This window comes from Oryctolagus cuniculus, chromosome 12, assembly GCF_964237555.1.
Source record: "Oryctolagus cuniculus chromosome 12, mOryCun1.1, whole genome shotgun sequence".
NCBI lineage: Eukaryota > Metazoa > Chordata > Mammalia > Lagomorpha > Leporidae > Oryctolagus > Oryctolagus cuniculus.
In genome coordinates, this window is record NC_091443.1 from 93,844,640 (window position 1) to 93,916,728 (window position 72,089).

Sequence of the window (72,089 nt, forward strand, 5' to 3'; positions counted from 1 at the left end):
GGCTACAGAACTCTTGTAAGCTTCTTCTTTCTAGACCTAGGATACAGAAATACGGTAAGCTGTGTCTGCTGCACCAAGGCTACAGATATCCCAGATATTGCGAATGCCTACTCCCAGGCTACAGAACTGGTGCAAACTGCTTCTCTCAATACCCAGGTTACAGAAATCCTGTACAGTGCGAATGCCTACTCCCAGGCATTCATTCTACAGCTCATAGCAAACCCGCATATTGCGTATTGCTAGTCCCAGGCTCCAGAACTCTTGTAAACGCCTTCATTCTACACCCAGGATACAGAATTCTGGTAAACTGCATCTCTCTACCCAACCTAACAACAAGCACATGAGCTGCATCTCCCACATTCAGGTTATAGGAAACCCACATATTGTGTATTGCTACTCCCACGCTACAGAACTCGGTAAACTGTTTCTCTCTGTAAGCAGCTTCCACAATTCCCATAAACTGCATCTCTCCACACCCAGCTTATAGAACTCCCGGAGGCTGCATTTCCCTGCAACCACGTTACAGAACACCCATTAGCTGCATCTCCCACACACGGGCTATAGAAAACCTGCAGAGTGCATATTGCTACTCCCACACTACAGAACTCTGTAAAGTGCTTCTAACTACACCGAGCGTACAGAATCCCATAAACTGCATCTCTCACCACCCAGCTTACTGAACTCCCCTAAGCTGCGTCTCCTACAGTTAAGCTACACAAAAACCGCAAATCGCGTATTGCTACTCCCAAGCTACACAACACTGTATACTGCTTTTCCATATACCAGGGAAACAGAACTCTCATCAACTACATTGCCCTTCACCAATGTCACAAAACCCCCGTTACCTTGTCTCCCTCACTCGTGTTATGGAAAACCTGCATATGGTGCATTGCTACTTCCATGCTACAGAACTCTGTAAAGTACTTCTCTGTACATCCAGACTACAGAACTCTTGTACACTGCTTCTCTCTAGACCAAGGATACAGAAATACCGCAAGCTGTGTCTGCTATACTCACGCTACAGATGTTCCAGATATTGCGTACTCCTACTCCCAGGCTACAGAACTCTTGTACACTGCATATCCCAAGACCCAGGATACTGAAATACCACAAGCTGTGTCTTCTACACATAAGCCACAGGTATCCCAGATATTGGGAATGCCTACTCCCAGGCTACAGAACTGGTGCAAACTGCTTCTCTCAACACTCAGGTTACTGAAATCCTTTACAGTGCGAACGCCTACCCCCAGGCATTCATTCTACAGCTCATAGCAAACCCGCATATTGCGTATTGCTAGTCCCAGGCTCCAGAACTCTTGTAAACGCCTTCATTCTACACCCAGGATACAGAATTCTGGTAAACTGCATCTCTCTACCCAACCTAACAACAAGCACATGAGCTGCATCTCCCACATTCAGGTTATAGGAAACCCACATATTGCATATTGCTACTCCCCCGCATGGGCTATAGAAAACCTGCAGAGTGCGTATGCAACTCCCACACTACAGAACTCTGTAAAGTGCTTCTAACTACACCGAGCGTACAGAATCCCATAAACTGCATCTCTCACCACCCAGCTTACTGAACTCCAGTAAGCTGCGTCTCCTACAGTTAAGCTACACCAAAACCGCAAATCGCGTATTGCTACTCCCAAGCTACACAACACTGTATACTGCTTTTCTATATACCAGGGAAACAGAACTCTCATCAACTACATTGCCCTTCACCAATGTTACAAAACAACCGTTGCTGCATCTCCCACACTCGTGTTATGGAAAACCTGCATATTGTGCATTGCTACTTCCATGCTACAGAACTCTGTAAAGTACTTCTCTGTACATCCAGGCTACAGAACTCTTGTAAACTGCTTCTCTCTAGACCCAGGATACAGAAATACTGCAAGCTGCGTTTGCTACACTCACGCTACGGATATCCCAGATATAGCGTACTCCAACTCCCAGGCTACAGAACTCTTGTAAACTGCTTCATTCTACACCCAGGATACGGAACTCTGTTAAACTGCATCTCTCTACCCCAATGTCACAAAAAGCACGTGAGCTGCATCTCCTACACTCAGGCTATAGAAATCCCACTTATTTCGAATGTCTACTCCCAGGCTACAGAACTCTTGTAAGCTTCTTCTTTCTAGACCTAGGATACAGAAATACGGTAAGCTGTGTCTGCTGCACCAAGGCTACAGATATCCCAGATATTGCGAATGCCTACTCCCAGGCTACAGAACTGGTGCAAACTGCTTCTCTCAATACCCAGGTTACAGAAATCCTGTACAGTGCGAATGCCTACTCCCAGGCATTCATTCTACAGCTCATAGCAAACCCGCATATTGCGTATTGCTAGTCCCAGGCTCCAGAACTCTTGTAAACGCCTTCATTCTACACCCAGGATACAGAATTCTGGTAAACTGCATCTCTCTACCCAACCTAACAACAAGCACATGAGCTGCATCTCCCACATTCAGGTTATAGGAAACCCACATATTGTGTATTGCTACTCCCACGCTACAGAACTCGGTAAACTGTTTCTCTCTGTAAGCAGCTTCCACAATTCCCATAAACTGCATCTCTCCACACCCAGCTTATAGAACTCCCGGAGGCTGCATTTCCCTGCAACCACGTTACAGAACACCCATTAGCTGCATCTCCCACACACGGGCTATAGAAAACCTGCAGAGTGCATATTGCTACTCCCACACTACAGAACTCTGTAAAGTGCTTCTAACTACACCGAGCGTACAGAATCCCATAAACTGCATCTCTCACCACCCAGCTTACTGAACTCCCCTAAGCTGCGTCTCCTACAGTTAAGCTACACAAAAACCGCAAATCGCGTATTGCTACTCCCAAGCTACACAACACTGTATACTGCTTTTCCATATACCAGGGAAACAGAACTCTCATCAACTACATTGCCCTTCACCAATGTCACAAAACCCCCGTTACCTTGTCTCCCTCACTCGTGTTATGGAAAACCTGCATATGGTGCATTGCTACTTCCATGCTACAGAACTCTGTAAAGTACTTCTCTGTACATCCAGACTACAGAACTCTTGTACACTGCTTCTCTCTAGACCAAGGATACAGAAATACCGCAAGCTGTGTCTGCTATACTCACGCTACAGATGTTCCAGATATTGCGTACTCCTACTCCCAGGCTACAGAACTCTTGTACACTGCATATCCCAAGACCCAGGATACTGAAATACCACAAGCTGTGTCTTCTACACATAAGCCACAGGTATCCCAGATATTGGGAATGCCTACTCCCAGGCTACAGAACTGGTGCAAACTGCTTCTCTCAACACTCAGGTTACTGAAATCCTTTACAGTGCGAACGCCTACCCCCAGGCATTCATTCTACAGCTCATAGCAAACCCGCATATTGCGTATTGCTAGTCCCAGGCTCCAGAACTCTTGTAAACGCCTTCATTCTACACCCAGGATACAGAATTCTGGTAAACTGCATCTCTCTACCCAACCTAACAACAAGCACATGAGCTGCATCTCCCACATTCAGGTTATAGGAAACCCACATATTGCATATTGCTACTCCCCCGCATGGGCTATAGAAAACCTGCAGAGTGCGTATGCAACTCCCACACTACAGAACTCTGTAAAGTGCTTCTAACTACACCGAGCGTACAGAATCCCATAAACTGCATCTCTCACCACCCAGCTTACTGAACTCCCCTAAGCTGCGTCTCCTACAGTTAAGCTACACCAAAACCGCAAATCGCGTATTGCTACTCCCAAGCTACACAACACTGTATACTGCTTTTCTATATACCAGGGAAACAGAACTCTCATCAACTACATTGCCCTTCACCAATGTTACAAAACAACCGTTGCTGCATCTCCCACACTCGTGTTATGGAAAACCTGCATATTGTGCATTGCTACTTCCATGCTACAGAACTCTGTAAAGTACTTCTCTGTACATCCAGGCTACAGAACTCTTGTAAACTGCTTCTCTCTAGACCCAGGATACAGAAATACTGCAAGCTGCGTTTGCTACACTCACGCTACGGATATCCCAGATATAGCGTACTCCAACTCCCAGGCTACAGAACTCTTGTAAACTGCTTCATTCTACACCCAGGATACGGAACTCTGTTAAACTGCATCTCTCTACCCCAATGTCACAAAAAGCACGTGAGCTGCATCTCCTACACTCAGGCTATAGAAATCCCACTTATTTCGAATGTCTACTCCCAGGCTACAGAACTCTTGTAAGCTTCTTCTTTCTAGACCTAGGATACAGAAATACGGTAAGCTGTGTCTGCTGCACCAAGGCTACAGATATCCCAGATATTGCGAATGCCTACTCCCAGGCTACAGAACTGGTGCAAACTGCTTCTCTCAACACTCAGGTTACTGAAATCCTGTACAGTGCGAACGCCTACCCCCAGGCATTCATTCTACAGCTCATAGCAAACCCGCATATTGCGTATTGCTAGTCCCAGGCTCCAGAACTCTTGTAAATGCCTTCATTCTACACCCAGGATACAGAATTCTGGTAAACTGCATCTCTCTACCCAACCTAACAACAAGCACATGAGCTGCATCTCCCACATTCAGGTTATAGGAAACCCACATATTGCATATTGCTACTCCCCCGCATGGGCTATAGAAAACCTGCAGAGTGCGTATGCAACTCCCACACTACAGAACTCTGTAAAGTGCTTCTAACTACACCGAGCGTACAGAATCCCATAAACTGCATCTCTCACCACCCAGCTTACTGAACTCCCCTAAGCTGCGTCTCCTACAGTTAAGCTACACCAAAACCGCAAATCGCGTATTGCTACTCCCAAGCTACACAACACTGTATACTGCTTTTCTATATACCAGGGAAACAGAACTCTCATCAACTACATTGCCCTTCACCAATGTTACAAAACAACCGTTGCTGCATCTCCCACACTCGTGTTATGGAAAACCTGCATATTGTGCATTGCTACTTCCATGCTACAGAACTCTGTAAAGTACTTCTCTGTACATCCAGGCTACAGAACTCTTGTAAACTGCTTCTCTCTAGACCCAGGATACAGAAATACTGCAAGCTGCGTTTGCTACACTCACGCTACGGATATCCCAGATATAGCGTACTCCAACTCCCAGGCTACAGAACTCTTGTAAACTGCTTCATTCTACACCCAGGATACGGAACTCTGTTAAACTGCATCTCTCTACCCCAATGTCACAAAAAGCACGTGAGCTGCATCTCCTACACTCAGGCTATAGAAATCCCACTTATTTCGAATGTCTACTCCCAGGCTACAGAACTCTTGTAAGCTTCTTCTTTCTAGACCTAGGATACAGAAATACGGTAAGCTGTGTCTGCTGCACCAAGGCTACAGATATCCCAGATATTGCGAATGCCTACTCCCAGGCTACAGAACTGGTGCAAACTGCTTCTCTCAACACTCAGGTTACTGAAATCCTGTACAGTGCGAACGCCTACCCCCAGGCATTCATTCTACAGCTCATAGCAAACCCGCATATTGCGTATTGCTAGTCCCAGGCTCCAGAACTCTTGTAAATGCCTTCATTCTACACCCAGGATACAGAATTCTGGTAAACTGCATCTCTCTACCCAACCTAACAACAAGCACATGAGCTGCATCTCCCACATTCAGGTTATAGGAAACCCACATATTGCATATTGCTACTCCCCCGCATGGGCTATAGAAAACCTGCAGAGTGCGTATGCAACTCCCACACTACAGAACTCTGTAAAGTGCTTCTAACTACACCGAGCGTACAGAATCCCATAAACTGCATCTCTCACCACCCAGCTTACTGAACTCCCCTAAGCTGCGTCTCCTACAGTTAAGCTACACCAAAACCGCAAATCGCGTATTGCTACTCCCAAGCTACACAACACTGTATACTGCTTTTCTATATACCAGGGAAACAGAACTCTCATCAACTACATTGCCCTTCACCAATGTTACAAAACAACCGTTGCTGCATCTCCCACACTCGTGTTATGGAAAACCTGCATATTGTGCATTGCTACTTCCATGCTACAGAACTCTGTAAAGTACTTCTCTGTACATCCAGGCTACAGAACTCTTGTAAACTGCTTCTCTCTAGACCCAGGATACAGAAATACTGCAAGCTGCGTTTGCTACACTCACGCTACGGATATCCCAGATATAGCGTACTCCAACTCCCAGGCTACAGAACTCTTGTAAACTGCTTCATTCTACACCCAGGATACGGAACTCTGTTAAACTGCATCTCTCTACCCCAATGTCACAAAAAGCACGTGAGCTGCATCTCCTACACTCAGGCTATAGAAATCCCACTTATTTCGAATGTCTACTCCCAGGCTACAGAACTCTTGTAAGCTTCTTCTTTCTAGACCTAGGATACAGAAATACGGTAAGCTGTGTCTGCTGCACCAAGGCTACAGATATCCCAGATATTGCGAATGCCTACTCCCAGGCTACAGAACTGGTGCAAACTGCTTCTCTCAATACCCAGGTTACAGAAATCCTGTACAGTGCGAATGCCTACTCCCAGGCATTCATTCTACAGCTCATAGCAAACCCGCATATTGCGTTTTGCTAGTCCCAGGCTCCAGAACTCTTGTAAACGCCTTCATTCTACACCCAGGATACAGAATTCTGGTAAACTGCATCTCTCTACCCAACCTAACAACAAGCACATGAGCTGCATCTCCCACATTCAGGTTATAGGAAACCCACATATTGTGTATTGCTACTCCCACGCTACAGAACTCGGTAAACTGTTTCTCTCTGTAAGCAGCTTCCACAATTCCCATAAACTGCATCTCTCCACACCCAGCTTATAGAACTCCCGGAGGCTGCATTTCCCTGCAACCACGTTACAGAACACCCATTAGCTGCATCTCCCACACACGGGCTATAGAAAACCTGCAGAGTGCATATTGCTACTCCCACACTACAGAACTCTGTAAAGTGCTTCTAACTACACCGAGCGTACAGAATCCCATAAACTGCATCTCTCACCACCCAGCTTACTGAACTCCCCTAAGCTGCGTCTCCTACAGTTAAGCTACACAAAAACCGCAAATCGCGTATTGCTACTCCCAAGCTACACAACACTGTATACTGCTTTTCCATATACCAGGGAAACAGAACTCTCATCAACTACATTGCCCTTCACCAATGTCACAAAACCCCCGTTACCTTGTCTCCCTCACTCGTGTTATGGAAAACCTGCATATGGTGCATTGCTACTTCCATGCTACAGAACTCTGTAAAGTACTTCTCTGTACATCCAGACTACAGAACTCTTGTACACTGCTTCTCTCTAGACCAAGGATACAGAAATACCGCAAGCTGTGTCTGCTATACTCACGCTACAGATGTTCCAGATATTGCGTACTCCTACTCCCAGGCTACAGAACTCTTGTACACTGCATATCCCAAGACCCAGGATACTGAAATACCACAAGCTGTGTCTTCTACACATAAGCCACAGGTATCCCAGATATTGGGAATGCCTACTCCCAGGCTACAGAACTGGTGCAAACTGCTTCTCTCAACACTCAGGTTACTGAAATCCTTTACAGTGCGAACGCCTACCCCCAGGCATTCATTCTACAGCTCATAGCAAACCCGCATATTGCGTTTTGCTAGTCCCAGGCTCCAGAACTCTTGTAAACGCCTTCATTCTACACCCAGGATACAGAATTCTGGTAAACTGCATCTCTCTACCCAACCTAACAACAAGCACATGAGCTGCATCTCCCACATTCAGGTTATAGGAAACCCACATATTGCATATTGCTACTCCCCCGCATGGGCTATAGAAAACCTGCAGAGTGCGTATGCAACTCCCACACTACAGAACTCTGTAAAGTGCTTCTAACTACACCGAGCGTACAGAATCCCATAAACTGCATCTCTCACCACCCAGCTTACTGAACTCCAGTAAGCTGCGTCTCCTACAGTTAAGCTACACCAAAACCGCAAATCGCGTATTGCTACTCCCAAGCTACACAACACTGTATACTGCTTTTCTATATACCAGGGAAACAGAACTCTCATCAACTACATTGCCCTTCACCAATGTTACAAAACAACCGTTGCTGCATCTCCCACACTCGTGTTATGGAAAACCTGCATATTGTGCATTGCTACTTCCATGCTACAGAACTCTGTAAAGTACTTCTCTGTACATCCAGGCTACAGAACTCTTGTAAACTGCTTCTCTCTAGACCCAGGATACAGAAATACTGCAAGCTGCGTTTGCTACACTCACGCTACGGATATCCCAGATATAGCGTACTCCAACTCCCAGGCTACAGAACTCTTGTAAACTGCTTCATTCTACACCCAGGATACGGAACTCTGTTAAACTGCATCTCTCTACCCCAATGTCACAAAAAGCACGTGAGCTGCATCTCCTACACTCAGGCTATAGAAATCCCACTTATTTCGAATGTCTACTCCCAGGCTACAGAACTCTTGTAAGCTTCTTCTTTCTAGACCTAGGATACAGAAATACGGTAAGCTGTGTCTGCTGCACCAAGGCTACAGATATCCCAGATATTGCGAATGCCTACTCCCAGGCTACAGAACTGGTGCAAACTGCTTCTCTCAATACCCAGGTTACAGAAATCCTGTACAGTGCGAATGCCTACTCCCAGGCATTCATTCTACAGCTCATAGCAAACCCGCATATTGCGTATTGCTAGTCCCAGGCTCCAGAACTCTTGTAAACGCCTTCATTCTACACCCAGGATACAGAATTCTGGTAAACTGCATCTCTCTACCCAACCTAACAACAAGCACATGAGCTGCATCTCCCACATTCAGGTTATAGGAAACCCACATATTGTGTATTGCTACTCCCACGCTACAGAACTCGGTAAACTGTTTCTCTCTGTAAGCAGCTTCCACAATTCCCATAAACTGCATCTCTCCACACCCAGCTTATAGAACTCCCGGAGGCTGCATTTCCCTGCAACCACGTTACAGAACACCCATTAGCTGCATCTCCCACACACGGGCTATAGAAAACCTGCAGAGTGCATATTGCTACTCCCACACTACAGAACTCTGTAAAGTGCTTCTAACTACACCGAGCGTACAGAATCCCATAAACTGCATCTCTCACCACCCAGCTTACTGAACTCCCCTAAGCTGCGTCTCCTACAGTTAAGCTACACAAAAACCGCAAATCGCGTATTGCTACTCCCAAGCTACACAACACTGTATACTGCTTTTCCATATACCAGGGAAACAGAACTCTCATCAACTACATTGCCCTTCACCAATGTCACAAAACCCCCGTTACCTTGTCTCCCTCACTCGTGTTATGGAAAACCTGCATATGGTGCATTGCTACTTCCATGCTACAGAACTCTGTAAAGTACTTCTCTGTACATCCAGACTACAGAACTCTTGTACACTGCTTCTCTCTAGACCAAGGATACAGAAATACCGCAAGCTGTGTCTGCTATACTCACGCTACAGATGTTCCAGATATTGCGTACTCCTACTCCCAGGCTACAGAACTCTTGTACACTGCATATCCCAAGACCCAGGATACTGAAATACCACAAGCTGTGTCTTCTACACATAAGCCACAGGTATCCCAGATATTGGGAATGCCTACTCCCAGGCTACAGAACTGGTGCAAACTGCTTCTCTCAACACTCAGGTTACTGAAATCCTTTACAGTGCGAACGCCTACTCCCAGGCATTCATTCTACAGCTCATAGCAAACCCGCATATTGCGTATTGCTAGTCCCAGGCTCCAGAACTCTTGTAAACGCCTTCATTCTACACCCAGGATACAGAATTCTGGTAAACTGCATCTCTCTACCCAACCTAACAACAAGCACATGAGCTGCATCTCCCACATTCAGGTTATAGGAAACCCACATATTGCATATTGCTACTCCCCCGCATGGGCTATAGAAAACCTGCAGAGTGCGTATGCAACTCCCACACTACAGAACTCTGTAAAGTGCTTCTAACTACACCGAGCGTACAGAATCCCATAAACTGCATCTCTCACCACCCAGCTTACTGAACTCCAGTAAGCTGCGTCTCCTACAGTTAAGCTACACCAAAACCGCAAATCGCGTATTGCTACTCCCAAGCTACACAACACTGTATACTGCTTTTCTATATACCAGGGAAACAGAACTCTCATCAACTACATTGCCCTTCACCAATGTTACAAAACAACCGTTGCTGCATCTCCCACACTCGTGTTATGGAAAACCTGCATATTGTGCATTGCTACTTCCATGCTACAGAACTCTGTAAAGTACTTCTCTGTACATCCAGGCTACAGAACTCTTGTAAACTGCTTCTCTCTAGACCCAGGATACAGAAATACTGCAAGCTGCGTTTGCTACACTCACGCTACGGATATCCCAGATATAGCGTACTCCAACTCCCAGGCTACAGAACTCTTGTAAACTGCTTCATTCTACACCCAGGATACGGAACTCTGTTAAACTGCATCTCTCTACCCCAATGTCACAAAAAGCACGTGAGCTGCATCTCCTACACTCAGGCTATAGAAATCCCACTTATTTCGAATGTCTACTCCCAGGCTACAGAACTCTTGTAAGCTTCTTCTTTCTAGACCTAGGATACAGAAATACGGTAAGCTGTGTCTGCTGCACCAAGGCTACAGATATCCCAGATATTGCGAATGCCTACTCCCAGGCTACAGAACTGGTGCAAACTGCTTCTCTCAATACCCAGGTTACAGAAATCCTGTACAGTGCGAATGCCTACTCCCAGGCATTCATTCTACAGCTCATAGCAAACCCGCATATTGCGTATTGCTAGTCCCAGGCTCCAGAACTCTTGTAAACGCCTTCATTCTACACCCAGGATACAGAATTCTGGTAAACTGCATCTCTCTACCCAACCTAACAACAAGCACATGAGCTGCATCTCCCACATTCAGGTTATAGGAAACCCACATATTGTGTATTGCTACTCCCACGCTACAGAACTCGGTAAACTGTTTCTCTCTGTAAGCAGCTTCCACAATTCCCATAAACTGCATCTCTCCACACCCAGCTTATAGAACTCCCGGAGGCTGCATTTCCCTGCAACCACGTTACAGAACACCCATTAGCTGCATCTCCCACACACGGGCTATAGAAAACCTGCAGAGTGCATATTGCTACTCCCACACTACAGAACTCTGTAAAGTGCTTCTAACTACACCGAGCGTACAGAATCCCATAAACTGCATCTCTCACCACCCAGCTTACTGAACTCCCCTAAGCTGCGTCTCCTACAGTTAAGCTACACAAAAACCGCAAATCGCGTATTGCTACTCCCAAGCTACACAACACTGTATACTGCTTTTCCATATACCAGGGAAACAGAACTCTCATCAACTACATTGCCCTTCACCAATGTCACAAAACCCCCGTTACCTTGTCTCCCTCACTCGTGTTATGGAAAACCTGCATATGGTGCATTGCTACTTCCATGCTACAGAACTCTGTAAAGTACTTCTCTGTACATCCAGACTACAGAACTCTTGTACACTGCTTCTCTCTAGACCAAGGATACAGAAATACCGCAAGCTGTGTCTGCTATACTCACGCTACAGATGTTCCAGATATTGCGTACTCCTACTCCCAGGCTACAGAACTCTTGTACACTGCATATCCCAAGACCCAGGATACTGAAATACCACAAGCTGTGTCTTCTACACATAAGCCACAGGTATCCCAGATATTGGGAATGCCTACTCCCAGGCTACAGAACTGGTGCAAACTGCTTCTCTCAACACTCAGGTTACTGAAATCCTTTACAGTGCGAACGCCTACCCCCAGGCATTCATTCTACAGCTCATAGCAAACCCGCATATTGCGTATTGCTAGTCCCAGGCTCCAGAACTCTTGTAAACGCCTTCATTCTACACCCAGGATACAGAATTCTGGTAAACTGCATCTCTCTACCCAACCTAACAACAAGCACATGAGCTGCATCGCCCACATTCAGGTTATAGGAAACCCACATATTGCATATTGCTACTCCCCCGCATGGGCTATAGAAAACCTGCAGAGTGCGTATGCAACTCCCACACTACAGAACTCTGTAAAGTGCTTCTAACTACACCGAGCGTACAGAATCCCATAAACTGCATCTCTCACCACCCAGCTTACTGAACTCCCCTAAGCTGCGTCTCCTACAGTTAAGCTACACCAAAACCGCAAATCGCGTATTGCTACTCCCAAGCTACACAACACTGTATACTGCTTTTCTATATACCAGGGAAACAGAACTCTCATCAACTACATTGCCCTTCACCAATGTTACAAAACAACCGTTGCTGCATCTCCCACACTCGTGTTATGGAAAACCTGCATATTGTGCATTGCTACTTCCATGCTACAGAACTCTGTAAAGTACTTCTCTGTACATCCAGGCTACAGAACTCTTGTAAACTGCTTCTCTCTAGACCCAGGATACAGAAATACTGCAAGCTGCGTTTGCTACACTCACGCTACGGATATCCCAGATATAGCGTACTCCAACTCCCAGGCTACAGAACTCTTGTAAACTGCTTCATTCTACACCCAGGATACGGAACTCTGTTAAACTGCATCTCTCTACCCCAATGTCACAAAAAGCACGTGAGCTGCATCTCCTACACTCAGGCTATAGAAATCCCACTTATTTCGAATGTCTACTCCCAGACTACAGAACTCTTGTAAGCTTCTTCTTTCTAGACCTAGGATACAGAAATACGGTAAGCTGTGTCTGCTGCACCAAGGCTACAGATATCCCAGATATTGCGAATGCCTACTCCCAGGCTACAGAACTGGTGCAAACTGCTTCTCTCAATACCCAGGTTACAGAAATCCTGTACAGTGCGAATGCCTACTCCCAGGCATTCATTCTACAGCTCATAGCAAACCCACATATTGCGTATTGCTAGTCCCAGGCTCCAGAACTCTTGTAAATGCCTTCATTCTACACCCAGGATACAGAATTCTGGTAAACTGCATCTCTCTACCCAACCTAACAACAAGCACATGAGCTGCATCTCCCACATTCAGGTTATAGGAAACCCACATATTGCATATTGCTACTCCCCCGCATGGGCTATAGAAAACCTGCAGAGTGCGTATGCAACTCCCACACTACAGAACTCTGTAAAGTGCTTCTAACTACACCGAGCGTACAGAATCCCATAAACTGCATCTCTCACCACCCAGCTTACTGAACTCCAGTAAGCTGCGTCTCCTACAGTTAAGCTACACCAAAACCGCAAATCGCGTATTGCTACTCCCAAGCTACACAACACTGTATACTGCTTTTCTATATACCAGGGAAACAGAACTCTCATCAACTACATTGCCCTTCACCAATGTTACAAAACAACCGTTGCTGCATCTCCCACACTCGTGTTATGGAAAACCTGCATATTGTGCATTGCTACTTCCATGCTACAGAACTCTGTAAAGTACTTCTCTGTACATCCAGGCTACAGAACTCTTGTAAACTGCTTCTCTCTAGACCCAGGATACAGAAATACTGCAAGCTGCGTTTGCTACACTCACGCTACGGATATCCCAGATATAGCGTACTCCAACTCCCAGGCTACAGAACTCTTGTAAACTGCTTCATTCTACACCCAGGATACGGAACTCTGTTAAACTGCATCTCTCTACCCCAATGTCACAAAAAGCACGTGAGCTGCATCTCCTACACTCAGGCTATAGAAATCCCACTTATTTCGAATGTCTACTCCCAGGCTACAGAACTCTTGTACACTGCATATCCCAAGACCCAGGATACTGAAATACCACAAGCTGTGTCTTCTACACATAAGCCACAGGTATCCCAGATATTGGGAATGCCTACTCCCAGGCTACAGAACTGGTGCAAACTGCTTCTCTCAACACTCAGGTTACTGAAATCCTTTACAGTGCGAACGCCTACCCCCAGGCATTCATTCTACAGCTCATAGCAAACCCGCATATTGCGTTTTGCTAGTCCCAGGCTCCAGAACTCTTGTAAACGCCTTCATTCTACACCCAGGATACAGAATTCTGGTAAACTGCATCTCTCTACCCAACCTAACAACAAGCACATGAGCTGCATCTCCCACATTCAGGTTATAGGAAACCCACATATTGCATATTGCTACTCCCCCGCATGGGCTATAGAAAACCTGCAGAGTGCGTATGCAACTCCCACACTACAGAACTCTGTAAAGTGCTTCTAACTACACCGAGCGTACAGAATCCCATAAACTGCATCTCTCACCACCCAGCTTACTGAACTCCAGTAAGCTGCGTCTCCTACAGTTAAGCTACACCAAAACCGCAAATCGCGTATTGCTACTCCCAAGCTACACAACACTGTATACTGCTTTTCTATATACCAGGGAAACAGAACTCTCATCAACTACATTGCCCTTCACCAATGTTACAAAACAACCGTTGCTGCATCTCCCACACTCGTGTTATGGAAAACCTGCATATTGTGCATTGCTACTTCCATGCTACAGAACTCTGTAAAGTACTTCTCTGTACATCCAGGCTACAGAACTCTTGTAAACTGCTTCTCTCTAGACCCAGGATACAGAAATACTGCAAGCTGCGTTTGCTACACTCACGCTACGGATATCCCAGATATAGCGTACTCCAACTCCCAGGCTACAGAACTCTTGTAAACTGCTTCATTCTACACCCAGGATACGGAACTCTGTTAAACTGCATCTCTCTACCCCAATGTCACAAAAAGCACGTGAGCTGCATCTCCTACACTCAGGCTATAGAAATCCCACTTATTTCGAATGTCTACTCCCAGGCTACAGAACTCTTGTAAGCTTCTTCTTTCTAGACCTAGGATACAGAAATACGGTAAGCTGTGTCTGCTGCACCAAGGCTACAGATATCCCAGATATTGCGAATGCCTACTCCCAGGCTACAGAACTGGTGCAAACTGCTTCTCTCAATACCCAGGTTACAGAAATCCTGTACAGTGCGAATGCCTACTCCCAGGCATTCATTCTACAGCTCATAGCAAACCCACATATTGCGTATTGCTAGTCCCAGGCTCCAGAACTCTTGTAAACGCCTTCATTCTACACCCAGGATACAGAATTCTGGTAAACTGCATCTCTCTACCCAACCTAACAACAAGCACATGAGCTGCATCTCCCACATTCAGGTTATAGGAAACCCACATATTGCATATTGCTACTCCCCCGCATGGGCTATAGAAAACCTGCAGAGTGCGTATGCAACTCCCACACTACAGAACTCTGTAAAGTGCTTCTAACTACACCGAGCGTACAGAATCCCATAAACTGCATCTCTCACCACCCAGCTTACTGAACTCCAGTAAGCTGCGTCTCCTACAGTTAAGCTACACCAAAACCGCAAATCGCGTATTGCTACTCCCAAGCTACACAACACTGTATACTGCTTTTCTATATACCAGGGAAACAGAACTCTCATCAACTACATTGCCCTTCACCAATGTTACAAAACAACCGTTGCTGCATCTCCCACACTCGTGTTATGGAAAACCTGCATATTGTGCATTGCTACTTCCATGCTACAGAACTCTGTAAAGTACTTCTCTGTACATCCAGGCTACAGAACTCTTGTAAACTGCTTCTCTCTAGACCCAGGATACAGAAATACTGCAAGCTGCGTTTGCTACACTCACGCTACGGATATCCCAGATATAGCGTACTCCAACTCCCAGGCTACAGAACTCTTGTAAACTGCTTCATTCTACACCCAGGATACGGAACTCTGTTAAACTGCATTTCTCTACCCCAATGTCACAAAAAGCACGTGAGCTGCATCTCCTACACTCAGGCTATAGAAATCCCACTTATTTCGAATGTCTACTCCCAGGCTACAGAACTCTTGTACACTGCATATCCCAAGACCCAGGATACTGAAATACCACAAGCTGTGTCTTCTACACATAAGCCACAGGTATCCCAGATATTGGGAATGCCTACTCCCAGGCTACAGAACTGGTGCAAACTGCTTCTCTCAACACTCAGGTTACTGAAATCCTTTACAGTGCGAACGCCTACCCCCAGGCATTCATTCTACAGCTCATAGCAAACCCGCATATTGCGTTTTGCTAGTCCCAGGCTCCAGAACTCTTGTAAACGCCTTCATTCTACACCCAGGATACAGAATTCTGGTAAACTGCATCTCTCTACCCAACCTAACAACAAGCACATGAGCTGCATCTCCCACATTCAGGTTATAGGAAACCCACATATTGCATATTGCTACTCCCCCGCATGGGCTATAGAAAACCTGCAGAGTGCGTATGCAACTCCCACACTACAGAACTCTGTAAAGTGCTTCTAACTACACCGAGCGTACAGAATCCCATAAACTGCATCTCTCACCACCCAGCTTACTGAACTCCAGTAAGCTGCGTCTCCTACAGTTAAGCTACACCAAAACCGCAAATCGCGTATTGCTACTCCCAAGCTACACAACACTGTATACTGCTTTTCTATATACCAGGGAAACAGAACTCTCATCAACTACATTGCCCTTCACCAATGTTACAAAACAACCGTTGCTGCATCTCCCACACTCGTGTTATGGAAAACCTGCATATTGTGCATTGCTACTTCCATGCTACAGAACTCTGTAAAGTACTTCTCTGTACATCCAGGCTACAGAACTCTTGTAAACTGCTTCTCTCTAGACCCAGGATACAGAAATACTGCAAGCTGCGTTTGCTACACTCACGCTACGGATATCCCAGATATAGCGTACTCCAACTCCCAGGCTACAGAACTCTTGTAAACTGCTTCATTCTACACCCAGGATACGGAACTCTGTTAAACTGCATCTCTCTACCCCAATGTCACAAAAAGCACGTGAGCTGCATCTCCTACACTCAGGCTATAGAAATCCCACTTATTTCGAATGTCTACTCCCAGGCTACAGAACTCTTGTACACTGCATATCCCAAGACCCAGGATACTGAAATACCACAAGCTGTGTCTTCTACACATAAGCCACAGGTATCCCAGATATTGGGAATGCCTACTCCCAGGCTACAGAACTGGTGCAAACTGCTTCTCTCAACACTCAGGTTACTGAAATCCTTTACAGTGCGAACGCCTACCCCCAGGCATTCATTCTACAGCTCATAGCAAACCCGCATATTGCGTTTTGCTAGTCCCAGGCTCCAGAACTCTTGTAAACGCCTTCATTCTACACCCAGGATACAGAATTCTGGTAAACTGCATCTCTCTACCCAACCTAACAACAAGCACATGAGCTGCATCTCCCACATTCAGGTTATAGGAAACCCACATATTGCATATTGCTACTCCCCCGCATGGGCTATAGAAAACCTGCAGAGTGCGTATGCAACTCCCACACTACAGAACTCTGTAAAGTGCTTCTAACTACACCGAGCGTACAGAATCCCATAAACTGCATCTCTCACCACCCAGCTTACTGAACTCCAGTAAGCTGCGTCTCCTACAGTTAAGCTACACCAAAACCGCAAATCGCGTATTGCTACTCCCAAGCTACACAACACTGTATACTGCTTTTCTATATACCAGGGAAACAGAACTCTCATCAACTACATTGCCCTTCACCAATGTTACAAAACAACCGTTGCTGCATCTCCCACACTCGTGTTATGGAAAACCTGCATATTGTGCATTGCTACTTCCATGCTACAGAACTCTGTAAAGTACTTCTCTGTACATCCAGGCTACAGAACTCTTGTAAACTGCTTCTCTCTAGACCCAGGATACAGAAATACTGCAAGCTGCGTTTGCTACACTCACGCTACGGATATCCCAGATATAGCGTACTCCAACTCCCAGGCTACAGAACTCTTGTAAACTGCTTCATTCTACACCCAGGATACGGAACTCTGTTAAACTGCATCTCTCTACCCCAATGTCACAAAAAGCACGTGAGCTGCATCTCCTACACTCAGGCTATAGAAATCCCACTTATTTCGAATGTCTACTCCCAGGCTACAGAACTCTTGTAAGCTTCTTCTTTCTAGACCTAGGATACAGAAATACGGTAAGCTGTGTCTGCTGCACCAAGGCTACAGATATCCCAGATATTGCGAATGCCTACTCCCAGGCTACAGAACTCATGCAAACTGCTTCTCTCAACACTCAGGTTACTGAAATCCTTTACAGTGCGAACGCCTACCCCCAGGCATTCATTCTACAGCTCATAGCAAACCCGCATATTGCGTTTTGCTAGTCCCAGGCTCCAGAACTCTTGTAAACGCCTTCATTCTACACCCAGGATACAGAATTCTGGTAAACTGCATCTCTCTACCCAACCTAACAACAAGCACATGAGCTGCATCTCCCACATTCAGGTTATAGGAAACCCACATATTGCATATTGCTACTCCCCCGCATGGGCTATAGAAAACCTGCAGAGTGCGTATGCAACTCCCACACTACAGAACTCTGTAAAGTGCTTCTAACTACACCGAGCGTACAGAATCCCATAAACTGCATCTCTCACCACCCAGCTTACTGAACTCCAGTAAGCTGCGTCTCCTACAGTTAAGCTACACCAAAACCGCAAATCGCGTATTGCTACTCCCAAGCTACACAACACTGTATACTGCTTTTCTATATACCAGGGAAACAGAACTCTCATCAACTACATTGCCCTTCACCAATGTTACAAAACAACCGTTGCTGCATCTCCCACACTCGTGTTATGGAAAACCTGCATATTGTGCATTGCTACTTCCATGCTACAGAACTCTGTAAAGTACTTCTCTGTACATCCAGGCTACAGAACTCTTGTAAACTGCTTCTCTCTAGACCCAGGATACAGAAATACTGCAAGCTGCGTTTGCTACACTCACGCTACGGATATCCCAGATATAGCGTACTCCAACTCCCAGGCTACAGAACTCTTGTAAACTGCTTCATTCTACACCCAGGATACGGAACTCTGTTAAACTGCATCTCTCTACCCCAATGTCACAAAAAGCACGTGAGCTGCATCTCCTACACTCAGGCTATAGAAATCCCACTTATTTCGAATGTCTACTCCCAGGCTACAGAACTCTTGTACACTGCATATCCCAAGACCCAGGATACTGAAATACCACAAGCTGTGTCTTCTACACATAAGCCACAGGTATCCCAGATATTGGGAATGCCTACTCCCAGGCTACAGAACTGGTGCAAACTGCTTCTCTCAACACTCAGGTTACTGAAATCCTTTACAGTGCGAACGCCTACCCCCAGGCATTCATTCTACAGCTCATAGCAAACCCGCATATTGCGTATTGCTAGTCCCAGGCTCCAGAACTCTTGTAAACGCCTTCATTCTACACCCAGGATACAGAATTCTGGTAAACTGCATCTCTCTACCCAACCTAACAACAAGCACATGAGCTGCATCTCCCACATTCAGGTTATAGGAAACCCACATATTGCATATTGCTACTCCCCCGCATGGGCTATAGAAAACCTGCAGAGTGCGTATTGGCTACTCCCACACTACAGAACTCTGTAAAGTGCTTCTAACTACACCGAGCGTACAGAATCCCATAAACTGCATCTCTCACCACCCAGCTTACTGAACTCCAGTAAGCTGCGTCTCCTACAGTTAAGCTACACCAAAACCGCAAATCGCGTATTGCTACTCCCAAGCTACACAACACTGTATACTGCTTTTCTATATACCAGGGAAACAGAACTCTCATCAACTACATTGCCCTTCACCAATGTTACAAAACAACCGTTGCTGCATCTCCCACACTCGTGTTATGGAAAACCTGCATATTGTGCATTGCTACTTCCATGCTACAGAACTCTGTAAAGTACTTCTCTGTACATCCAGGCTACAGAACTCTTGTAAACTGCTTCTCTCTAGACCCAGGATACAGAAATACTGCAAGCTGCGTTTGCTACACTCACGCTACGGATATCCCAGATATAGCGTACTCCAACTCCCAGGCTACAGAACTCTTGTAAACTGCTTCATTCTACACCCAGGATACGGAACTCTGTTAAACTGCATCTCTCTACCCCAATGTCACAAAAAGCACGTGAGCTGCATCTCCTACACTCAGGCTATAGAAATCCCACTTATTTCGAATGTCTACTCCCAGGCTACAGAACTCTTGTAAGCTTCTTCTTTCTAGACCTAGGATACAGAAATACGGTAAGCTGTGTCTGCTGCACCAAGGCTACAGATATCCCAGATATTGCGAATGCCTACTCCCAGGCTACAGAACTGGTGCAAACTGCTTCTCTCAATACCCAGGTTACAGAAATCCTGTACAGTGCGAATGCCTACTCCCAGGCATTCATTCTACAGCTCATAGCAAACCCGCATATTGCGTATTGCTAGTCCCAGGCTCCAGAACTCTTGTAAACGCCTTCATTCTACACCCAGGATACAGAATTCTGGTAAACTGCATCTCTCTACCCAACCTAACAACAAGCACATGAGCTGCATCTCCCACATTCAGGTTATAGGAAACCCACATATTGCATATTGCTACTCCCCCGCATGGGCTATAGAAAACCTGCAGAGTGCGTATTGGCTACTCCCACACTACAGAACTCTGTAAAGTGCTTCTAACTACACCGAGCGTACAGAATCCCATAAACTGCATCTCTCACCACCCAGCTTACTGAACTCCAGTAAGCTGCGTCTCCTACAGTTAAGCTACACCAAAACCGCAAATCGCGTATTGCTACTCCCAAGCTACACAACACTGTATACTGCTTTTCTATATACCAGGGAAACAGAACTCTCATCAACTACATTGCCCTTCACCAATGTTACAAAACAACCGTTGCTGCATCTCCCACACTCGTGTTATGGAAAACCTGCATATTGTGCATTGCTACTTCCATGCTACAGAACTCTGTAAAGTACTTCTCTGTACATCCAGGCTACAGAACTCTTGTAAACTGCTTCTCTCTAACCCAGGATACAGAAATACTGCAAGCTGCGTTTGCTACACTCACGCTACGGATATCCCAGATATAGCGTACTCCAACTCCCAGGCTACAGAACTCTTGTAAACTGCTTCATTCTACACCCAGGATACGGAACTCTGTTAAACTGCATCTCTCTACCCCAATGTCACAAAAAGCACGTGAGCTGCATCTCCTACACTCAGGCTATAGAAATCCCACTTATTTCGAATGTCTACTCCCAGGCTACAGAACTCTTGTAAGCTTCTTCTTTCTAGACCTAGGATACAGAAATACGGTAAGCTGTGTCTGCTGCACCAAGGCTACAGATATCCCAGATATTGCGAATGCCTACTCCCAGGCTACAGAACTCATGCAAACTGCTTCTCTCAACACTCAGGTTACTGAAATCCTTTACAGTGCGAACGCCTACCCCCAGGCATTCATTCTACAGCTCATAGCAAACCCGCATATTGCGTATTGCTAGTCCCAGGCTCCAGAACTCTTGTAAACGCCTTCATTCTACACCCAGGATACAGAATTCTGGTAAACTGCATCTCTCTACCCAACCTAACAACAAGCACATGAGCTGCATCTCCCACATTCAGGTTATAGGAAACCCACATATTGTGTATTGCTACTCCCACGCTACAGAACTCGGTAAACTGTTTCTCTCTGTAAGCAGCTTCCACAATTCCCATAAACTGCATCTCTCCACACCCAGCTTATAGAACTCCCGGAGGCTGCATTTCCCTGCAACCACGTTACAGAACACCCATTAGCTGCATCTCCCACACACGGGCTATAGAAAACCTGCAGAGTGCATATTGCTACTCCCACACTACAGAACTCTGTAAAGTGCTTCTAACTACACCGAGCGTACAGAATCCCATAAACTGCATCTCTCACCACCCAGCTTACTGAACTCCCCTAAGCTGCGTCTCCTACAGTTAAGCTACACAAAAACCGCAAATCGCGTATTGCTACTCCCAAGCTACACAACACTGTATACTGCTTTTCCATATACCAGGGAAACAGAACTCTCATCAACTACATTGCCCTTCACCAATGTCACAAAACCCCCGTTACCTTGTCTCCCTCACTCGTGTTATGGAAAACCTGCATATGGTGCATTGCTACTTCCATGCTACAGAACTCTGTAAAGTACTTCTCTGTACATCCAGACTACAGAACTCTTGTACACTGCTTCTCTCTAGACCAAGGATACAGAAATACCGCAAGCTGTGTCTGCTATACTCACGCTACAGATGTTCCAGATATTGCGTACTCCTACTCCCAGGCTACAGAACTCTTGTACACTGCATATCCCAAGACCCAGGATACTGAAATACCACAAGCTGTGTCTTCTACACATAAGCCACAGGTATCCCAGATATTGGGAATGCCTACTCCCAGGCTACAGAACTGGTGCAAACTGCTTCTCTCAACACTCAGGTTACTGAAATCCTTTACAGTGCGAACGCCTACCCCCAGGCATTCATTCTACAGCTCATAGCAAACCCGCATATTGCGTATTGCTAGTCCCAGGCTCCAGAACTCTTGTAAACGCCTTCATTCTACACCCAGGATACAGAATTCTGGTAAACTGCATCTCTCTACCCAACCTAACAACAAGCACATGAGCTGCATCGCCCACATTCAGGTTATAGGAAACCCACATATTGCATATTGCTACTCCCCCGCATGGGCTATAGAAAACCTGCAGAGTGCGTATGCAACTCCCACACTACAGAACTCTGTAAAGTGCTTCTAACTACACCGAGCGTACAGAATCCCATAAACTGCATCTCTCACCACCCAGCTTACTGAACTCCAGTAAGCTGCGTCTCCTACAGTTAAGCTACACCAAAACCGCAAATCGCGTATTGCTACTCCCAAGCTACACAACACTGTATACTGCTTTTCTATATACCAGGGAAACAGAACTCTCATCAACTACATTGCCCTTCACCAATGTTACAAAACAACCGTTGCTGCATCTCCCACACTCGTGTTATGGAAAACCTGCATATTGTGCATTGCTACTTCCATGCTACAGAACTCTGTAAAGTACTTCTCTGTACATCCAGGCTACAGAACTCTTGTAAACTGCTTCTCTCTAGACCCAGGATACAGAAATACTGCAAGCTGCGTTTGCTACACTCACGCTACGGATATCCCAGATATAGCGTACTCCAACTCCCAGGCTACAGAACTCTTGTAAACTGCTTCATTCTACACCCAGGATACGGAACTCTGTTAAACTGCATCTCTCTACCCCAATGTCACAAAAAGCACGTGAGCTGCATCTCCTACACTCAGGCTATAGAAATCCCACTTATTTCGAATGTCTACTCCCAGGCTACAGAACTCTTGTAAGCTTCTTCTTTCTAGACCTAGGATACAGAAATACGGTAAGCTGTGTCTGCTGCACCAAGGCTACAGATATCCCAGATATTGCGAATGCCTACTCCCAGGCTACAGAACTGGTGCAAATTGCTTCTCTCAATACCCAGGTTACAGAAATCCTGTACAGTGCGAATGCCTACTCCCAGGCATTCATTCTACAGCTCATAGCAAACCCGCATATTGCGTTTTGCTAGTCCCAGGCTCCAGAACTCTTGTAAACGCCTTCATTCTACACCCAGGATACAGAATTCTGGTAAACTGCATCTCTCTACCCAACCTAACAACAAGCACATGAGCTGCATCTCCCACATTCAGGTTATAGGAAACCCACATATTGTGTATTGCTACTCCCACGCTACAGAACTCGGTAAACTGTTTCTCTCTGTAAGCAGCTTCCACAATTCCCATAAACTGCATCTCTCCACACCCAGCTTATAGAACTCCCGGAGGCTGCATTTCCCGGCAACCACGTTACAGAACACCCATTAGCTGCATCTCCCACACACGGGCTATAGAAAACCTGCAGAGTGCATATTGCTACTCCCACACTACAGAACTCTGTAAAGTGCTTCTAACTACACCGAGCGTACAGAATCCCATAAACTGCATCTCTCACCACCCAGCTTACTGAACTCCCCTAAGCTGAGTCTCCTACAGTTAAGCTACACAAAAACCGCAAATCGCGTATTGCTACTCCCAAGCTACACAACACTGTATACTGCTTTTCCATATACCAGGGAAACAGAACTCTCATCAACTACATTGCCCTTCACCAATGTCACAAAACCCCCGTTACCTTGTCTCCCTCACTCGTGTTATGGAAAACCTGCATATTGTGCATTGTTACTTCCATGCTACAGAACTCTGTAAAGTACTTCTCTGTACATCCAGACTACAGAACTCTTGTACACTGCTTCTCTCTAGACCAAGGATACAGAAATACCGCAAGCTGTGTCTGCTATACTCACGCTACAGATGTTCCAGATATTGCGTACTCCTACTCCCAGGCTACAGAACTCTTGTACACTGCATATCCCAAGACCCAGGATACTGAAATACCACAAGCTGTGTCTTCTACACATAAGCCACAGGTATCCCAGATATTGGGAATGCCTACTCCCAGGCTACAGAACTGGTGCAAACTGCTTCTCTCAACACTCAGGTTACTGAAATCCTTTACAGTGCGAACGCCTACCCCCAGGCATTCATTCTACAGCTCATAGCAAACCCGCAAATCGCGTATTGCTACTCCCAAGCTACACAACACTGTATACTGCTTTTCTATATACCAGGGAAACAGAACTCTCATCAACTACATTGCCCTTCACCAATGTTACAAAACAACCGTTGCTGCATCTCCCACACTCGTGTTATGGAAAACCTGCATATTGTGCATTGCTACTTCCATGCTACAGAACTCTGTAAAGTACTTCTCTGTACATCCAGGCTACAGAACTCTTGTAAACTGCTTCTCTCTAGACCCAGGATACAGAAATACTGCAAGCTGCGTTTGCTACACTCACGCTACGGATATCCCAGATATAGCGTACTCCAACTCCCAGGCTACAGAACTCTTGTAAACTGCTTCATTCTACACCCAGGATACGGAACTCTGTTAAACTGCATCTCTCTACCCCAATGTCACAAAAAGCACGTGAGCTGCATCTCCTACACTCAGGCTATAGAAATCCCACTTATTTCGAATGTCTACTCCCAGGCTACAGAACTCTTGTAAGCTTCTTCTTTCTAGACCTAGGATACAGAAATACGGTAAGCTGTGTCTGCTGCACCAAGGCTACAGATATCCCAGATATTGCGAATGCCTACTCCCAGGCTACAGAACTGGTGCAAACTGCTTCTCTCAATACCCAGGTTACAGAAATCCTGTACAGTGCGAATGCCTACTCCCAGGCATTCATTCTACAGCTCATAGCAAACCCGCATATTGCGTATTGCTAGTCCCAGGCTCCAGAACTCTTGTAAACGCCTTCATTCTACACCCAGGATACAGAATTCTGGTAAACTGCATCTCTCTACCCAACCTAACAACAAGCACATGAGCTGCATCTCCCACATTCAGGTTATAGGAAACCCACATATTGCATATTGCTACTCCCCCGCATGGGCTATAGAAAACCTGCAGAGTGCGTATTGGCTACTCCCACACTACAGAACTCTGTAAAGTGCTTCTAACTACACCGAGCGTACAGAATCCCATAAACTGCATCTCTCACCACCCAGCTTACTGAACTCCAGTAAGCTGCGTCTCCTACAGTTAAGCTACACCAAAACCGCAAATCGCGTATTGCTACTCCCAAGCTACACAACACTGTATACTGCTTTTCTATATACCAGGGAAACAGAACTCTCATCAACTACATTGCCCTTCACCAATGTTACAAAACAACCGTTGCTGCATCTCCCACACTCGTGTTATGGAAAACCTGCATATTGTGCATTGCTACTTCCATGCTACAGAACTCTGTAAAGTACTTCTCTGTACATCCAGGCTACAGAACTCTTGTAAACTGCTTCTCTCTAACCCAGGATACAGAAATACTGCAAGCTGCGTTTGCTACACTCACGCTACGGATATCCCAGATATAGCGTACTCCAACTCCCAGGCTACAGAACTCTTGTAAACTGCTTCATTCTACACCCAGGATACGGAACTCTGTTAAACTGCATCTCTCTACCCCAATGTCACAAAAAGCACGTGAGCTGCATCTCCTACACTCAGGCTATAGAAATCCCACTTATTTCGAATGTCTACTCCCAGGCTACAGAACTCTTGTAAGCTTCTTCTTTCTAGACCTAGGATACAGAAATACGGTAAGCTGTGTCTGCTGCACCAAGGCTACAGATATCCCAGATATTGCGAATGCCTACTCCCAGGCTACAGAACTGGTGCAAACTGCTTCTCTCAACACTCAGGTTACTGAAATCCTTTACAGTGCGAACGCCTACCCCCAGGCATTCATTCTACAGCTCATAGCAAACCCGCATATTGCGTATTGCTAGTCCCAGGCTCCAGAACTCTTGTAAACGCCTTCATTCTACACCCAGGATACAGAATTCTGGTAAACTGCATCTCTCTACCCAACCTAACAACAAGCACATGAGCTGCATCTCCCACATTCAGGTTATAGGAAACCCACATATTGTGTATTGCTACTCCCACGCTACAGAACTCGGTAAACTGTTTCTCTCTGTAAGCAGCTTCCACAATTCCCATAAACTGCATCTCTCCACACCCAGCTTATAGAACTCCCGGAGGCTGCATTTCCCTGCAACCACGTTACAGAACACCCATTAGCTGCATCTCCCACACACGGGCTATAGAAAACCTGCAGAGTGCATATTGCTACTCCCACACTACAGAACTCTGTAAAGTGCTTCTAACTACACCGAGCGTACAGAATCCCATAAACTGCATCTCTCACCACCCAGCTTACTGAACTCCCCTAAGCTGCGTCTCCTACAGTTAAGCTACACAAAAACCGCAAATCGCGTATTGCTACTCCCAAGCTACACAACACTGTATACTGCTTTTCCATATACCAGGGAAACAGAACTCTCATCAACTACATTGCCCTTCACCAATGTCACAAAACCCCCGTTACCTTGTCTCCCTCACTCGTGTTATGGAAAACCTGCATATGGTGCATTGCTACTTCCATGCTACAGAACTCTGTAAAGTACTTCTCTGTACATCCAGACTACAGAACTCTTGTACACTGCTTCTCTCTAGACCAAGGATACAGAAATACCGCAAGCTGTGTCTGCTATACTCACGCTACAGATGTTCCAGATATTGCGTACTCCTACTCCCAGGCTACAGAACTCTTGTACACTGCATATCCCAAGACCCAGGATACTGAAATACCACAAGCTGTGTCTTCTACACATAAGCCACAGGTATCCCAGATATTGGGAATGCCTACTCCCAGGCTACAGAACTGGTGCAAACTGCTTCTCTCAACACTCAGGTTACTGAAATCCTTTACAGTGCGAACGCCTACCCCCAGGCATTCATTCTACAGCTCATAGCAAACCCGCATATTGCGTATTGCTAGTCCCAGGCTCCAGAACTCTTGTAAACGCCTTCATTCTACACCCAGGATACAGAATTCTGGTAAACTGCATCTCTCTACCCAACCTAACAACAAGCACATGAGCTGCATCGCCCACATTCAGGTTATAGGAAACCCACATATTGCATATTGCTACTCCCCCGCATGGGCTATAGAAAACCTGCAGAGTGCGTATGCAACTCCCACACTACAGAACTCTGTAAAGTGCTTCTAACTACACCGAGCGTACAGAATCCCATAAACTGCATCTCTCACCACCCAGCTTACTGAACTCCAGTAAGCTGCGTCTCCTACAGTTAAGCTACACCAAAACCGCAAATCGCGTATTGCTACTCCCAAGCTACACAACACTGTATACTGCTTTTCTATATACCAGGGAAACAGAACTCTCATCAACTACATTGCCCTTCACCAATGTTACAAAACAACCGTTGCTGCATCTCCCACACTCGTGTTATGGAAAACCTGCATATTGTGCATTGCTACTTCCATGCTACAGAACTCTGTAAAGTACTTCTCTGTACATCCAGGCTACAGAACTCTTGTAAACTGCTTCTCTCTAGACCCAGGATACAGAAATACTGCAAGCTGCGTTTGCTACACTCACGCTACGGATATCCCAGATATAGCGTACTCCAACTCCCAGGCTACAGAACTCTTGTAAACTGCTTCATTCTACACCCAGGATACGGAACTCTGTTAAACTGCATCTCTCTACCCCAATGTCACAAAAAGCACGTGAGCTGCATCTCCTACACTCAGGCTATAGAAATCCCACTTATTTCGAATGTCTACTCCCAGGCTACAGAACTCTTGTAAGCTTCTTCTTTCTAGACCTAGGATACAGAAATACGGTAAGCTGTGTCTGCTGCACCAAGGCTACAGATATCCCAGATATTGCGAATGCCTACTCCCAGGCTACAGAACTGGTGCAAATTGCTTCTCTCAATACCCAGGTTACAGAAATCCTGTACAGTGCGAATGCCTACTCCCAGGCATTCATTCTACAGCTCATAGCAAACCCGCATATTGCGTTTTGCTAGTCCCAGGCTCCAGAACTCTTGTAAACGCCTTCATTCTACACCCAGGATACAGAATTCTGGTAAACTGCATCTCTCTACCCAACCTAACAACAAGCACATGAGCTGCATCTCCCACATTCAGGTTATAGGAAACCCACATATTGTGTATTGCTACTCCCACGCTACAGAACTCGGTAAACTGTTTCTCTCTGTAAGCAGCTTCCACAATTCCCATAAACTGCATCTCTCCACACCCAGCTTATAGAACTCCCGGAGGCTGCATTTCCCGGCAACCACGTTACAGAACACCCATTAGCTGCATCTCCCACACACGGGCTATAGAAAACCTGCAGAGTGCATATTGCTACTCCCACACTACAGAACTCTGTAAAGTGCTTCTAACTACACCGAGCGTACAGAATCCCATAAACTGCATCTCTCACCACCCAGCTTACTGAACTCCCCTAAGCTGAGTCTCCTACAGTTAAGCTACACAAAAACCGCAAATCGCGTATTGCTACTCCCAAGCTACACAACACTGTATACTGCTTTTCCATATACCAGGGAAACAGAACTCTCATCAACTACATTGCCCTTCACCAATGTCACAAAACCCCCGTTACCTTGTCTCCCTCACTCGTGTTATGGAAAACCTGCATATTGTGCATTGTTACATCCATGCTACAGAACTCTGTAAAGTACTTCTCTGTACATCCAGACTACAGAACTCTTGTACACTGCTTCTCTCTAGACCAAGGATACAGAAATACCGCAAGCTGTGTCTGCTATACTCACGCTACAGATGTTCCAGATATTGCGTACTCCTACTCCCAGGCTACAGAACTCTTGTACACTGCATATCCCAAGACCCAGGATACTGAAATACCACAAGCTGTGTCTTCTACACATAAGCCACAGGTATCCCAGATATTGGGAATGCCTACTCCCAGGCTACAGAACTGGTGCAAACTGCTTCTCTCAACACTCAGGTTACTGAAATCCTTTACAGTGCGAACGCCTACCCCCAGGCATTCATTCTACAGCTCATAGCAAACCCGCATATTGCGTATTGCTAGTCCCAGGCTCCAGAACTCTTGTAAACGCCTTCATTCTACACCCAGGATACAGAATTCTGGTAAACTGCATCTCTCTACCCAACCTAACAACAAGCACATGAGCTGCATCTCCCACATTCAGGTTATAGGAAACCCACATATTGCATATTGCTACTCCCCCGCATGGGCTATAGAAAACCTGCAGAGTGCGTATGCAACTCCCACACTACAGAACTCTGTAAAGTGCTTCTAACTACACCGAGCGTACAGAATCCCATAAACTGCATCTCTCACCACCCAGCTTACTGAACTCCAGTAAGCTGCGTCTCCTACAGTTAAGCTACACCAAAACCGCAAATCGCGTATTGCTACTCCCAAGCTACACAACACTGTATACTGCTTTTCTATATACCAGGGAAACAGAACTCTCATCAACTACATTGCCCTTCACCAATGTTACAAAACAACCGTTGCTGCATCTCCCACACTCGTGTTATGGAAAACCTGCATATTGTGCATTGCTACTTCCATGCTACAGAACTCTGTAAAGTACTTCTCTGTACATCCAGGCTACAGAACTCTTGTAAACTGCTTCTCTCTAGACCCAGGATACAGAAATACTGCAAGCTGCGTTTGCTACACTCACGCTACGGATATCCCAGATATAGCGTACTCCAACTCCCAGGCTACAGAACTCTTGTAAACTGCTTCATTCTACACCCAGGATACGGAACTCTGTTAAACTGCATCTCTCTACCCCAATGTCACAAAAAGCACGTGAGCTGCATCTCCTACACTCAGGCTATAGAAATCCCACTTATTTCGAATGTCTACTCCCAGGCTACAGAACTCTTGTAAGCTTCTTCTTTCTAGACCTAGGATACAGAAATACGGTAAGCTGTGTCTGCTGCACCAAGGCTACAGATATCCCAGATATTGCGAATGCCTACTCCCAGGCTACAGAACTGGTGCAAACTGCTTCTCTCAACACTCAGGTTACTGAAATCCTTTACAGTGCGAACGCCTACCCCCAGGCATTCATTCTACAGCTCATAGCAAACCCGCATATTGCGTATTGCTAGTCCCAGGCTCCAGAACTCTTGTAAACGCCTTCATTCTACACCCAGGATACAGAATTCTGGTAAACTGCATCTCTCTACCCAACCTAACAACAAGCACATGAGCTGCATCTCCCACATTCAGGTTATAGGAAACCCACATATTGCATATTGCTACTCCCCCGCATGGGCTATAGAAAACCTGCAGAGTGCGTATGCAACTCCCACACTACAGAACTCTGTAAAGTGCTTCTAACTACACCGAGCGTACAGAATCCCATAAACTGCATCTCTCACCACCCAGCTTACTGAACTCCAGTAAGCTGCGTCTCCTACAGTTAAGCTACACCAAAACCGCAAATCGCGTATTGCTACTCCCAAGCTACACAACACTGTATACTGCTTTTCTATATACCAGGGAAACAGAACTCTCATCAACTACATTGCCCTTCACCAATGTTACAAAACAACCGTTGCTGCATCTCCCACACTCGTGTTATGGAAAACCTGCATATTGTGCATTGCTACTTCCATGCTACAGAACTCTGTAAAGTACTTCTCTGTACATCCAGGCTACAGAACTCTTGTAAACTGCTTCTCTCTAGACCCAGGATACAGAAATACTGCAAGCTGCGTTTGCTACACTCACGCTACGGATATCCCAGATATAGCGTACTCCAACTCCCAGGCTACAGAACTCTTGTAAACTGCTTCATTCTACACCCAGGATACGGAACTCTGTTAAACTGCATCTCTCTACCCCAATGTCACAAAAAGCACGTGAGCTGCATCTCCTACACTCAGGCTATAGAAATCCCACTTATTTCGAATGTCTACTCCCAGGCTACAGAACTCTTGTAAGCTTCTTCTTTCTAGACCTAGGATACAGAAATACGGTAAGCTGTGTCTGCTGCACCAAGGCTACAGATATCCCAGATATTGGGAATGCCTACTCCCAGGCTACAGAACTGGTGCAAACTGCTTCTCTCAACACTCAGGTTACTGAAATCCTTTACAGTGCGAACGCCTACCCCCAGGCATTCATTCTACAGCTCATAGCAAACCCGCATATTGCGTATTGCTAGTCCCAGGCTCCAGAACTCTTGTAAACGCCTTCATTCTACACCCAGGATACAGAATTCTGGTAAACTGCATCTCTCTACCCAACCTAACAACAAGCACATGAGCTGCATCTCCCACATTCAGGTTATAGGAAACCCACATATTGCATATTGCTACTCCCCCGCATGGGCTATAGAAAACCTGCAGAGTGCGTATGCAACTCCCACACTACAGAACTCTGTAAAGTGCTTCTAACTACACCGAGCGTACAGAATCCCATAAACTGCATCTCTCACCACCCAGCTTACTGAACTCCAGTAAGCTGCGTCTCCTACAGTTAAGCTACACCAAAACCGCAAATCGCGTATTGCTACTCCCAAGCTACACAACACTGTATACTGCTTTTCTATATACCAGGGAAACAGAACTCTCATCAACTACATTGCCCTTCACCAATGTTACAAAACAACCGTTGCTGCATCTCCCACACTCGTGTTATGGAAAACCTGCATATTGTGCATTGCTACTTCCATGCTACAGAACTCTGTAAAGTACTTCTCTGTACATCCAGGCTACAGAACTCTTGTAAACTGCTTCTCTCTAGACCCAGGATACAGAAATACTGCAAGCTGCGTTTGCTACACTCACGCTACGGATATCCCAGATATAGCGTACTCCAACTCCCAGGCTACAGAACTCTTGTAAACTGCTTCATTCTACACCCAGGATACGGAACTCTGTTAAACTGCATCTCTCTACCCCAATGTCACAAAAAGCACGTGAGCTGCATCTCCTACACTCAGGCTATAGAAATCCCACTTATTTCGAATGTCTACTCCCAGGCTACAGAACTCTTGTAAGCTTCTTCTTTCTAGACCTAGGATACAGAAATACGGTAAGCTGTGTCTGCTGCACCAAGGCTACAGATATCCCAGATATTGCGAATGCCTACTCCCAGGCTACAGAACTCATGCAAACTGCTTCTCTCAACACTCAGGTTACTGAAATCCTTTACAGTGCGAACGCCTACCCCCAGGCATTCATTCTACAGCTCATAGCAAACCCGCATATTGCGTTTTGCTAGTCCCAGGCTCCAGAACTCTTGTAAACGCCTTCATTCTACACCCAGGATACAGAATTCTGGTAAACTGCATCTCTCTACCCAACCTAACAACAAGCACATGAGCTGCATCTCCCACATTCAGGTTATAGGAAACCCACATATTGCATATTGCTACTCCCCCGCATGGGCTATAGAAAACCTGCAGAGTGCGTATGCAACTCCCACACTACAGAACTCTGTAAAGTGCTTCTAACTACACCGAGCGTACAGAATCCCATAAACTGCATCTCTCACCACCCAGCTTACTGAACTCCAGTAAGCTGCGTCTCCTACAGTTAAGCTACACCAAAACCGCAAATCGCGTATTGCTACTCCCAAGCTACACAACACTGTATACTGCTTTTCTATATACCAGGGAAACAGAACTCTCATCAACTACATTGCCCTTCACCAATGTTACAAAACAACCGTTGCTGCATCTCCCACACTCGTGTTATGGAAAACCTGCATATTGTGCATTGCTACTTCCATGCTACAGAACTCTGTAAAGTACTTCTCTGTACATCCAGGCTACAGAACTCTTGTAAACTGCTTCTCTCTAGACCCAGGATACAGAAATACTGCAAGCTGCGTTTGCTACACTCACGCTACGGATATCCCAGATATAGCGTACTCCAACTCCCAGGCTACAGAACTCTTGTAAACTGCTTCATTCTACACCCAGGATACGGAACTCTGTTAAACTGCATCTCTCTACCCCAATGTCACAAAAAGCACGTGAGCTGCATCTCCTACACTCAGGCTATAGAAATCCCACTTATTTCGAATGTCTACTCCCAGGCTACAGAACTCTTGTAAGCTTCTTCTTTCTAGACCTAGGATACAGAAATACGGTAAGCTGTGTCTGCTGCACCAAGGCTACAGATATCCCAGATATTGCGAATGCCTACTCCCAGGCTACAGAACTGGTGCAAACTGCTTCTCTCAATACCCAGGTTACAGAAATCCTGTACAGTGCGAATGCCTACTCCCAGGCATTCATTCTACAGCTCATAGCAAACCCGCATATTGCGTTTTGCTAGTCCCAGGCTCCAGAACTCTTGTAAACGCCTTCATTCTACACCCAGGATACAGAATTCTGGTAAACTGCATCTCTCTACCCAACCTAACAACAAGCACATGAGCTGCATCTCCCACATTCAGGTTATAGGAAACCCACATATTGTGTATTGCTACTCCCACGCTACAGAACTCGGTAAACTGTTTCTCTCTGTAAGCAGCTTCCACAATTCCCATAAACTGCATCTCTCCACACCCAGCTTATAGAACTCCCGGAGGCTGCATTTCCCTGCAACCAGGTTACAGAACACCCATTAGCTGCATCTCCCACACACGGGCTATAGAAAACCTGCAGAGTGCATATTGCTACTCCCACACTACAGAACTCTGTAAAGTGCTTCTAACTACACCGAGCGTACAGAATCCCATAAACTGCATCTCTCACCACCCAGCTTACTGAACTCCCCTAAGCTGCGTCTCCTACAGTTAAGCTACACAAAAACCGCAAATCGCGTATTGCTACTCCCAAGCTACACAACACTGTATACTGCTTTTCCATATACCAGGGAAACAGAACTCTCATCAACTACATTGCCCTTCACCAATGTCACAAAACCCCCGTTACCTTGTCTCCCTCACTCGTGTTATGGAAAACCTGCATATGGTGCATTGCTACTTCCATGCTACAGAACTCTGTAAAGTACTTCTCTGTACATCCAGACTACAGAACTCTTGTACACTGCTTCTCTCTAGACCAAGGATACAGAAATACCGCAAGCTGTGTCTGCTATACTCACGCTACAGATGTTCCAGATATTGCGTACTCCTACTCCCAGGCTACAGAACTCTTGTACACTGCATATCCCAAGACCCAGGATACTGAAATACCACAAGCTGTGTCTTCTACACATAAGCCACAGGTATCCCAGATATTGGGAATGCCTACTCCCAGGCTACAGAACTGGTGCAAACTGCTTCTCTCAACACTCAGGTTACTGAAATCCTTTACAGTGCGAACGCCTACCCCCAGGCATTCATTCTACAGCTCATAGCAAACCCGCATATTGCGTATTGCTAGTCCCAGGCTCCAGAACTCTTGTAAACGCCTTCATTCTACACCCAGGATACAGAATTCTGGTAAACTGCATCTCTCTACCCAACCTAACAACAAGCACATGAGCTGCATCGCCCACATTCAGGTTATAGGAAACCCACATATTGCATATTGCTACTCCCCCGCATGGGCTATAGAAAACCTGCAGAGTGCGTATGCAACTCCCACACTACAGAACTCTGTAAAGTGCTTCTAACTACACCGAGCGTACAGAATCCCATAAACTGCATCTCTCACCACCCAGCTTACTGAACTCCAGTAAGCTGCGTCTCCTACAGTTAAGCTACACCAAAACCGCAAATCGCGTATTGCTACTCCCAAGCTACACAACACTGTATACTGCTTTTCTATATACCAGGGAAACAGAACTCTCATCAACTACATTGCCCTTCACCAATGTTACAAAACAACCGTTGCTGCATCTCCCACACTCGTGTTATGGAAAACCTGCATATTGTGCATTGCTACTTCCATGCTACAGAACTCTGTAAAGTACTTCTCTGTACATCCAGGCTACAGAACTCTTGTAAACTGCTTCTCTCTAGACCCAGGATACAGAAATACTGCAAGCTGCGTTTGCTACACTCACGCTACGGATATCCCAGATATAGCGTACTCCAACTCCCAGGCTACAGAACTCTTGTAAACTGCTTCATTCTACACCCAGGATACGGAACTCTGTTAAACTGCATCTCTCTACCCCAATGTCACAAAAAGCACGTGAGCTGCATCTCCTACACTCAGGCTATAGAAATCCCACTTATTTCGAATGTCTACTCCCAGGCTACAGAACTCTTGTAAGCTTCTTCTTTCTAGACCTAGGATACAGAAATACGGTAAGCTGTGTCTGCTGCACCAAGGCTACAGATATCCCAGATATTGCGAATGCCTACTCCCAGGCTACAGAACTGGTGCAAACTGCTTCTCTCAATACCCAGGTTACAGAAATCCTGTACAGTGCGAATGCCTACTCCCAGGCATTCATTCTACAGCTCATAGCAAACCCGCATATTGCGTTTTGCTAGTCCCAGGCTCCAGAACTCTTGTAAACGCCTTCATTCTACACCCAGGATACAGAATTCTGGTAAACTGCATCTCTCTACCCAACCTAACAACAAGCACATGAGCTGCATCTCCCACATTCAGGTTATAGGAAACCCACATATTGTGTATTGCTACTCCCACGCTACAGAACTCGGTAAACTGTTTCTCTCTGTAAGCAGCTTCCACAATTCCCATAAACTGCATCTCTCCACACCCAGCTTATAGAACTCCCGGAGGCTGCATTTCCCTGCAACCACGTTACAGAACACCCATTAGCTGCATCTCCCACACACGGGCTATAGAAAACCTGCAGAGTGCATATTGCTACTCCCACACTACAGAACTCTGTAAAGTGCTTCTAACTACACCGAGCGTACAGAATCCCATAAACTGCATCTCTCACCACCCAGCTTACTGAACTCCCCTAAGCTGAGTCTCCTACAGTTAAGCTACACAAAAACCGCAAATCGCGTATTGCTACTCCCAAGCTACACAACACTGTATACTGCTTTTCCATATACCAGGGAAACAGAACTCTCATCAACTACATTGCCCTTCACCAATGTCACAAAACCCCCGTTACCTTGTCTCCCTCACTCGTGTTATGGAAAACCTGCATATTGTGCATTGTTACTTCCATGCTACAGAACTCTGTAAAGTACTTCTCTGTACATCCAGACTACAGAACTCTTGTACACTGCTTCTCTCTAGACCAAGGATACAGAAATACCGCAAGCTGTGTCTGCTATACTCACGCTACAGATGTTCCAGATATTGCGTACTCCTACTCCCAGGCTACAGAACTCTTGTACACTGCATATCCCAAGACCCAGGATACTGAAATACCACAAGCTGTGTCTTCTACACATAAGCCACAGGTATCCCAGATATTGGGAATGCCTACTCCCAGGCTACAGAACTGGTGCAAACTGCTTCTCTCAACACTCAGGTTACTGAAATCCTTTACAGTGCGAACGCCTACCCCCAGGCATTCATTCTACAGCTCATAGCAAACCCGCATATTGCGTATTGCTAGTCCCAGGCTCCAGAACTCTTGTAAACGCCTTCATTCTACACCCAGGATACAGAATTCTGGTAAACTGCATCTCTCTACCCAACCTAACAACAAGCACATGAGCTGCATCTCCCACATTCAGGTTATAGGAAACCCACATATTGCATATTGCTACTCCCCCGCATGGGCTATAGAAAACCTGCAGAGTGCGTATGCAACTCCCACACTACAGAACTCTGTAAAGTGCTTCTAACTACACCGAGCGTACAGAATCCCATAAACTGCATCTCTCACCACCCAGCTTACTGAACTCCCCTAAGCTGCGTCTCCTACAGTTAAGCTACACCAAAACCGCAAATCGCGTATTGCTACTCCCAAGCTACACAACACTGTATACTGCTTTTCTATATACCAGGGAAACAGAACTCTCATCAACTACATTGCCCTTCACCAATGTTACAAAACAACCGTTGCTGCATCTCCCACACTCGTGTTATGGAAAACCTGCATATTGTGCATTGCTACTTCCATGCTACAGAACTCTGTAAAGTACTTCTCTGTACATCCAGGCTACAGAACTCTTGTAAACTGCTTCTCTCTAGACCCAGGATACAGAAATACTGCAAGCTGCGTTTGCTACACTCACGCTACGGATATCCCAGATATAGCGTACTCCAACTCCCAGGCTACAGAACTCTTGTAAACTGCTTCATTCTACACCCAGGATACGGAACTCTGTTAAACTGCATCTCTCTACCCCAATGTCACAAAAAGCACGTGAGCTGCATCTCCTACACTCAGGCTATAGAAATCCCACTTATTTCGAATGTCTACTCCCAGGCTACAGAACTCTTGTAAGCTTCTTCTTTCTAGACCTAGGATACAGAAATACGGTAAGCTGTGTCTGCTGCACCAAGGCTACAGATATCCCAGATATTGCGAATGCCTACTCCCAGGCTACAGAACTGGTGCAAACTGCTTCTCTCAACACTCAGGTTACTGAAATCCTTTACAGTGTGAACGCCTACCCCCAGGCATTCATTCTACAGCTCATAGCAAACCCGCATATTGCGTATTGCTAGTCCCAGGCTCCAGAACTCTTGTAAACGCCTTCATTCTACACCCAGGATACAGAATTCTGGTAAACTGCATCTCTCTACCCAACCTAACAACAAGCACATGAGCTGCATCTCCCACATTCAGGTTATAGGAAACCCACATATTGCATATTGCTACTCCCCCGCATGGGCTATAGAAAACCTGCAGAGTGCGTATGCAACTCCCACACTACAGAACTCTGTAAAGTGCTTCTAACTACACCGAGCGTACAGAATCCCATAAACTGCATCTCTCACCACCCAGCTTACTGAACTCCAGTAAGCTGCGTCTCCTACAGTTAAGCTACACCAAAACCGCAAATCGCGTATTGCTACTCCCAAGCTACACAACACTGTATACTGCTTTTCTATATACCAGGGAAACAGAACTCTCATCAACTACATTGCCCTTCACCAATGTTACAAAACAACCGTTGCTGCATCTCCCACACTCGTGTTATGGAAAACCTGCATATTGTGCATTGCTACTTCCATGCTACAGAACTCTGTAAAGTACTTCTCTGTACATCCAGGCTACAGAACTCTTGTAAACTGCTTCTCTCTAGACCCAGGATACAGAAATACTGCAAGCTGCGTTTGCTACACTCACGCTACGGATATCCCAGATATAGCGTACTCCAACTCCCAGGCTACAGAACTCTTGTAAACTGCTTCATTCTACACCCAGGATACGGAACTCTGTTAAACTGCATCTCTCTACCCCAATGTCACAAAAAGCACGTGAGCTGCATCTCCTACACTCAGGCTATAGAAATCCCACTTATTTCGAATGTCTACTCCCAGGCTACAGAACTCTTGTAAGCTTCTTCTTTCTAGACCTAGGATACAGAAATACGGTAAGCTGTGTCTGCTGCACCAAGGCTACAGATATCCCAGATATTGGGAATGCCTACTCCCAGGCTACAGAACTGGTGCAAACTGCTTCTCTCAACACTCAGGTTACTGAAATCCTTTACAGTGCGAACGCCTACCCCCAGGCATTCATTCTACAGCTCATAGCAAACCCGCATATTGCGTATTGCTAGTCCCAGGCTCCAGAACTCTTGTAAACGCCTTCATTCTACACCCAGGATACAGAATTCTGGTAAACTGCATCTCTCTACCCAACCTAACAACAAGCACATGAGCTGCATCTCCCACATTCAGGTTATAGGAAACCCACATATTGCATATTGCTACTCCCCCGCATGGGCTATAGAAAACCTGCAGAGTGCGTATGCAACTCCCACACTACAGAACTCTGTAAAGTGCTTCTAACTACACCGAGCGTACAGAATCCCATAAACTGCATCTCTCACCACCCAGCTTACTGAACTCCAGTAAGCTGCGTCTCCTACAGTTAAGCTACACCAAAACCGCAAATCGCGTATTGCTACTCCCAAGCTACACAACACTGTATACTGCTTTTCTATATACCAGGGAAACAGAACTCTCATCAACTACATTGCCCTTCACCAATGTTACAAAACAACCGTTGCTGCATCTCCCACACTCGTGTTATGGAAAACCTGCATATTGTGCATTGCTACTTCCATGCTACAGAACTCTGTAAAGTACTTCTCTGTACATCCAGGCTACAGAACTCTTGTAAACTGCTTCTCTCTAGACCCAGGATACAGAAATACTGCAAGCTGCGTTTGCTACACTCACGCTACGGATATCCCAGATATAGCGTACTCCAACTCCCAGGCTACAGAACTCTTGTAAACTGCTTCATTCTACACCCAGGATACGGAACTCTGTTAAACTGCATCTCTCTACCCCAATGTCACAAAAAGCACGTGAGCTGCATCTCCTACACTCAGGCTATAGAAATCCCACTTATTTCGAATGTCTACTCCCAGGCTACAGAACTCTTGTAAGCTTCTTCTTTCTAGACCTAGGATACAGAAATACGGTAAGCTGTGTCTGCTGCACCAAGGCTACAGATATCCCAGATATTGCGAATGCCTACTCCCAGGCTACAGAACTCATGCAAACTGCTTCTCTCAACACTCAGGTTACTGAAATCCTTTACAGTGCGAACGCCTACCCCCAGGCATTCATTCTACAGCTCATAGCAAACCCGCATATTGCGTTTTGCTAGTCCCAGGCTCCAGAACTCTTGTAAACGCCTTCATTCTACACCCAGGATACAGAATTCTGGTAAACTGCATCTCTCTACCCAACCTAACAACAAGCACATGAGCTGCATCTCCCACATTCAGGTTATAGGAAACCCACATATTGCATATTGCTACTCCCCCGCATGGGCTATAGAAAACCTGCAGAGTGCGTATGCAACTCCCACACTACAGAACTCTGTAAAGTGCTTCTAACTACACCGAGCGTACAGAATCCCATAAACTGCATCTCTCACCACCCAGCTTACTGAACTCCCCTAAGCTGCGTCTCCTACAGTTAAGCTACACCAAAACCGCAAATCGCGTATTGCTACTCCCAAGCTACACAACACTGTATACTGCTTTTCTATATACCAGGGAAACAGAACTCTCATCAACTACATTGCCCTTCACCAATGTTACAAAACAACCGTTGCTGCATCTCCCACACTCGTGTTATGGAAAACCTGCATATTGTGCATTGCTACTTCCATGCTACAGAACTCTGTAAAGTACTTCTCTGTACATCCAGGCTACAGAACTCTTGTAAACTGCTTCTCTCTAGACCCAGGATACAGAAATACTGCAAGCTGCGTTTGCTACACTCACGCTACGGATATCCCAGATATAGCGTACTCCAACTCCCAGGCTACAGAACTCTTGTAAACTGCTTCATTCTACACCCAGGATACGGAACTCTGTTAAACTGCATCTCTCTACCCCAATGTCACAAAAAGCACGTGAGCTGCATCTCCTACACTCAGGCTATAGAAATCCCACTTATTTCGAATGTCTACTCCCAGGCTACAGAACTCTTGTAAGCTTCTTCTTTCTAGACCTAGGATACAGAAATACGGTAAGCTGTGTCTGCTGCACCAAGGCTACAGATATCCCAGATATTGCGAATGCCTACTCCCAGGCTACAGAACTGGTGCAAACTGCTTCTCTCAATACCCAGGTTACAGAAATCCTGTACAGTGCGAATGCCTACTCCCAGGCATTCATTCTACAGCTCATAGCAAACCCGCATATTGCGTTTTGCTAGTCCCAGGCTCCAGAACTCTTGTAAACGCCTTCATTCTACACCCAGGATACAGAATTCTGGTAAACTGCATCTCTCTACCCAACCTAACAACAAGCACATGAGCTGCATCTCCCACATTCAGGTTATAGGAAACCCACATATTGTGTATTGCTACTCCCACGCTACAGAACTCGGTAAACTGTTTCTCTCTGTAAGCAGCTTCCACAATTCCCATAAACTGCATCTCTCCACACCCAGCTTATAGAACTCCCGGAGGCTGCATTTCCCTGCAACCAGGTTACAGAACACCCATTAGCTGCATCTCCCACACACGGGCTATAGAAAACCTGCAGAGTGCATATTGCTACTCCCACACTACAGAACTCTGTAAAGTGCTTCTAACTACACCGAGCGTACAGAATCCCATAAACTGCATCTCTCACCACCCAGCTTACTGAACTCCCCTAAGCTGCGTCTCCTACAGTTAAGCTACACAAAAACCGCAAATCGCGTATTGCTACTCCCAAGCTACACAACACTGTATACTGCTTTTCCATATACCAGGGAAACAGAACTCTCATCAACTACATTGCCCTTCACCAATGTCACAAAACCCCCGTTACCTTGTCTCCCTCACTCGTGTTATGGAAAACCTGCATATGGTGCATTGCTACTTCCATGCTACAGAACTCTGTAAAGTACTTCTCTGTACATCCAGACTACAGAACTCTTGTACACTGCTTCTCTCTAGACCAAGGATACAGAAATACCGCAAGCTGTGTCTGCTATACTCACGCTACAGATGTTCCAGATATTGCGTACTCCTACTCCCAGGCTACAGAACTCTTGTACACTGCATATCCCAAGACCCAGGATACTGAAATACCACAAGCTGTGTCTTCTACACATAAGCCACAGGTATCCCAGATATTGGGAATGCCTACTCCCAGGCTACAGAACTGGTGCAAACTGCTTCTCTCAACACTCAGGTTACTGAAATCCTTTACAGTGCGAACGCCTACCCCCAGGCATTCATTCTACAGCTCATAGCAAACCCGCATATTGCGTATTGCTAGTCCCAGGCTCCAGAACTCTTGTAAACGCCTTCATTCTACACCCAGGATACAGAATTCTGGTAAACTGCATCTCTCTACCCAACCTAACAACAAGCACATGAGCTGCATCGCCCACATTCAGGTTATAGGAAACCCACATATTGCATATTGCTACTCCCCCGCATGGGCTATAGAAAACCTGCAGAGTGCGTATGCAACTCCCACACTACAGAACTCTGTAAAGTGCTTCTAACTACACCGAGCGTACAGAATCCCATAAACTGCATCTCTCACCACCCAGCTTACTGAACTCCAGTAAGCTGCGTCTCCTACAGTTAAGCTACACCAAAACCGCAAATCGCGTATTGCTACTCCCAAGCTACACAACACTGTATACTGCTTTTCTATATACCAGGGAAACAGAACTCTCATCAACTACATTGCCCTTCACCAATGTTACAAAACAACCGTTGCTGCATCTCCCACACTCGTGTTATGGAAAACCTGCATATTGTGCATTGCTACTTCCATGCTACAGAACTCTGTAAAGTACTTCTCTGTACATCCAGGCTACAGAACTCTTGTAAACTGCTTCTCTCTAGACCCAGGATACAGAAATACTGCAAGCTGCGTTTGCTACACTCACGCTACGGATATCCCAGATATAGCGTACTCCAACTCCCAGGCTACAGAACTCTTGTAAACTGCTTCATTCTACACCCAGGATACGGAACTCTGTTAAACTGCATCTCTCTACCCCAATGTCACAAAAAGCACGTGAGCTGCATCTCCTACACTCAGGCTATAGAAATCCCACTTATTTCGAATGTCTACTCCCAGGCTACAGAACTCTTGTAAGCTTCTTCTTTCTAGACCTAGGATACAGAAATACGGTAAGCTGTGTCTGCTGCACCAAGGCTACAGATATCCCAGATATTGCGAATGCCTACTCCCAGGCTACAGAACTGGTGCAAACTGCTTCTCTCAATACCCAGGTTACAGAAATCCTGTACAGTGCGAATGCCTACTCCCAGGCATTCATTCTACAGCTCATAGCAAACCCGCATATTGCGTTTTGCTAGTCCCAGGCTCCAGAACTCTTGTAAACGCCTTCATTCTACACCCAGGATACAGAATTCTGGTAAACTGCATCTCTCTACCCAACCTAACAACAAGCACATGAGCTGCATCTCCCACATTCAGGTTATAGGAAACCCACATATTGTGTATTGCTACTCCCACGCTACAGAACTCGGTAAACTGTTTCTCTCTGTAAGCAGCTTCCACAATTCCCATAAACTGCATCTCTCCACACCCAGCTTATAGAACTCCCGGAGGCTGCATTTCCCTGCAACCACGTTACAGAACACCCATTAGCTGCATCTCCCACACACGGGCTATAGAAAACCTGCAGAGTGCATATTGCTACTCCCACACTACAGAACTCTGTAAAGTGCTTCTAACTACACCGAGCGTACAGAATCCCATAAACTGCATCTCTCACCACCCAGCTTACTGAACTCCCCTAAGCTGAGTCTCCTACAGTTAAGCTACACAAAAACCGCAAATCGCGTATTGCTACTCCCAAGCTACACAACACTGTATACTGCTTTTCCATATACCAGGGAAACAGAACTCTCATCAACTACATTGCCCTTCACCAATGTCACAAAACCCCCATTACCTTGTCTCCCTCACTCGTGTTATGGAAAACCTGCATATTGTGCATTGTTACTTCCATGCTACAGAACTCTGTAAAGTACTTCTCTGTACATCCAGACTACAGAACTCTTGTACACTGCTTCTCTCTAGACCAAGGATACAGAAATACCGCAAGCTGTGTCTGCTATACTCACGCTACAGATGTTCCAGATATTGCGTACTCCTACTCCCAGGCTACAGAACTCTTGTACACTGCATATCCCAAGACCCAGGATACTGAAATACCACAAGCTGTGTCTTCTACACATAAGCCACAGGTATCCCAGATATTGGGAATGCCTACTCCCAGGCTACAGAACTGGTGCAAACTGCTTCTCTCAACACTCAGGTTACTGAAATCCTTTACAGTGCGAACGCCTACCCCCAGGCATTCATTCTACAGCTCATAGCAAACCCGCATATTGCGTATTGCTAGTCCCAGGCTCCAGAACTCTTGTAAACGCCTTCATTCTACACCCAGGATACAGAATTCTGGTAAACTGCATCTCTCTACCCAACCTAACAACAAGCACATGAGCTGCATCTCCCACATTCAGGTTATAGGAAACCCACATATTGCATATTGCTACTCCCCCGCATGGGCTATAGAAAACCTGCAGAGTGCGTATGCAACTCCCACACTACAGAACTCTGTAAAGTGCTTCTAACTACACCGAGCGTACAGAATCCCATAAACTGCATCTCTCACCACCCAGCTTACTGAACTCCCCTAAGCTGCGTCTCCTACAGTTAAGCTACACCAAAACCGCAAATCGCGTATTGCTACTCCCAAGCTACACAACACTGTATACTGCTTTTCTATATACCAGGGAAACAGAACTCTCATCAACTACATTGCCCTTCACCAATGTTACAAAACAACCGTTGCTGCATCTCCCACACTCGTGTTATGGAAAACCTGCATATTGTGCATTGCTACTTCCATGCTACAGAACTCTGTAAAGTACTTCTCTGTACATCCAGGCTACAGAACTCTTGTAAACTGCTTCTCTCTAGACCCAGGATACAGAAATACTGCAAGCTGCGTTTGCTACACTCACGCTACGGATATCCCAGATATAGCGTACTCCAACTCCCAGGCTACAGAACTCTTGTAAACTGCTTCATTCTACACCCAGGATACGGAACTCTGTTAAACTGCATCTCTCTACCCCAATGTCACAAAAAGCACGTGAGCTGCATCTCCTACACTCAGGCTATAGAAATCCCACTTATTTCGAATGTCTACTCCCAGGCTACAGAACTCTTGTAAGCTTCTTCTTTCTAGACCTAGGATACAGAAATACGGTAAGCTGTGTCTGCTGCACCAAGGCTACAGATATCCCAGATATTGCGAATGCCTACTCCCAGGCTACAGAACTGGTGCAAACTGCTTCTCTCAATACCCAGGTTACAGAAATCCTGTACAGTGCGAATGCCTACTCCCAGGCATTCATTCTACAGCTCATAGCAAACCCGCATATTGCGTATTGCTAGTCCCAGGCTCCAGAACTCTTGTAAACGCCTTCATTCTACACCCAGGATACAGAATTCTGGTAAACTGCATCTCTCTACCCAACCTAACAACAAGCACATAAGCTGCATCTCCCACATTCAGGTTATAGGAAACCCACATATTGCATATTGCTACTCCCCCGCATGGGCTATAGAAAACCTGCAGAGTGCGTATGCAACTCCCACACTACAGAACTCTGTAAAGTGCTTCTAACTACACCGAGCGTACAGAATCCCATAAACTGCATCTCTCACCACCCAGCTTACTGAACTCCAGTAAGCTGCGTCTCCTACAGTTAAGCTACACCAAAACCGCAAATCGCGTATTGCTACTCCCAAGCTACACAACACTGTATACTGCTTTTCTATATACCAGGGAAACAGAACTCTCATCAACTACATTGCCCTTCACCAATGTTACAAAACAACCGTTGCTGCATCTCCCACACTCGTGTTATGGAAAACCTGCATATTGTGCATTGCTACTTCCATGCTACAGAACTCTGTAAAGTACTTCTCTGTACATCCAGGCTACAGAACTCTTGTAAACTGCTTCTCTCTAGACCCAGGATACAGAAATACTGCAAGCTGCGTTTGCTACACTCACGCTACGGATATCCCAGATATAGCGTACTCCAACTCCCAGGCTACAGAACTCTTGTAAACTGCTTCATTCTACACCCAGGATACGGAACTCTGTTAAACTGCATCTCTCTACCCCAATGTCACAAAAAGCACGTGAGCTGCATCTCCTACACTCAGGCTATAGAAATCCCACTTATTTCGAATGTCTACTCCCAGGCTACAGAACTCTTGTAAGCTTCTTCTTTCTAGACCTAGGATACAGAAATACGGTAAGCTGTGTCTGCTGCACCAAGGCTACAGATATCCCAGATATTGCGAATGCCTACTCCCAGGCTACAGAACTCATGCAAACTGCTTCTCTCAACACTCAGGTTACTGAAATCCTTTACAGTGCGAACGCCTACCCCCAGGCATTCATTCTACAGCTCATAGCAAACCCGCATATTGCGTTTTGCTAGTCCCAGGCTCCAGAACTCTTGTAAACGCCTTCATTCTACACCCAGGATACAGAATTCTGGTAAACTGCATCTCTCTACCCAACCTAACAACAAGCACATGAGCTGCATCTCCCACATTCAGGTTATAGGAAACCCACATATTGTGTATTGCTACTCCCACGCTACAGAACTCGGTAAACTGTTTCTCTCTGTAAGCAGCTTCCACAATTCCCATAAACTGCATCTCTCCACACCCAGCTTATAGAACTCCCGGAGGCTGCATTTCCCTGCAACCACGTTACAGAACACCCATTAGCTGCATCTCCCACACACGGGCTATAGAAAACCTGCAGAGTGCATATTGCTACTCCCACACTACAGAACTCTGTAAAGTGCTTCTAACTACACCGAGCGTACAGAATCCCATAAACTGCATCTCTCACCACCCAGCTTACTGAACTCCCCTAAGCTGCGTCTCCTACAGTTAAGCTACACAAAAACCGCAAATCGCGTATTGCTACTCCCAAGCTACACAACACTGTATACTGCTTTTCCATATACCAGGGAAACAGAACTCTCATCAACTACATTGCCCTTCACCAATGTCACAAAACCCCCGTTACCTTGTCTCCCTCACTCGTGTTATGGAAAACCTGCATATGGTGCATTGCTACTTCCATGCTACAGAACTCTGTAAAGTACTTCTCTGTACATCCAGACTACAGAACTCTTGTACACTGCTTCTCTCTAGACCAAGGATACAGAAATACCGCAAGCTGTGTCTGCTATACTCACGCTACAGATGTTCCAGATATTGCGTACTCCTACTCCCAGGCTACAGAACTCTTGTACACTGCATATCCCAAGACCCAGGATACTGAAATACCACAAGCTGTGTCTTCTACACATAAGCCACAGGTATCCCAGATATTGGGAATGCCTACTCCCAGGCTACAGAACTGGTGCAAACTGCTTCTCTCAACACTCAGGTTACTGAAATCCTTTACAGTGCGAACGCCTACCCCCAGGCATTCATTCTACAGCTCATAGCAAACCCGCATATTGCGTATTGCTAGTCCCAGGCTCCAGAACTCTTGTAAACGCCTTCATTCTACACCCAGGATACAGAATTCTGGTAAACTGCATCTCTCTACCCAACCTAACAACAAGCACATGAGCTGCATCTCCCACATTCAGGTTATAGGAAACCCACATATTGCATATTGCTACTCCCCCGCATGGGCTATAGAAAACCTGCAGAGTGCGTATGCAACTCCCACACTACAGAACTCTGTAAAGTGCTTCTAACTACACCGAGCGTACAGAATCCCATAAACTGCATCTCTCACCACCCAGCTTACTGAACTCCAGTAAGCTGCGTCTCCTACAGTTAAGCTACACCAAAACCGCAAATCGCGTATTGCTACTCCCAAGCTACACAACACTGTATACTGCTTTTCTATATACCAGGGAAACAGAACTCTCATCAACTACATTGCCCTTCACCAATGTTACAAAACAACCGTTGCTGCATCTCCCACACTCGTGTTATGGAAAACCTGCATATTGTGCATTGCTACTTCCATGCTACAGAACTCTGTAAAGTACTTCTCTGTACATCCAGGCTACAGAACTCTTGTAAACTGCTTCTCTCTAGACCCAGGATACAGAAATACTGCAAGCTGCGTTTGCTACACTCACGCTACGGATATCCCAGATATAGCGTACTCCAACTCCCAGGCTACAGAACTCTTGTAAACTGCTTCATTCTACACCCAGGATACGGAACTCTGTTAAACTGCATCTCTCTACCCCAATGTCACAAAAAGCACGTGAGCTGCATCTCCTACACTCAGGCTATAGAAATCCCACTTATTTCGAATGTCTACTCCCAGGCTACAGAACTGGTGCAAACTGCTTCTCTCAATACCCAGGTTACAGAAATACGGTAAGCTGTGTCTGCTGCACCAAGGCTACAGATATCCCAGATATTGCGAATGCCTACTCCCAGGCTACAGAACTGGTGCAAACTGCTTCTCTCAATACCCAGGTTACAGAAATCCTGTACAGTGCGAACGCCTACTCCCAGGCATTCATTCTACAGCTCATAGCAAACCCGCATATTGCGTATTGCTAGTCCCAGGCTCCAGAACTCTTGTAAACGCCTTCATTCTACACCCAGGATACAGAATTCTGGTAAACTGCATCTCTCTACCCAACCTAACAACAAGCACATGAGCTGCATCTCCCACATTCAGGTTATAGGAAACCCACATATTGCATATTGCTACTCCCCCGCATGGGCTATAGAAAACCTGCAGAGTGCGTATGCAACTCCCACACTACAGAACTCTGTAAAGTGCTTCTAACTACACCGAGCGTACAGAATCCCATAAACTGCATCTCTCACCACCCAGCTTACTGAACTCCAGTAAGCTGCGTCTCCTACAGTTAAGCTACACCAAAACCGCAAATCGCGTATTGCTACTCCCAAGCTACACAACACTGTATACTGCTTTTCTATATACCAGGGAAACAGAACTCTCATCAACTACATTGCCCTTCACCAATGTTACAAAACAACCGTTGCTGCATCTCCCACACTCGTGTTATGGAAAACCTGCATATTGTGCATTGCTACTTCCATGCTACAGAACTCTGTAAAGTACTTCTCTGTACATCCAGGCTACAGAACTCTTGTAAACTGCTTCTCTCTAGACCCAGGATACAGAAATACTGCAAGCTGCGTTTGCTACACTCACGCTACGGATATCCCAGATATAGCGTACTCCAACTCCCAGGCTACAGAACTCTTGTAAACTGCTTCATTCTACACCCAGGATACGGAACTCTGTTAAACTGCATCTCTCTACCCCAATGTCACAAAAAGCACGTGAGCTGCATCTCCTACACTCAGGCTATAGAAATCCCACTTATTTCGAATGTCTACTCCCAGGCTACAGAACTCTTGTAAGCTTCTTCTTTCTAGACCTAGGATACAGAAATACGGTAAGCTGTGTCTGCTGCACCAAGGCTACAGATATCCCAGATATTGGGAATGCCTACTCCCAGGCTACAGAACTGGTGCAAACTGCTTCTCTCAATACCCAGGTTACAGAAATCCTGTACAGTGCGAACGCCTACTCCCAGGCATTCATTCTACAGCTCATAGCAAACCCGCATATTGCGTATTGCTAGTCCCAGGCTCCAGAACTCTTGTAAACGCCTTCATTCTACACCCAGGATACAGAATTCTGGTAAACTGCATCTCTCTACCCAACCTAACAACAAGCACATGAGCTGCATCTCCCACATTCAGGTTATAGGAAACCCACATATTGCATATTGCTACTCCCCCGCATGGGCTATAGAAAACCTGCAGAGTGCGTATGCAACTCCCACACTACAGAACTCTGTAAAGTGCTTCTAACTACACCGAGCGTACAGAATCCCATAAACTGCATCTCTCACCACCCAGCTTACTGAACTCCAGTAAGCTGCGTCTCCTACAGTTAAGCTACACCAAAACCGCAAATCGCGTATTGCTACTCCCAAGCTACACAACACTGTATACTGCTTTTCTATATACCAGGGAAACAGAACTCTCATCAACTACATTGCCCTTCACCAATGTTACAAAACAACCGTTGCTGCATCTCCCACACTCGTGTTATGGAAAACCTGCATATTGTGCATTGCTACTTCCATGCTACAGAACTCTGTAAAGTACTTCTCTGTACATCCAGGCTACAGAACTCTTGTAAACTGCTTCTCTCTAGACCCAGGATACAGAAATACTGCAAGCTGCGTTTGCTACACTCACGCTACGGATATCCCAGATATAGCGTACTCCAACTCCCAGGCTACAGAACTCTTGTAAACTGCTTCATTCTACACCCAGGATACGGAACTCTGTTAAACTGCATCTCTCTACCCCAATGTCACAAAAAGCACGTGAGCTGCATCTCCTACACTCAGGCTATAGAAATCCCACTTATTTCGAATGTCTACTCCCAGGCTACAGAACTCTTGTAAGCTTCTTCTTTCTAGACCTAGGATACAGAAATACGGTAAGCTGTGTCTGCTGCACCAAGGCTACAGATATCCCAGATATTGCGAATGCCTACTCCCAGGCTACAGAACTCATGCAAACTGCTTCTCTCAACACTCAGGTTACTGAAATCCTTTACAGTGCGAACGCCTACCCCCAGGCATTCATTCTACAGCTCATAGCAAACCCGCATATTGCGTTTTGCTAGTCCCAGGCTCCAGAACTCTTGTAAACGCCTTCATTCTACACCCAGGATACAGAATTCTGGTAAACTGCATCTCTCTACCCAACCTAACAACAAGCACATGAGCTGCATCGCCCACATTCAGGTTATAGGAAACCCACATATTGCATATTGCTACTCCCCCGCATGGGCTATAGAAAACCTGCAGAGTGCGTATGCAACTCCCACACTACAGAACTCTGTAAAGTGCTTCTAACTACACCGAGCGTACAGAATCCCATAAACTGCATCTCTCACCACCCAGCTTACTGAACTCCAGTAAGCTGCGTCTCCTACAGTTAAGCTACACCAAAACCGCAAATCGCGTATTGCTACTCCCAAGCTACACAACACTGTATACTGCTTTTCTATATACCAGGGAAACAGAACTCTCATCAACTACATTGCCCTTCACCAATGTTACAAAACAACCGTTGCTGCATCTCCCACACTCGTGTTATGGAAAACCTGCATATTGTGCATTGCTACTTCCATGCTACAGAACTCTGTAAAGTACTTCTCTGTACATCCAGGCTACAGAACTCTTGTAAACTGCTTCTCTCTAGACCCAGGATACAGAAATACTGCAAGCTGCGTTTGCTACACTCACGCTACGGATATCCCAGATATAGCGTACTCCAACTCCCAGGCTACAGAACTCTTGTAAACTGCTTCATTCTACACCCAGGATACGGAACTCTGTTAAACTGCATCTCTCTACCCCAATGTCACAAAAAGCACGTGAGCTGCATCTCCTACACTCAGGCTATAGAAATCCCACTTATTTCGAATGTCTACTCCCAGGCTACGGAACTCTTGTAAGCTTCTTCTTTCTAGACCTAGGATACAGAAATACGGTAAGCTGTGTCTGCTGCACCAAGGCTACAGATATCCCAGATATTGCGAATGCCTACTCCCAGGCTACAGAACTCATGCAAACTGCTTCTCTCAACACTCAGGTTACTGAAATCCTTTACAGTGCGAACGCCTACCCCCAGGCATTCATTCTACAGCTCATAGCAAACCCGCATATTGCGTTTTGCTAGTCCCAGGCTCCAGAACTCTTGTAAACGCCTTCATTCTACACCCAGGATACAGAATTCTGGTAAACTGCATCTCTCTACCCAACCTAACAACAAGCACATGAGCTGCATCTCCCACATTCAGGTTATAGGAAACCCACATATTGCATATTGCTACTCCCCCGCATGGGCTATAGAAAACCTGCAGAGTGCGTATTGGCTACTCCCACACTACAGAACTCTGTAAAGTGCTTCTAACTACACCGAGCGTACAGAATCCCATAAACTGCATCTCTCACCACCCAGCTTACTGAACTCCAGTAAGCTGCGTCTCCTACAGTTAAGCTACACCAAAACCGCAAATCGCGTATTGCTACTCCCAAGCTACACAACACTGTATACTGCTTTTCTATATACCAGGGAAACAGAACTCTCATCAACTACATTGCCCTTCACCAATGTTACAAAACAACCGTTGCTGCATCTCCCACACTCGTGTTATGGAAAACCTGCATATTGTGCATTGCTACTTCCATGCTACAGAACTCTGTAAAGTACTTCTCTGTACATCCAGGCTACAGAACTCTTGTAAACTGCTTCTCTCTAGACCCAGGATACAGAAATACTGCAAGCTGCGTTTGCTACACTCACGCTACGGATATCCCAGATATAGCGTACTCCAACTCCCAGGCTACAGAACTCTTGTAAACTGCTTCATTCTACACCCAGGATACGGAACTCTGTTAAACTGCATCTCTCTACCCCAATGTCACAAAAAGCACGTGAGCTGCATCTCCTACACTCAGGCTATAGAAATCCCACTTATTTCGAATGTCTACTCCCAGGCTACAGAACTCTTGTACATGCATATCCCAAGACCCAGGATACTGAAATACCACAAGCTGTGTCTTCTACACATAAGCCACAGGTATCCCAGATATTGGGAATGCCTACTCCCAGGCTACAGAACTGGTGCAAACTGCTTCTCTCAACACTCAGGTTACTGAAATCCTTTACAGTGCGAACGCCTACCCCCAGGCATTCATTCTACAGCTCATAGCAAACCCGCATATTGCGTATTGCTAGTCCCAGGCTCCAGAACTCTTGTAAACGCCTTCATTCTACACCCAGGATACAGAATTCTGGTAAACTGCATCTCTCTACCCAACCTAACAACAAGCACATGAGCTGCATCTCCCACATTCAGGTTATAGGAAACCCACATATTGCATATTGCTACTCCCCCGCATGGGCTATAGAAAACCTGCAGAGTGCGTATTGGCTACTCCCACACTACAGAACTCTGTAAAGTGCTTCTAACTACACCGAGCGTACAGAATCCCATAAACTGCATCTCTCACCACCCAGCTTACTGAACTCCAGTAAGCTGCGTCTCCTACAGTTAAGCTACACCAAAACCGCAAATCGCGTATTGCTACTCCCAAGCTACACAACACTGTATACTGCTTTTCTATATACCAGGGAAACAGAACTCTCATCAACTACATTGCCCTTCACCAATGTTACAAAACAACCGTTGCTGCATCTCCCACACTCGTGTTATGGAAAACCTGCATATTGTGCATTGCTACTTCCATGCTACAGAACTCTGTAAAGTACTTCTCTGTACATCCAGGCTACAGAACTCTTGTAAACTGCTTCTCTCTAGACCCAGGATACAGAAATACTGCAAGCTGCGTTTGCTACACTCACGCTACGGATATCCCAGATATAGCGTACTCCAACTCCCAGGCTACAGAACTCTTGTAAACTGCTTCATTCTACACCCAGGATACGGAACTCTGTTAAACTGCATCTCTCTACCCCAATGTCACAAAAAGCACGTGAGCTGCATCTCCTACACTCAGGCTATAGAAATCCCACTTATTTCGAATGTCTACTCCCAGGCTACAGAACTCTTGTACACTGCATATCCCAAGACCCAGGATACTGAAATACCACAAGCTGTGTCTTCTACACATAAGCCACAGGTATCCCAGATATTGGGAATGCCTACTCCCAGGCTACAGAACTGGTGCAAACTGCTTCTCTCAACACTCAGGTTACTGAAATCCTTTACAGTGCGAACGCCTACCCCCAGGCATTCATTCTACAGCTCATAGCAAACCCGCATATTGCGTATTGCTAGTCCCAGGCTCCAGAACTCTTGTAAACGCCTTCATTCTACACCCAGGATACAGAATTCTGGTAAACTGCATCTCTCTACCCAACCTAACAACAAGCACATGAGCTGCATCTCCCACATTCAGGTTATAGGAAACCCACATATTGCATATTGCTACTCCCCCGCATGGGCTATAGAAAACCTGCAGAGTGCGTATGCAACTCCCACACTACAGAACTCTGTAAAGTGCTTCTAACTACACCGAGCGTACAGAATCCCATAAACTGCATCTCTCACCACCCAGCTTACTGAACTCCAGTAAGCTGCGTCTCCTACAGTTAAGCTACACCAAAACCGCAAATCGCGTATTGCTACTCCCAAGCTACACAACACTGTATACTGCTTTTCTATATACCAGGGAAACAGAACTCTCATCAACTACATTGCCCTTCACCAATGTTACAAAACAACCGTTGCTGCATCTCCCACACTCGTGTTATGGAAAACCTGCATATTGTGCATTGCTACTTCCATGCTACAGAACTCTGTAAAGTACTTCTCTGTACATCCAGGCTACAGAACTCTTGTAAACTGCTTCTCTCTAGACCCAGGATACAGAAATACTGCAAGCTGCGTTTGCTACACTCACGCTACGGATATCCCAGATATAGCGTACTCCAACTCCCAGGCTACAGAACTCTTGTAAACTGCTTCATTCTACACCCAGGATACGGAACTCTGTTAAACTGCATCTCTCTACCCCAATGTCACAAAAAGCACGTGAGCTGCATCTCCTACACTCAGGCTATAGAAATCCCACTTATTTCGAATGTCTACTCCCAGGCTACAGAACTCTTGTAAGCTTCTTCTTTCTAGACCTAGGATACAGAAATACGGTAAGCTGTGTCTGCTGCACCAAGGCTACAGATATCCCAGATATTGCGAATGCCTACTCCCAGGCTACAGAACTCATGCAAACTGCTTCTCTCAACACTCAGGTTACTGAAATCCTTTACAGTGCGAACGCCTACCCCCAGGCATTCATTCTACAGCTCATAGCAAACCCGCATATTGCGTATTGCTAGTCCCAGGCTCCAGAACTCTTGTAAACGCCTTCATTCTACACCCAGGATACAGAATTCTGGTAAACTGCATCTCTCTACCCAACCTAACAACAAGCACATGAGCTGCATCTCCCACATTCAGGTTATAGGAAACCCACATATTGTGTATTGCTACTCCCACGCTACAGAACTCGGTAAACTGTTTCTCTCTGTAAGCAGCTTCCACAATTCCCATAAACTGCATCTCTCCACACCCAGCTTATAGAACTCCCGGAGGCTGCATTTCCCTGCAACCACGTTACAGAACACCCATTAGCTGCATCTCCCACACACGGGCTATAGAAAACCTGCAGAGTGCATATTGCTACTCCCACACTACAGAACTCTGTAAAGTGCTTCTAACTACACCGAGCGTACAGAATCCCATAAACTGCATCTCTCACCACCCAGCTTACTGAACTCCCCTAAGCTGCGTCTCCTACAGTTAAGCTACACAAAAACCGCAAATCGCGTATTGCTACTCCCAAGCTACACAACACTGTATACTGCTTTTCCATATACCAGGGAAACAGAACTCTCATCAACTACATTGCCCTTCACCAATGTCACAAAACCCCCGTTACCTTGTCTCCCTCACTCGTGTTATGGAAAACCTGCATATTGTGCATTGTTACTTCCATGCTACAGAACTCTGTAAAGTACTTCTCTGTACATCCAGACTACAGAACTCTTGTACACTGCTTCTCTCTAGACCAAGGATACAGAAATACCGCAAGCTGTGTCTGCTATACTCACGCTACAGATGTTCCAGATATTGCGTACTCCTACTCCCAGGCTACAGAACTCTTGTACACTGCATATCCCAAGACCCAGGATACTGAAATACCACAAGCTGTGTCTTCTACACATAAGCCACAGGTATCCCAGATATTGGGAATGCCTACTCCCAGGCTACAGAACTGGTGCAAACTGCTTCTCTCAACACTCAGGTTACTGAAATCCTTTACAGTGCGAACGCCTACCCCCAGGCATTCATTCTACAGCTCATAGCAAACCCGCATATTGCGTATTGCTAGTCCCAGGCTCCAGAACTCTTGTAAACGCCTTCATTCTACACCCAGGATACAGAATTCTGGTAAACTGCATCTCTCTACCCAACCTAACAACAAGCACATGAGCTGCATCTCCCACATTCAGGTTATAGGAAACCCACATATTGCATATTGCTACTCCCCCGCATGGGCTATAGAAAACCTGCAGAGTGCGTATGCAACTCCCACACTACAGAACTCTGTAAAGTGCTTCTAACTACACCGAGCGTACAGAATCCCATAAACTGCATCTCTCACCACCCAGCTTACTGAACTCCAGTAAGCTGCGTCTCCTACAGTTAAGCTACACCAAAACCGCAAATCGCGTATTGCTACTCCCAAGCTACACAACACTGTATACTGCTTTTCTATATACCAGGGAAACAGAACTCTCATCAACTACATTGCCCTTCACCAATGTTACAAAACAACCGTTGCTGCATCTCCCACACTCGTGTTATGGAAAACCTGCATATTGTGCATTGCTACTTCCATGCTACAGAACTCTGTAAAGTACTTCTCTGTACATCCAGGCTACAGAACTCTTGTAAACTGCTTCTCTCTAGACCCAGGATACAGAAATACTGCAAGCTGCGTTTGCTACACTCACGCTACGGATATCCCAGATATAGCGTACTCCAACTCCCAGGCTACAGAACTCTTGTAAACTGCTTCATTCTACACCCAGGATACGGAACTCTGTTAAACTGCATCTCTCTACCCCAATGTCACAAAAAGCACGTGAGCTGCATCTCCTACACTCAGGCTATAGAAATCCCACTTATTTCGAATGTCTACTCCCAGGCTACAGAACTCTTGTAAGCTTCTTCTTTCTAGACCTAGGATACAGAAATACGGTAAGCTGTGTCTGCTGCACCAAGGCTACAGATATCCCAGATATTGCGAATGCCTACTCCCAGGCTACAGAACTCATGCAAACTGCTTCTCTCAACACTCAGGTTACTGAAATCCTTTACAGTGCGAACGCCTACCCCCAGGCATTCATTCTACAGCTCATAGCAAACCCGCATATTGCGTATTGCTAGTCCCAGGCTCCAGAACTCTTGTAAACGCCTTCATTCTACACCCAGGATACAGAATTCTGGTAAACTGCATCTCTCTACCCAACCTAACAACAAGCACATGAGCTGCATCTCCCACATTCAGGTTATAGGAAACCCACATATTGTGTATTGCTACTCCCACGCTACAGAACTCGGTAAACTGTTTCTCTCTGTAAGCAGCTTCCACAATTCCCATAAACTGCATCTCTCCACACCCAGCTTATAGAACTCCCGGAGGCTGCATTTCCCTGCAACCACGTTACAGAACACCCATTAGCTGCATCTCCCACACACGGGCTATAGAAAACCTGCAGAGTGCATATTGCTACTCCCACACTACAGAACTCTGTAAAGTGCTTCTAACTACACCGAGCGTACAGAATCCCATAAACTGCATCTCTCACCACCCAGCTTACTGAACTCCCCTAAGCTGCGTCTCCTACAGTTAAGCTACACAAAAACCGCAAATCGCGTATTGCTACTCCCAAGCTACACAACACTGTATACTGCTTTTCCATATACCAGGGAAACAGAACTCTCATCAACTACATTGCCCTTCACCAATGTCACAAAACCCCCGTTACCTTGTCTCCCTCACTCGTGTTATGGAAAACCTGCATATTGTGCATTGTTACTTCCATGCTACAGAACTCTGTAAAGTACTTCTCTGTACATCCAGACTACAGAACTCTTGTACACTGCTTCTCTCTAGACCAAGGATACAGAAATACCGCAAGCTGTGTCTGCTATACTCACGCTACAGATGTTCCAGATATTGCGTACTCCTACTCCCAGGCTACAGAACTCTTGTACACTGCATATCCCAAGACCCAGGATACTGAAATACCACAAGCTGTGTCTTCTACACATAAGCCACAGGTATCCCAGATATTGGGAATGCCTACTCCCAGGCTACAGAACTGGTGCAAACTGCTTCTCTCAACACTCAGGTTACTGAAATCCTTTACAGTGCGAACGCCTACCCCCAGGCATTCATTCTACAGCTCATAGCAAACCCGCATATTGCGTATTGCTAGTCCCAGGCTCCAGAACTCTTGTAAACGCCTTCATTCTACACCCAGGATACAGAATTCTGGTAAACTGCATCTCTCTACCCAACCTAACAACAAGCACATGAGCTGCATCTCCCACATTCAGGTTATAGGAAACCCACATATTGCATATTGCTACTCCCCCGCATGGGCTATAGAAAACCTGCAGAGTGTGTATGCAACTCCCACACTACAGAACTCTGTAAAGTGCTTCTAACTACACCGAGCGTACAGAATCCCATAAACTGCATCTCTCACCACCCAGCTTACTGAACTCCAGTAAGCTGCGTCTCCTACAGTTAAGCTACACCAAAACCGCAAATCGCGTATTGCTACTCCCAAGCTACACAACACTGTATACTGCTTTTCTATATACCAGGGAAACAGAACTCTCATCAACTACATTGCCCTTCACCAATGTTACAAAACAACCGTTGCTGCATCTCCCACACTCGTGTTATGGAAAACCTGCATATTGTGCATTGCTACTTCCATGCTACAGAACTCTGTAAAGTACTTCTCTGTACATCCAGGCTACAGAACTCTTGTAAACTGCTTCTCTCTAGACCCAGGATACAGAAATACTGCAAGCTGCGTTTGCTACACTCACGCTACGGATATCCCAGATATAGCGTACTCCAACTCCCAGGCTACAGAACTCTTGTAAACTGCTTCATTCTACACCCAGGATACGGAACTCTGTTAAACTGCATCTCTCTACCCCAATGTCACAAAAAGCACGTGAGCTGCATCTCCTACACTCAGGCTATAGAAATCCCACTTATTTCGAATGTCTACTCCCAGGCTACAGAACTCTTGTAAGCTTCTTCTTTCTAGACCTAGGATACAGAAATACGGTAAGCTGTGTCTGCTGCACCAAGGCTACAGATATCCCAGATATTGCGAATGCCTACTCCCAGGCTACAGAACTCATGCAAACTGCTTCTCTCAACACTCAGGTTACTGAAATCCTTTACAGTGCGAACGCCTACCCCCAGGCATTCATTCTACAGCTCATAGCAAACCCGCATATTGCGTATTGCTAGTCCCAGGCTCCAGAACTCTTGTAAACGCCTTCATTCTACACCCAGGATACAGAATTCTGGTAAACTGCATCTCTCTACCCAACCTAACAACAAGCACATGAGCTGCATCTCCCACATTCAGGTTATAGGAAACCCACATATTGTGTATTGCTACTCCCACGCTACAGAACTCGGTAAACTGTTTCTCTCTGTAAGCAGCTTCCACAATTCCCATAAACTGCATCTCTCCACACCCAGCTTATAGAACTCCCGGAGGCTGCATTTCCCTGCAACCACGTTACAGAACACCCATTAGCTGCATCTCCCACACACGGGCTATAGAAAACCTGCAGAGTGCATATTGCTACTCCCACACTACAGAACTCTGTAAAGTGCTTCTAACTACACCGAGCGTACAGAATCCCATAAACTGCATCTCTCACCACCCAGCTTACTGAACTCCCCTAAGCTGCGTCTCCTACAGTTAAGCTACACAAAAACCGCAAATCGCGTATTGCTACTCCCAAGCTACACAACACTGTATACTGCTTTTCCATATACCAGGGAAACAGAACTCTCATCAACTACATTGCCCTTCACCAATGTCACAAAACCCCCGTTACCTTGTCTCCCTCACTCGTGTTATGGAAAACCTGCATATTGTGCATTGTTACTTCCATGCTACAGAACTCTGTAAAGTACTTCTCTGTACATCCAGACTACAGAACTCTTGTACACTGCTTCTCTCTAGACCAAGGATACAGAAATACCGCAAGCTGTGTCTGCTATACTCACGCTACAGATGTTCCAGATATTGCGTACTCCTACTCCCAGGCTACAGAACTCTTGTACACTGCATATCCCAAGACCCAGGATACTGAAATACCACAAGCTGTGTCTTCTACACATAAGCCACAGGTATCCCAGATATTGGGAATGCCTACTCCCAGGCTACAGAACTCATGCAAACTGCTTCTCTCAACACTCAGGTTACTGAAATCCTTTACAGTGCGAACGCCTACCCCCAGGCATTCATTCTACAGCTCATAGCAAACCCGCATATTGCGTATTGCTAGTCCCAGGCTCCAGAACTCTTGTAAACGCCTTCATTCTACACCCAGGATACAGAATTCTGGTAAACTGCATCTCTCTACCCAACCTAACAACAAGCACATGAGCTGCATCTCCCACATTCAGGTTATAGGAAACCCACATATTGCATATTGCTACTCCCCCGCATGGGCTATAGAAAACCTGCAGAGTGCGTATGCAACTCCCACACTACAGAACTCTGTAAAGTGCTTCTAACTACACCGAGCGTACAGAATCCCATAAACTGCATCTCTCACCACCCAGCTTACTGAACTCCAGTAAGCTGCGTCTCCTACAGTTAAGCTACACCAAAACCGCAAATCGCGTATTGCTACTCCCAAGCTACACAACACTGTATACTGCTTTTCTATATACCAGGGAAACAGAACTCTCATCAACTACATTGCCCTTCACCAATGTTACAAAACAACCGTTGCTGCATCTCCCACACTCGTGTTATGGAAAACCTGCATATTGTGCATTGCTACTTCCATGCTACAGAACTCTGTAAAGTACTTCTCTGTACATCCAGGCTACAGAACTCTTGTAAACTGCTTCTCTCTAGACCCAGGATACAGAAATACTGCAAGCTGCGTTTGCTACACTCACGCTACGGATATCCCAGATATAGCGTACTCCAACTCCCAGGCTACAGAACTCTTGTAAACTGCTTCATTCTACACCCAGGATACGGAACTCTGTTAAACTGCATCTCTCTACCCCAATGTCACAAAAAGCACGTGAGCTGCATCTCCTACACTCAGGCTATAGAAATCCCACTTATTTCGAATGTCTACTCCCAGGCTACAGAACTCTTGTAAGCTTCTTCTTTCTAGACCTAGGATACAGAAATACGGTAAGCTGTGTCTGCTGCACCAAGGCTACAGATATCCCAGATATTGCGAATGCCTACTCCCAGGCTACAGAACTCATGCAAACTGCTTCTCTCAACACTCAGGTTACTGAAATCCTTTACAGTGCGAACGCCTACCCCCAGGCATTCATTCTACAGCTCATAGCAAACCCGCATATTGCGTATTGCTAGTCCCAGGCTCCAGAACTCTTGTAAACGCCTTCATTCTACACCCAGGATACAGAATTCTGGTAAACTGCATCTCTCTACCCAACCTAACAACAAGCACATGAGCTGCATCTCCCACATTCAGGTTATAGGAAACCCACATATTGCATATTGCTACTCCCCCGCATGGGCTATAGAAAACCTGCAGAGTGCGTATGCAACTCCCACACTACAGAACTCTGTAAAGTGCTTCTAACTACACCGAGCGTACAGAATCCCATAAACTGCATCTCTCACCACCCAGCTTACTGAACTCCAGTAAGCTGCGTCTCCTACAGTTAAGCTACACCAAAACCGCAAATCGCGTATTGCTACTCCCAAGCTACACAACACTGTATACTGCTTTTCTATATACCAGGGAAACAGAACTCTCATCAACTACATTGCCCTTCACCAATGTTACAAAACAACCGTTGCTGCATCTCCCACACTCGTGTTATGGAAAACCTGCATATTGTGCATTGCTACTTCCATGCTACAGAACTCTGTAAAGTACTTCTCTGTACATCCAGGCTACAGAACTCTTGTAAACTGCTTCTCTCTAGACCCAGGATACAGAAATACTGCAAGCTGCGTTTGCTACACTCACGCTACGGATATCCCAGATATAGCGTACTCCAACTCCCAGGCTACAGAACTCTTGTAAACTGCTTCATTCTACACCCAGGATACGGAACTCTGTTAAACTGCATCTCTCTACCCCAATGTCACAAAAAGCACGTGAGCTGCATCTCCTACACTCAGGCTATAGAAATCCCACTTATTTCGAATGTCTACTCCCAGGCTACAGAACTCTTGTACACTGCATATCCCAAGACCCAGGATACTGAAATACCACAAGCTGTGTCTTCTACACATAAGCCACAGGTATCCCAGATATTGGGAATGCCTACTCCCAGGCTACAGAACTGGTGCAAACTGCTTCTCTCAACACTCAGGTTACTGAAATCCTTTACAGTGCGAACGCCTACCCCCAGGCATTCATTCTACAGCTCATAGCAAACCCGCATATTGCGTATTGCTAGTCCCAGGCTCCAGAACTCTTGTAAACGCCTTCATTCTACACCCAGGATACAGAATTCTGGTAAACTGCATCTCTCTACCCAACCTAACAACAAGCACATGAGCTGCATCTCCCACATTCAGGTTATAGGAAACCCACATATTGCATATTGCTACTCCCCCGCATGGGCTATAGAAAACCTGCAGAGTGCGTATTGGCTACTCCCACACTACAGAACTCTGTAAAGTGCTTCTAACTACACCGAGCGTACAGAATCCCATAAACTGCATCTCTCACCACCCAGCTTACTGAACTCCAGTAAGCTGCGTCTCCTACAGTTAAGCTACACCAAAACCGCAAATCGCGTATTGCTACTCCCAAGCTACACAACACTGTATACTGCTTTTCTATATACCAGGGAAACAGAACTCTCATCAACTACATTGCCCTTCACCAATGTTACAAAACAACCGTTGCTGCATCTCCCACACTCGTGTTATGGAAAACCTGCATATTGTGCATTGCTACTTCCATGCTACAGAACTCTGTAAAGTACTTCTCTGTACATCCAGGCTACAGAACTCTTGTAAACTGCTTCTCTCTAGACCCAGGATACAGAAATACTGCAAGCTGCGTTTGCTACACTCACGCTACGGATATCCCAGATATAGCGTACTCCAACTCCCAGGCTACAGAACTCTTGTAAACTGCTTCATTCTACACCCAGGATACGGAACTCTGTTAAACTGCATCTCTCTACCCCAATGTCACAAAAAGCACGTGAGCTGCATCTCCTACACTCAGGCTATAGAAATCCCACTTATTTCGAATGTCTACTCCCAGGCTACAGAACTCTTGTACACTGCATATCCCAAGACCCAGGATACTGAAATACCACAAGCTGTGTCTTCTACACATAAGCCACAGGTATCCCAGATATTGGGAATGCCTACTCCCAGGCTACAGAACTGGTGCAAACTGCTTCTCTCAACACTCAGGTTACTGAAATCCTTTACAGTGCGAACGCCTACCCCCAGGCATTCATTCTACAGCTCATAGCAAACCCGCATATTGCGTATTGCTAGTCCCAGGCTCCAGAACTCTTGTAAACGCCTTCATTCTACACCCAGGATACAGAATTCTGGTAAACTGCATCTCTCTACCCAACCTAACAACAAGCACATGAGCTGCATCTCCCACATTCAGGTTATAGGAAACCCACATATTGCATATTGCTACTCCCCCGCATGGGCTATAGAAAACCTGCAGAGTGCGTATGCAACTCCCACACTACAGAACTCTGTAAAGTGCTTCTAACTACACCGAGCGTACAGAATCCCATAAACTGCATCTCTCACCACCCAGCTTACTGAACTCCAGTAAGCTGCGTCTCCTACAGTTAAGCTACACCAAAACCGCAAATCGCGTATTGCTACTCCCAAGCTACACAACACTGTATACTGCTTTTCTATATACCAGGGAAACAGAACTCTCATCAACTACATTGCCCTTCACCAATGTTACAAAACAACCGTTGCTGCATCTCCCACACTCGTGTTATGGAAAACCTGCATATTGTGCATTGCTACTTCCATGCTACAGAACTCTGTAAAGTACTTCTCTGTACATCCAGGCTACAGAACTCTTGTAAACTGCTTCTCTCTAGACCCAGGATACAGAAATACTGCAAGCTGCGTTTGCTACACTCACGCTACGGATATCCCAGATATAGCGTACTCCAACTCCCAGGCTACAGAACTCTTGTAAACTGCTTCATTCTACACCCAGGATACGGAACTCTGTTAAACTGCATCTCTCTACCCCAATGTCACAAAAAGCACGTGAGCTGCATCTCCTACACTCAGGCTATAGAAATCCCACTTATTTCGAATGTCTACTCCCAGGCTACGGAACTCTTGTAAGCTTCTTCTTTCTAGACCTAGGATACAGAAATACGGTAAGCTGTGTCTGCTGCACCAAGGCTACAGATATCCCAGATATTGCGAATGCCTACTCCCAGGCTACAGAACTCATGCAAACTGCTTCTCTCAACACTCAGGTTACTGAAATCCTTTACAGTGCGAACGCCTACCCCCAGGCATTCATTCTACAGCTCATAGCAAACCCGCATATTGCGTATTGCTAGTCCCAGGCTCCAGAACTCTTGTAAACGCCTTCATTCTACACCCAGGATACAGAATTCTGGTAAACTGCATCTCTCTACCCAACCTAACAACAAGCACATGAGCTGCATCTCCCACATTCAGGTTATAGGAAACCCACATATTGTGTATTGCTACTCCCACGCTACAGAACTCGGTAAACTGTTTCTCTCTGTAAGCAGCTTCCACAATTCCCATAAACTGCATCTCTCCACACCCAGCTTATAGAACTCCCGGAGGCTGCATTTCCCTGCAACCACGTTACAGAACACCCATTAGCTGCATCTCCCACACACGGGCTATAGAAAACCTGCAGAGTGCATATTGCTACTCCCACACTACAGAACTCTGTAAAGTGCTTCTAACTACACCGAGCGTACAGAATCCCATAAACTGCATCTCTCACCACCCAGCTTACTGAACTCCCCTAAGCTGCGTCTCCTACAGTTAAGCTACACAAAAACCGCAAATCGCGTATTGCTACTCCCAAGCTACACAACACTGTATACTGCTTTTCCATATACCAGGGAAACAGAACTCTCATCAACTACATTGCCCTTCACCAATGTCACAAAACCCCCGTTACCTTGTCTCCCTCACTCGTGTTATGGAAAACCTGCATATGGTGCATTGCTACTTCCATGCTACAGAACTCTGTAAAGTACTTCTCTGTACATCCAGACTACAGAACTCTTGTACACTGCTTCTCTCTAGACCAAGGATACAGAAATACCGCAAGCTGTGTCTGCTATACTCACGCTACAGATGTTCCAGATATTGCGTACTCCTACTCCCAGGCTACAGAACTCTTGTACACTGCATATCCCAAGACCCAGGATACTGAAATACCACAAGCTGTGTCTTCTACACATAAGCCACAGGTATCCCAGATATTGGGAATGCCTACTCCCAGGCTACAGAACTGGTGCAAACTGCTTCTCTCAACACTCAGGTTACTGAAATCCTTTACAGTGCGAACGCCTACCCCCAGGCATTCATTCTACAGCTCATAGCAAACCCGCATATTGCGTTTTGCTAGTCCCAGGCTCCAGAACTCTTGTAAACGCCTTCATTCTACACCCAGGATACAGAATTCTGGTAAACTGCATCTCTCTACCCAACCTAACAACAAGCACATGAGCTGCATCTCCCACATTCAGGTTATAGGAAACCCACATATTGCATATTGCTACTCCCCCGCATGGGCTATAGAAAACCTGCAGAGTGCGTATGCAACTCCCACACTACAGAACTCTGTAAAGTGCTTCTAACTACACCGAGCGTACAGAATCCCATAAACTGCATCTCTCACCACCCAGCTTACTGAACTCCAGTAAGCTGCGTCTCCTACAGTTAAGCTACACCAAAACCGCAAATCGCGTATTGCTACTCCCAAGCTACACAACACTGTATACTGCTTTTCTATATACCAGGGAAACAGAACTCTCATCAACTACATTGCCCTTCACCAATGTTACAAAACAACCGTTGCTGCATCTCCCACACTCGTGTTATGGAAAACCTGCATATTGTGCATTGCTACTTCCATGCTACAGAACTCTGTAAAGTACTTCTCTGTACATCCAGGCTACAGAACTCTTGTAAACTGCTTCTCTCTAGACCCAGGATACAGAAATACTGCAAGCTGCGTTTGCTACACTCACGCTACGGATATCCCAGATATAGCGTACTCCAACTCCCAGGCTACAGAACTCTTGTAAACTGCTTCATTCTACACCCAGGATACGGAACTCTGTTAAACTGCATCTCTCTACCCCAATGTCACAAAAAGCACGTGAGCTGCATCTCCTACACTCAGGCTATAGAAATCCCACTTATTTCGAATGTCTACTCCCAGGCTACAGAACTCTTGTAAGCTTCTTCTTTCTAGACCTAGGATACAGAAATACGGTAAGCTGTGTCTGCTGCACCAAGGCTACAGATATCCCAGATATTGCGAATGCCTACTCCCAGGCTACAGAACTCATGCAAACTGCTTCTCTCAACACTCAGGTTACTGAAATCCTTTACAGTGCGAACGCCTACCCCCAGGCATTCATTCTACAGCTCATAGCAAACCCGCATATTGCGTTTTGCTAGTCCCAGGCTCCAGAACTCTTGTAAACGCCTTCATTCTACACCCAGGATACAGAATTCTGGTAAACTGCATCTCTCTACCCAACCTAACAACAAGCACATGAGCTGCATCTCCCACATTCAGGTTATAGGAAACCCACATATTGCATATTGCTACTCCCCCGCATGGGCTATAGAAAACCTGCAGAGTGCGTATGCAACTCCCACACTACAGAACTCTGTAAAGTGCTTCTAACTACACCGAGCGTACAGAATCCCATAAAATGCATCTCTCACCACCCAGCTTACTGAACTCCAGTAAGCTGCGTCTCCTACAGTTAAGCTACACCAAAACCGCAAATCGCGTATTGCTACTCCCAAGCTACACAACACTGTATACTGCTTTTCTATATACCAGGGAAACAGAACTCTCATCAACTACATTGCCCTTCACCAATGTTACAAAACAACCGTTGCTGCATCTCCCACACTCGTGTTATGGAAAACCTGCATATTGTGCATTGCTACTTCCATGCTACAGAACTCTGTAAAGTACTTCTCTGTACATCCAGGCTACAGAACTCTTGTAAACTGCTTCTCTCTAGACCCAGGATACAGAAATACTGCAAGCTGCGTTTGCTACACTCACGCTACGGATATCCCAGATATAGCGTACTCCAACTCCCAGGCTACAGAACTCTTGTAAACTGCTTCATTCTACACCCAGGATACGGAACTCTGTTAAACTGCATCTCTCTACCCCAATGTCACAAAAAGCACGTGAGCTGCATCTCCTACACTCAGGCTATAGAAATCCCACTTATTTCGAATGTCTACTCCCAGGCTACAGAACTCTTGTACACTGCATATCCCAAGACCCAGGATACTGAAATACCACAAGCTGTGTCTTCTACACATAAGCCACAGGTATCCCAGATATTGGGAATGCCTACTCCCAGGCTACAGAACTGGTGCAAACTGCTTCTCTCAACACTCAGGTTACTGAAATCCTTTACAGTGCGAACGCCTACCCCCAGGCATTCATTCTACAGCTCATAGCAAACCCGCATATTGCGTATTGCTAGTCCCAGGCTCCAGAACTCTTGTAAACGCCTTCATTCTACACCCAGGATACAGAATTCTGGTAAACTGCATCTCTCTACCCAACCTAACAACAAGCACATGAGCTGCATCTCCCACATTCAGGTTATAGGAAACCCACATATTGCATATTGCTACTCCCCCGCATGGGCTATAGAAAACCTGCAGAGTGCGTATTGGCTACTCCCACACTACAGAACTCTGTAAAGTGCTTCTAACTACACCGAGCGTACAGAATCCCATAAACTGCATCTCTCACCACCCAGCTTACTGAACTCCAGTAAGCTGCGTCTCCTACAGTTAAGCTACACCAAAACCGCAAATCGCGTATTGCTACTCCCAAGCTACACAACACTGTATACTGCTTTTCTATATACCAGGGAAACAGAACTCTCATCAACTACATTGCCCTTCACCAATGTTACAAAACAACCGTTGCTGCATCTCCCACACTCGTGTTATGGAAAACCTGCATATTGTGCATTGCTACTTCCATGCTACAGAACTCTGTAAAGTACTTCTCTGTACATCCAGGCTACAGAACTCTTGTAAACTGCTTCTCTCTAGACCCAGGATACAGAAATACTGCAAGCTGCGTTTGCTACACTCACGCTACGGATATCCCAGATATAGCGTACTCCAACTCCCAGGCTACAGAACTCTTGTAAACTGCTTCATTCTACACCCAGGATACGGAACTCTGTTAAACTGCATCTCTCTACCCCAATGTCACAAAAAGCACGTGAGCTGCATCTCCTACACTCAGGCTATAGAAATCCCACTTATTTCGAATGTCTACTCCCAGGCTACAGAACTCTTGTACACTGCATATCCCAAGACCCAGGATACTGAAATACCACAAGCTGTGTCTTCTACACATAAGCCACAGGTATCCCAGATATTGGGAATGCCTACTCCCAGGCTACAGAACTGGTGCAAACTGCTTCTCTCAACACTCAGGTTACTGAAATCCTTTACAGTGCGAACGCCTACCCCCAGGCATTCATTCTACAGCTCATAGCAAACCCGCATATTGCGTATTGCTAGTCCCAGGCTCCAGAACTCTTGTAAACGCCTTCATTCTACACCCAGGATACAGAATTCTGGTAAACTGCATCTCTCTACCCAACCTAACAACAAGCACATGAGCTGCATCTCCCACATTCAGGTTATAGGAAACCCACATATTGCATATTGCTACTCCCCCGCATGGGCTATAGAAAACCTGCAGAGTGCGTATGCAACTCCCACACTACAGAACTCTGTAAAGTGCTTCTAACTACACCGAGCGTACAGAATCCCATAAACTGCATCTCTCACCACCCAGCTTACTGAACTCCAGTAAGCTGCGTCTCCTACAGTTAAGCTACACCAAAACCGCAAATCGCGTATTGCTACTCCCAAGCTACACAACACTGTATACTGCTTTTCTATATACCAGGGAAACAGAACTCTCATCAACTACATTGCCCTTCACCAATGTTACAAAACAACCGTTGCTGCATCTCCCACACTCGTGTTATGGAAAACCTGCATATTGTGCATTGCTACTTCCATGCTACAGAACTCTGTAAAGTACTTCTCTGTACATCCAGGCTACAGAACTCTTGTAAACTGCTTCTCTCTAGACCCAGGATACAGAAATACTGCAAGCTGCGTTTGCTACACTCACGCTACGGATATCCCAGATATAGCGTACTCCAACTCCCAGGCTACAGAACTCTTGTAAACTGCTTCATTCTACACCCAGGATACGGAACTCTGTTAAACTGCATCTCTCTACCCCAATGTCACAAAAAGCACGTGAGCTGCATCTCCTACACTCAGGCTATAGAAATCCCACTTATTTCGAATGTCTACTCCCAGGCTACGGAACTCTTGTAAGCTTCTTCTTTCTAGACCTAGGATACAGAAATACGGTAAGCTGTGTCTGCTGCACCAAGGCTACAGATATCCCAGATATTGCGAATGCCTACTCCCAGGCTACAGAACTCATGCAAACTGCTTCTCTCAACACTCAGGTTACTGAAATCCTTTACAGTGCGAACGCCTACCCCCAGGCATTCATTCTACAGCTCATAGCAAACCCGCATATTGCGTATTGCTAGTCCCAGGCTCCAGAACTCTTGTAAACGCCTTCATTCTACACCCAGGATACAGAATTCTGGTAAACTGCATCTCTCTACCCAACCTAACAACAAGCACATGAGCTGCATCTCCCACATTCAGGTTATAGGAAACCCACATATTGTGTATTGCTACTCCCACGCTACAGAACTCGGTAAACTGTTTCTCTCTGTAAGCAGCTTCCACAATTCCCATAAACTGCATCTCTCCACACCCAGCTTATAGAACTCCCGGAGGCTGCATTTCCCTGCAACCAGGTTACAGAACACCCATTAGCTGCATCTCCCACACACGGGCTATAGAAAACCTGCAGAGTGCATATTGCTACTCCCACACTACAGAACTCTGTAAAGTGCTTCTAACTACACCGAGCGTACAGAATCCCATAAACTGCATCTCTCACCACCCAGCTTACTGAACTCCCCTAAGCTGCGTCTCCTACAGTTAAGCTACACAAAAACCGCAAATCGCGTATTGCTACTCCCAAGCTACACAACACTGTATACTGCTTTTCCATATACCAGGGAAACAGAACTCTCATCAACTACATTGCCCTTCACCAATGTCACAAAACCCCCGTTACCTTGTCTCCCTCACTCGTGTTATGGAAAACCTGCATATGGTGCATTGCTACTTCCATGCTACAGAACTCTGTAAAGTACTTCTCTGTACATCCAGACTACAGAACTCTTGTACACTGCTTCTCTCTAGACCAAGGATACAGAAATACCGCAAGCTGTGTCTGCTATACTCACGCTACAGATGTTCCAGATATTGCGTACTCCTACTCCCAGGCTACAGAACTCTTGTACACTGCATATCCCAAGACCCAGGATACTGAAATACCACAAGCTGTGTCTTCTACACATAAGCCACAGGTATCCCAGATATTGGGAATGCCTACTCCCAGGCTACAGAACTGGTGCAAACTGCTTCTCTCAACACTCAGGTTACTGAAATCCTTTACAGTGCGAACGCCTACCCCCAGGCATTCATTCTACAGCTCATAGCAAACCCGCATATTGCGTATTGCTAGTCCCAGGCTCCAGAACTCTTGTAAACGCCTTCATTCTACACCCAGGATACAGAATTCTGGTAAACTGCATCTCTCTACCCAACCTAACAACAAGCACATGAGCTGCATCTCCCACATTCAGGTTATAGGAAACCCACATATTGCATATTGCTACTCCCCCGCATGGGCTATAGAAAACCTGCAGAGTGCGTATGCAACTCCCACACTACAGAACTCTGTAAAGTGCTTCTAACTACACCGAGCGTACAGAATCCCATAAACTGCATCTCTCACCACCCAGCTTACTGAACTCCAGTAAGCTGCGTCTCCTACAGTTAAGCTACACCAAAACCGCAAATCGCGTATTGCTACTCCCAAGCTACACAACACTGTATACTGCTTTTCTATATACCAGGGAAACAGAACTCTCATCAACTACATTGCCCTTCACCAATGTTACAAAACAACCGTTGCTGCATCTCCCACACTCGTGTTATGGAAAACCTGCATATTGTGCATTGCTACTTCCATGCTACAGAACTCTGTAAAGTACTTCTCTGTACATCCAGGCTACAGAACTCTTGTAAACTGCTTCTCTCTAGACCCAGGATACAGAAATACTGCAAGCTGCGTTTGCTACACTCACGCTACGGATATCCCAGATATAGCGTACTCCAACTCCCAGGCTACAGAACTCTTGTAAACTGCTTCATTCTACACCCAGGATACGGAACTCTGTTAAACTGCATCTCTCTACCCCAATGTCACAAAAAGCACGTGAGCTGCATCTCCTACACTCAGGCTATAGAAATCCCACTTATTTCGAATGTCTACTCCCAGGCTACGGAACTCTTGTAAGCTTCTTCTTTCTAGACCTAGGATACAGAAATACGGTAAGCTGTGTCTGCTGCACCAAGGCTACAGATATCCCAGATATTGCGAATGCCTACTCCCAGGCTACAGAACTCATGCAAACTGCTTCTCTCAACACTCAGGTTACTGAAATCCTTTACAGTGCGAACGCCTACCCCCAGGCATTCATTCTACAGCTCATAGCAAACCCGCATATTGCGTATTGCTAGTCCCAGGCTCCAGAACTCTTGTAAACGCCTTCATTCTACACCCAGGATACAGAATTCTGGTAAACTGCATCTCTCTACCCAACCTAACAACAAGCACATGAGCTGCATCTCCCACATTCAGGTTATAGGAAACCCACATATTGTGTATTGCT